Source organism: Pleurodeles waltl, chromosome 2_1, assembly GCF_031143425.1.
Source record: "Pleurodeles waltl isolate 20211129_DDA chromosome 2_1, aPleWal1.hap1.20221129, whole genome shotgun sequence".
NCBI classification, from domain to species: domain Eukaryota; kingdom Metazoa; phylum Chordata; class Amphibia; order Caudata; family Salamandridae; genus Pleurodeles; species Pleurodeles waltl.
Window position 1 is genome coordinate 310769435 of NC_090438.1, and position 72089 is coordinate 310841523.

Here is a 72089-nt window from a genome sequence, read left to right on the forward strand (position 1 = left end):
AGGTTGCAGACAGTCTGGTCAGGCAGGGGACCCTCGGTCAGGGTTTCCTCCCCGTCCTGCCAGCCTCACAGTCCTGCCCCCATGCCACTCGAGCGATTTGCCCAAAAACAAGAAAAGGAGCCTGCACCTTTTCTACTCGGCGGGGAAGTCCTCTCAGCATCCCTTCCCGATGTGGGAATCCACTCAGCAGCCGCCCACGTTCGAGCGGTGCGGCTGCTGGATCCTTGGGCCCCTTCGGCGGATGTTGACGGCGGGTCGTACCGAGAAACCCTACAGGGCCGCTATAGTTCCCGCCGGCCTCCTTGCTGGAAGCCGGCTTCCTCCTTCTTTGCGGCTCGGCCACAGTAGCCCCAGGCTCCGGGAATGGATGCCTGCTGGAGCCTCGGGGGCGCTCCTCGACGGGCTCTTGCACCCCGGGGGTACCAACCAATAGCACTGACTCCTGACCTCTTTCTTGTGCTTCCGGGGCACACAGCACAGCGCGCTTCTGACATGCTTCTTAAATACAAGTTGCTCGGGCCATGGCAGTGATTTTCCCTCGAGGAAACAAGGAAAGCACTTTCAAGGTGCTTTAGCAATTAAAAAAGAGGCACTCTCCAAGCGCTGGGGGATAAACTACAGCGCTCCCCAGGCGGTGCTGAAACCCAGCCTAAGTGCTCCTTTGCACTGGAAAACAAGTAGCTGTAGGGGGCAGCGGCCACATCACTCAGCCCCAGGAGCACAGGGCAGTAGGGCCCAAAAGCAGGCCAGCACAAGGGTTATGCAGTCAGTGGCAGTTCCTCCTAGTGACCCAGAAGGTCACAGGTCAGCACAGCAGCAGCAGCAGTCCAAGGCGGTTCCTGGTGAGTCCCTCCAGCAGCATTCTGTGTCCATATCTTTAAGATATTTCTTGTGCATTTTACATGGAGAAAATCCCCTGTACTTATACTCAGTTTTGCAAAGCAATTTCAAAGAGGGGGAGAAGAGGTTCCAACCAGTTACAACTGGTTCTGGGAGTGTTTCCTCTCTCCTCCAGCACAGGCTCCAGACATCAGTTGGGGTAACGAGTTGTGTGAGGCCAGGACACAGCCTTTACCAATGCAGGTATGTCCCGCCTCCCTTTCAGCCCAGAAAGATCATTTCATATGCAGATGCACCTCTGTGAGACCTCCACCCTCCCTGTGTACAGGCTGTCATGCTGCCCCAGACATGGATTGGAGTCAAGCTGCAAAACACCAGCGTCATAAGCACAGAGAAATGCTCACTTTCTGCAAGTGGCTTACACAAATAAGCAGCATTTCTCACTACCATTACAACCATACCAAACATGCCTACACTACCCCTCATAAATCAGACAATACCCCCTAGTCATAAGGCAGGGCATTTCCAATGTAATCCTATGAGCAAGACAGCCTTCACAGCAGTGAGAATCCAAATAAGCTACCACACAACCAGGCACATGTCCTGCCTTCTAAATACATAGCATCCTGCCCATAGGGCTAGCTAGGGGCTACCTTAGTGGTGACTTACATGCAGTAAAAGGGGAGTTCTGGGCCTGGCAAGTAAATGTAGATGCCAGGTCACTGTGGCAGAAAACTAAGCACGCAGACCCTGCACTAGCAGACCTGAGACAGGTTTGAAAGGCTGCTTCAGTGAGTGGTGCAAGCAGCGCTGCAGGTCCGCTAGTAGCATTTAATTTACATGCCCTGGGTATAGGGATAACACTGTACAAGGAACTTACAAGTAAATTAAATGTGCCAATTAGGTGTAAGCTAATAATACCAACTTTAGATGGGAGATCACCTGCACTTTAGCAGTGATCAGCAGTGATAAAGTGCTCAGAATCCTAGAGCCAACAGCAAGAGGTCCGAAAAAATAGGAGGAAGGAGGCAAAAAGCTTGGGGATGATCCTCCAAAAAGGGCCAGGTCCAACAATGAGTGAAAATTGAGAGCTATCCCATTGTGTTTAGTGCTGGCTGATGAATGATACATTAGGGGTAATACGTGTCACAGCCTGTGGTTCTCACTGCACATAATGTGAGTTTCTTGTAGGGCTATGACATTTAGGAGTTGGCCTGGGATATAGTTCCAACATTTGTGCTGCTTATCTGAGGAGTTAAGTCCCTTAACATTCCATAATAGGGTGTTTTGGACCATGGAGGATTGTGATTCGTGTGGTCGCAATAGGCCTTCCCCCATAATTGCCATAGCAGAGTCCGATCCATCCTATCCATCTCAAACAGCAAATCTCCGGTCCCTCAACCTCCCCACCGCCTACGTCCCTTTTAATAATTACATCCCCAGCCATGCAACAAGTTTAAAAACAGAAAGCCATTAAGATGTGGGAAACTAAACTCCCCATAACAGTTCTCCTACATGTCAAACTCAATAAGATTAGACGTCACAGACTCAAGTCTGCTACTGTACTATGCAGATTGTATTTAAGTAGCAGAATTGTTTGGCGACTAGCCATAGGTTAGTCTGGGCTGGACGCATTGTGCTATCAAAAGGTAGGTTAATTGAAAGTCAATTAATCTCTGGATCTCAGGTGTGTGAGTCATATTTGTGGTGTGCTGAAGCATTGCAGATTAATCACAAGGCAAGTTCAAATCTCATGTCAAGTTCAGAAATGTGTACCATATATTGTCCCATAAGTAGATTACAGGAGAGGAATGTTAGAGCCCAACCTAAATTTTACCATTTTACACATGGTTTCCCTCTTTCTTGCTCTTGTAATGGGCTCTTGGCAGACTTGTTTGCGGGTCCATCAGTGGTGTCTCCCCTCTGATCCTCTGGGCTTTGGGGAGCAGACAGCATCAGACCCAACAGGGACACAGCATCTTCCAGGGGTGTAAAAGGGTGTAGTTTGTTTTGAAAGTTAAAAGCAATGCCGAAAGGGTAGGTCCAGATATATCTAGCATGGTCTTGGCACAGGATATTAGTCACTGGTAAATTGCAGACATCTGGCCAGTGTGGCAGGGGCGATGTCTTGAGGGAGCAAGTTGCTCCCTGGAATGTGACAAAATCCTGTTTTCATGCTACTTCTAAGATCAGTTCTTTAGTCTTCAAGAAGTGTAGTTTAGCGAAGATCTCTCTGGGTCATTTCCCACTGCTTGCGGTTGGTGGGGCCTACCGTGTGCACCCTCTCCAGCCACACCTCTGCACTGTCCCAACCCAGAGGCTCTGAGAACATGCCTATGATGAAGGCATCCAGGTCAGGCCCCTCAATCTTTTCCTCCAGGCCTCGAATCGGTATGTTGTCACGGCTGGACCGGTTCTCCTAATCTTCGTACTTCAAAAGGGCCATTTACAGATCGGTTTAGAGCTGTTCCACGATGCATTCCATAGGATGGATTCTCTGTTCCAGACCTTGGTACTTAGTTTCAAGCTCAAGTATGTGCATTCCAGCGGAGGCAGCATGGTCTGTTTTTACCTCTTCCCTGAATTCCTTCTAAAAGTCTCAGAGGGAAGAGTTTAGATTCTCTTTAGTCAGGGCTATCTCTGATCCAGAACCAGAGTCGGTGCCAGGAGCCCTCAACTCCGCTGGGGTAAAATAGCTAGACACCCTGTTGGCTTGCATCTTCTTTGGCGGTATAAAGGCTGTTGAAGTGCAGTGTTCAAGTGGTCCAGGAGTGTTGCAGTCAAGAGAGCCACAGTAAGGTTTGAGCAGATAAGCCCTGGACAGCACTTTAGTCTGTGTTTTAAGTGGAGTGGGGATTGCAGCACTGATGTGTAGAGAGTGGGTACCTCATAGCAAGTCATGACAATACCTCTGGATCAGCTGTGCCTTCATCAGTCTCTGTCTTTCTGAAGTTCGGTGGTTCATGCCACTGTCACAGTTATTCCAGGGAGTCCCCCAGCCACCCAGGGCAAGTTGGAGACTTTTTGATTAGGTGCTTCTCATCTAGGATGGGTGTTCTGACGGGCTTTTTCCCCGGGGACATACATCGCCAAGGAGTGCATGCAGATCAGGGTTGGTCCCCAGGGTCGAAGCACACTATTGGGCAGGCAGGGTGGTCCCCCTCTTGGCAGTTATGCCCGTGGCCTTCAAACAAACCCCCAAGGTTGTGGGCAAATAGACACAGGGGCTTATGTCTGAGCCAGCCGGCATTACAGGGTTAGGTGAAAATCAATCGATCCATGCTGGGAGCCCTCAACCAGCTCTACTTCCTGCTGTGGTTTGCCAGTAGATACACTGCGGCCTCCCTCAGGGCTATCAGGCATAGTCAGTAAGTGCCGCTATTGCCAGCCCAATCATGTCTCAGGACCAGTGGCGGCCATGTTTCCCAAGCCACTGGGACTCACACAGGGAGAGACAGCTGTTTACTTTATTCTGTGAGCCTTACACAAGGCGCTGAGAGTGCTGAGAGTTTTGGCATATTATGTCTGCAACTAAGGATGCCAAATTCAGACGGATGGCACTGGATTCCTCATCTGCAGAGTACTCTGTGAAGACTTAGTGGATCACATCTACACGACCATGATGGTTGGCCATGCCCCCTGTGCCTTTAAAAAAAAACTTTACTAAACTGATTCTAACATACTTTTGCAAAAAATACCTAACAGCTTTTTTGATGTGTTTAAATTTTCACTAGGAATTCTATTTTTATTTTTCATGTTTTCAAACATGAAAGAGCTATGTACCAAAGATGTAAGTGATTTGTGGGAAAGGTAGTGTGTGTCCATGTATTATGAGAACAAAGTGCCCCCTGCCATACATGATACGAAATGTGCAAGTCACTTTAGCAGAAACTTCTAAAGGAACTCATCATTCAGCCTAGTTTCTCCGTATGGTCATGTAAATCCTGAATGACTTACAAAATCCTTATTATGTATGCAAGGGGTACTTTATCCCATATATAATGAGGTGGATGGGATATCTGTCATGTTTGTGACAGAGTAATTATCTGCCAAACTCTAACTCAGGCCCATAGTCAACATTCAATTTTCTCTATTTTCTCTGATATTGACATTATGGATGTTCTTTCACATGTGCTCTCATATCACTCAGAGGTTTGCTTTGGCAGCAGAAAAGCTCATCTAAGAAGCAGACTACTCAGATAAAAAGGAGCTTGGGTCAAGGAAAGTCTGAATCCCTCATGGGATTGTCTCTGCTAAGAGGACAACTAAGAAAGAAGCAGTAGGGCAGAAGAATTTAACTATTGAATATCCAAGACATAGGGGGACATATGGCCGCTCCGCGGTCGAAAGACCGCTGGGGCCATTCCGACCTTCCCGCTGGGCCGGCGGGCGCTAACCTTGTTAGCGCCCGCCGGCCCAGCGGGAAGGCGGCCTGCAACACTGAAGCCGGCTCTGAATGGAGCCGGCGGTGTTGCAGGTGTGCGACGGGTGCAGTTGCACCCGTCGCGCCTTTCACTGTCTGCTAGGCAGACAGTGAAAAGCATGCTAGGGCCCTGTTAGGGGGCCCCTGCACTGCCCATGCCATTGGCATGGGCAGTGCAGGGGCCCCCAGGGGCCCTAGGACACCCGTTCCCGCCATCCTGTTCCTGGCGGTGAAAACTGCCAGAAACAGGCTGGCGGGAAGGGGGTCGGAATCCCCATGGCGGCGCTGCTTGCAGTGCCGCCATGGAGGATTAGCCCAGCTGGGGGAAATCTGGCGGGAAACCGCCGGACCCGGTTTTCCGACCGCGGCTTTACCGCCGCGGTCGGAATGGGCTTTGAAGCACCGCCAGCCTGTTGGCGGTGCTTCAGTCATCCTCGACCGCCAGGGTCAGAATGACCCCCATAATATTTCATTGTTCCCATTAGGAGGATTATGAGGCATGAGCCCAATACAAAACCAACAGCACCCAAGTTCTCCTTGCAACTAGAAGAAGCAAAGAGGAAGTGCATGACATTTGAATGTAGCTGGAGATTAGATTACATCAGTGGAAAAATGTAAGAATATAAATCAGGTCTCAGTGTTTTAAAAAACCCTAGCTCATTGAGGGTTGGCTAGTTTGAAAACAATATTTATGGCTTTGCCAACTCATCAAAGAAGTTATAGATGATAATGGATGCATTTCTGAAACCTAACATAATAACTCCACTGTTAAGGACACAGACAGCAAATCATGACCTACTTAATAATGATAGACCAGTATCACACTCTTGGTCCAAATTAAGATGCTAGAAACACTTGTGGTAAAATCAGGTTTTTGGCCCTTGTATAGCATGGAATTTTCCTTAGTAGTGGTGCCTAAGAAGAAAGGGTAGCATTCATTTTACTAGATCTATCTGCAGCTCTTGAAACCATCTTTCATGATTTCTTATTTGTAAAGCTTCATCAGATCACCATTATAAACAATGATTTGATGTGAATCACCTCTGCAATAGAAGACATCTGTGAAAATGTCATCCTACGCCTCAAAACTTAGGGCCATAGTTATCAAACTTTCATGTAGTGCAATACACAAAGACACCTTGCTGTGCTGCTTGAAAGAGGAAGGATAGGAATGCACCCTATCTGTCAAGATATGGCATATTCCTGTCCTCTGCCTGTGCTGATGCACAATTAGCAGCCTAGCGCTAATGCAGGTACCCTTGTGGCATGGTGCAAGAGTGCTTGCGTTTTAGACAGGATTGGTTTTGTGCAGGAAGGGACACCTTCTTGCACAAAATCAATCCTCAGGCGAACTGTTCTTTTTCAATTTGTGCTGCAGAATGCAGCACATGTAGAAAGAGGAAAAAACGAGGAGAAAGAAAGATATTTCACCTTGTTACACCACATCTGGGGAGACACGGCATTTTAACACATTCTCGGGTCTGTCACTAATGGTCAGTCCGGGAATGCACCAAAATCCATGGCTGGATGCGTGGGAACACCCATGTTGCACCCATGGAACTCCTCCTTAGGGCACAGTAAATCAAGCCAGTGATTTGGGCTGCATTGTGTTACTCCAGATTTATCAAGCCGTGCAGGGACATGAAAGGTGGCCTTGCGTGGCTTGATAAATTTAACTTAGGTTTTGAGTCACCCATGCACCCCCTTGTGTAGCACAAGGGTAATGCAAAACCATGAAAAATCTAGTCCTTAGTGTAGTTGAGCAGGAAGTCCTTCACGACTCTTCTCCTAATTATACTTTATTCAGCATCTACATGGAGCCCTTGGCAGATCTGATAAAAGCATTTGGTCAATTCTGCAAGGCACATGCAAATGACACACAGCTGATCAACAGTCTTGAAAACTCAGCAGATGGAATAAAATGTAATTTTTCAAAATACATGTGAATGAAACAGAGGTTCTCATCTCCAACAACCAGCAAGCTATATGGCTAATCACTGGTGGCCTTTAAAACTGGGTCGAGCATAACACCCATAGGGAATCTTGGTAGAAATTAAAAATAAAGTACAAAGAAGTCAGCCAGCCACACATTCTAAGATCAAAGCGAACCCCATTTGTAGGAAGTTGGCTCTGTATATACTATCTCAAAGTGAGAGATAGTGTGCACAGAGTCCAAGGATTCCCCTTAGAGGTTGATAGTGGCAAAATTAGATAATACTAATGCTCTATTTTGTGGTAGTGTGGTCGAGCAGTGGGCTTACCAGAGGGTAGTGTTAAGTATTTGTTGTACCCACACAGGCAATAAAGGAGAACACACACTCAAAGACTTAACTCCAGGCCCATAGGTTTTTATATGGAAAAACATTCTTTTCTTAATTTATTTAAAACCACAAGATTCAGAATTCAAGTAAATACATGCATTGTAAGGTACTTGGCATAAATAAATATGGAACTTTAAATTAAAACAGTAATGTACACAGTTTTGGCAAAAATGGCAATTATCCTTTTTAAAAGTGGACAATGCAAAAATCAACAGTTCCTGGGGGATGTAAGTACAAATTAATTTAGCAGGTAAGTAAAGCACTTACAAGTTCAGTCTCGGGGGCATAGGCAGCCCACTGTTGAGGGTTCAAGTCAACCCCAAACACCCAGCACCAGCAACAAGGGCCGGTCAGGTGCAGAGGTCAAAGTAGGGCCCAAATAACAAAGGTGCCAATGAAGACCTGGGGTGGTCCGGTTCCAGGCTGCTAGCAGGTAAGTACCTGCCTCCTCAGGGAGCAGACCAGGGGTTTTTTGTAGAGCACTGGGGGAGGGTCACAAACAGGCACACAAAACACACCCTCAGCAGCCGGGTGCAGTGTGCAAAGTAGGTGTCGGGTTTTAGATAGAAATCAATGCAGAGACCCGGGGGTCACTCTGCCAATGCAAGCATGACACAGAGGGGCTTCTCGGGCCAGCCACTGACTGGGCAATGATGAGTGCCACCTGCTGGTCACTCCTGCACTGGTACTTGGTTTTTCTCGGGCATGGGGGCTGTGGGTGCAGTGCTTCTTCCAGGCGTCAGGTTCTTTATTACCAGCAGTCACAGTGAGCCTTTGTATTCTCTCTGCACGCATCGATGTTGGGGTACAGGGAGGTCGTCTCAGGGTGTCCACATTGTTGGAGCCGCCTGGGGGTACTCTCTTTAGTGTTGGTTCTTCTGGGCACGAGCCGGGGGCGTCAGGTGCAGAGTGTTGGGGACTCACGCTTCCGGAGTGAGGCTCGAGTCCCCTTCAAGTTGGTTCCTTCTTGGTTGTTTGGACAGAGCCGCTGTCCTCTGGAGTTTCTTGGTCCTTTGAGTTGCAGGGCAGTCCTCTGAGTTGGCAGAGGTCACTAGTCACCCTGGATGCGTCACAGTTGCAGGTTCTTTGAGTCTGGAAACAGGCCGTTAGGGCTGAGGCCAAGTCAGTTATTGATTCAGTCATCTCTGAAGGGCTTTCAGGTCAGCAGTCTTTCTTCTTGTTTCAGGTCATCAGGAATCTGTTTTCCTGGGTTCAGGGTCGCCCCTAAATACTCAATTTAGGGGTTTGTTCAGGGCTGGAGGGCAGTGGCCAATGGCTACTGTCCCTGATGGTGGCTACACCCTCCTTGTGCCTCCTCCCTGCGGGGAGGAGGACACATCCCTAATCCTATTGGGGAAAATCCTCCAAAGCAAGATGGAGGATTTTCTGAGGCAGGGGTTACCTCAGCTCAGGACACCGTAGGGGCTGTCCTGGCTGGAGGGTGAATCATCCTTGTTTTTCTCATTATCTCCTCCGGACTTGCCGCCAAAAGTGAGGGCTGTGTCCAGGGGGCAGGCATCTCCACTAGCTGGAGTGCCCTGGGGTGCTGTAACACCAGGCTTGAGCCTTTGAGTCTGACCGCCAGGTATTACAGTTACTGCATGGGGAGGTGTGAAGCATCTACACCAAGTACAGGCTTTGTTCCTGGACATTGAGTGCACAAAGGCACTTACTGCATGTGGCCTGAAACCTGTGTGGATGTGGCAGGCTAGCAGAAACTGGTCAGCCTAGCACTATTAGTTGGTCTCATATACAGGGGGCATCTCTAAGATGCCCTCTGTGTACATTTCTAAATATTTCCCACACTGGCATCAGTGTGAATTTATTGTGCTGAGAAGTTTGATACCAAACTTCCCAGTATTCAGTGTAGCCATTATGGAACTGTTGAGTTTGTATTTGACAAACTCCCAGACCATATATTCTTTATGGCTACTGTTAGAAATGGGGTCTTTGGTTGACAGTCAGGTTACCCCCTGTTCAAGCAAGGACCCTCACTCTAGTCAGGGTAAAAGAGAATCACCCTCAGCCAACCCCTGCTTACCCCCTTGGTAGCTTGGCAGAGCAGTAGGCTTAACTCCAGAGTGCTAGGTGTAAAGTATTTGTACCAACACACACAGTAACTCAATAAAAACCCTACAAAATGACACAACACCAGTTTAGAAAAATAAGAAATATTTATCTAAACAAAACAAGACCAAAACGACAAAAATCCAACATACACAAGTCAAGTTATGAATTTTTAAAGATTAAACTCAAAAATAGCACTTAGAAACAAAAATGCTTCGATGAGGTGTTAACACGGCGTCGTGACGGAGTCATTCCCAACAAGCCGACAGCAGTGGCGCCGGACACGGAGTCGCGTAGACCCCCAAGTACAGTACCTTTGGTGAAGAGGGAAAACAAGCCGATGCGCGAAGTCGGGGATCGCGGCGTCTGTGCGAAACGTTGAATCCGTGCAATTCGAGCGGCGGCGGCTACGACATGGTGCGGCGACTTCCACGGAGTCGCAGACTTCAGCGGGGCTGCTGCAGCGTCATGCCTGCGAAGAGCGTCGCGTTCCAGCGAAGGTCACGGCGTCGGGTGCAGGCGGCGTCACCGGATTCAGCAGCGCCGTCGGTCCGAAGTCGATTTCCTAGGATTCCACCAGCTTTCCTTTCAAGGGCCCAAAGACTGGATAGGGCACCACTTGTCAGAGCAGGAGTCTCTCCAGAGACTCCAGGTGCTGGCAGAGAGAAGTCTTTGCTGTCCCTGAGACTTCAAACAACAGGAGGCAAGCTCTAATCCAAGCCCTTGGAGATTTCTTCTCAAGATGGAAGGCACACAAAGTCCAGTCTTTGCCCTCTTACTCTGGCAGAACCATCACTGCAGGAAAGCTCCACAAAACACAGTCACAGGCAGGGCAGCACTTCTTCCTCAGCTATTCAGCTCTTCTCAAGGCAGAGGTTCCTCTTGGTTCTAAAGTGTTTCTAAAGTCTGTGGTTTTGGGTGCCCTTCTTATACCCAATTTCTCCTTTGAAGTAGGCCTACTTGTGAAATCCTGCCTTGCCCAGGCCAGGCCCCAGACACTCACCAGGGGGTTGGAGACTGCATTGTGTGAGGGCAGGCACAGCCCTTTCAGGTGTGAATGACCACCCCTCTCCTCCCTCCTAGCACAGATGGCTCATCAGGATGTGCAGGCTACACCTCAGCTCCCTTTGTGTCACTGTCTAGTGTAAGGTGCAACCAGCCCAACTGTCAAACTGACCCAGCCAGGGAATCCACAAACAGGTAGAGTCACAGAAATGGTATAAGCAAGAAAATGCTCTCTTTCTAAAAGTGGCATTTTCAAACACACAATCTCAAAATCAACTTTACTAAAATATGTATTTTTAAATTGTGAGCTCAGAGACCCCAAACTCCACATGTCCATCCGCTCCCAAAGGGAATCTACACTTTAATCAGATTTAAAGGTAGCCCACATGTTAACCTATGAGAGGGACAGGCCTTGCAACAGTGAAAAATGAATTTAGCAATATTTCACTGTCAGGACATATAAAACACATTACTATGGGGGTCATTCTGACTCCTGCCGGCCGCGGTAACCGCAGGGCCGGCGGGAGCCGCCAGAATACCGCTGCGCGGTCAGAAGACCGCCGCGGTTATTCTGGGTTTCCCGCTGGGCTGGCGGGCGACCGCCAGAAGGCCACCCGCCAGCCCAGCGGGAAACACCCTTCCATGAGGATGCCGGCTCCGAATGGAGCCGGCGGAGTGGAAGGGGTGCGACGGGTGCAGTTGCACCCATCGCGATTTTCAGTGTCTGCATGGCAGACACTGAAAATCTTTGTGGGGTCCTGTTAGGGGGCCCCTGCAGTGCCCATGCCATTGGCATGGGCACTGCAGGGGCCGCACGACACCCCATACCGCCATCCTGTTCCTGGCGGCCGAAACCGCCAGGAACAGGATGGCGGTATGGGGGTCGGAATCCCCATGGCGGCGCAGCAAGCTGCGCTGCCATGGAGGATTCCCCAGGGCAGCGGAAAACCGGCGGTACACCGCCGGTTTTCCGTTTCTGACCGCGTCTGTACCGCCGCAGTCAGAATGCCCATGGGAGCACCGCCAGCCTGTTGGCGGTGCTCCCGCGGTCCCCACCCCTGGCGGTCTCGGACCGCCAGGGTTGGAATGACCGCCTATATGTCCTACCTTAACCATAAACTGCACCCTGCCCTTGGGGCTACCTAGGGCCTACCTTAGGGGTGTTTGACATGTAAGAAAAGGGAAGGTTTAGGCCTGGCAAGTGGGTACACTTGCCAAGTCGAATTTACAGATAAAACTGCACACACAGACACTGCAGTGGCAGGTCTGAGGCATGATTACAGAGCTACTTATGTGGGTGGCACAACCAGTGCTGCAGGCCCACTAGTAGCATTTGATTTACAGGCCCTGGGCACCTTTAGTGCACTGTACTAGGGACTTACTAATAAATCAAATATGCCAATCATGGATAAACCAAACACATACACATTTTGTAAAGGAGTACTTGCACTTTAGCACTGGTTAGCAGCAGTAAAGTGCCCAGAGTAACAAAAACAGTAAAATCAGAGTCCAGCACACATCAACAACCTGGGAAACAGAGGCAAAAAGTTAAGGGAGACCACGCCAAGGATGAAAAGTCTAACACGTGTCCCCCCAGCTGAAAGTGGGGAGCAACTACCCAACCTCATGGGAGTTCTCATCACTAAGGCGGAAGAACCTGGACAGACCATCAGCATTGGCGTGCTCTGTACCAGGACGGTGTTCCACCGTAAAGTCCATCCCCTGTAGGGAAATGGACCACCTCAACAGTTTTGGATTCTCACCCCTCATCTGCATTAACCATCTGAGGGGCCTGTGGTCGGTCTGAACTCGGAAGTGAGTCCCAAACAAGTAGGGTCTTAGCTTCTTCAGTGCCCAGACCACAGCAAACGCTTCAAGTTCTACGGCACTCCACCTCCGTTCCCTGGGTAGTAACCTCCTGCTAATGAAGGCTATGGGTTGATCTAGGCCCTCTTCATTAAGCTGTGAGAGTACCGCTCCAATACCATTCTCTGAGGCGTCTGTTTGCACAACAAGCTCCTTGGAGTAGTCAGGTGCCTTCAGCACAGGTGCTGTGCACATGGCAGCCTTCAGGGCATCAAAAGCGTTCTGGCAAGCCTCTGTCCAGATCACTTTCTTGGGTTGCTTCTTAGAAGTCAACTCAGTTAAGGGGGTAACAATGGCACCATATCCCTTAACAAACCTCCTGTAATATCCTGTGAGACCTAAAAAGTCTCTCACTTCAGTCTGGGTCTTGGGAGGCTCCCAAGCCACAATCGTGTCAATCTTAGGCTGTAGGGGTGCCACCTGGCCACTCCCCACCTGGTGTCCGAAGTACACCACAGAACCCTGCCCTATTTGGCACTTGCTCACCTTAATAGTGAGGCCTGCCTTCTGCAGGGCCTCTAACACTCTCCAGAGGTGTTGCAGGTGTTCCTCCCATGTGGAACTAAACACAGCAATGTCATCCAGGTAGGCGGCACTGAACTCATCCAGTCCTGCCAACACCTGGTTGACCAACCTCTGAAAGGTGGCAGGGGCATTCTTCATCCCAAATGGCATCACTTTAAATTGAAAGTGTCCATCTGGTGTAGAGAATGCTGACCTCTCCTTGACCCCCTCAGTTAAGGCAATCTGCCAGTACCCAGATGTTAAATCAAACGTACTGAGGTACTTGGCAGCTCCCAACCAGTCAATGAGCTCATCAGCTTGGGAGATGGGGTGTGCGTCAGTCTTGCTGACCGCATTGAGTCCCCGCTAGTCCACACAGGACCTGAGTTCTGGGGTGGCACCAGGTGCAGCAGCCTTTGGGACCAATACCACTGGGCTGGCCCAAGGACTGCTGGAGTGCTCAATAACCCCTAGGGTAAGCATTTTGGATACCTCATCCTTAATGCATGCCCTGACCCTGTCAGTCACCCTGTAAACCTTCTGTTTAATAGGTGTACTGTCCCCAGTGTCCACATCATGTGTGCACAAGTGTGTGACTCCTGGGATCAGGGAAAACAGTGAGGAAAACTGTCCCAACACATGGCGACAGTCACCTTGCTGCTCCTCAGTCAGGGAGGGGGAGAGGATCACTCCCTCCACTGACCCATCTTTTTCTCCTGTAGACAGGAGGTCAGGAAGAGGCTCACTCTCCTCCTCTACCCCATCATCTGCCTGCAAAGAGCATGGATAGTTCAGTCCGCTCAAAGTGAGGTTTGAGGCGGTTGACATGCAGGACCCTTGAAGGGTTCCTTGGAGACCGCAAGTCCACCAGGTAGGTGACTTCACTCTTGCGCTCCACCACCTCAAATAACCCAGTCCACTTATCCTGGAGCACCCTAGGCTCCACTGGTGCCATCACCCACACTTTTTGACCAGGTTGAAACTCGACCAGAGTGGCATTCTGGTCATACCACCGTTTCATATCCTCCTGGCTTGCTTCCAGGTTCTCCTGAGCGAGACTCCTGAAGCGGGCAGTCTGGTTTCTCAAAGCCAGCATGTAACTGAATACATCCTGGGGGGGTTTACTAGGAGCTTTCTCCAAAGCTTCCTTAACCTGACTCAAGGGTCCCCTCACAGGGTGGCCATAAATCAGCTCAAAGGGACTAAACCCAAGTCCCTTTTGAGGCACCTCCCTGTAGGCGAACAGAAGGCATGGCAAGAGGGCGTCCCACTTCTGCCTCAAGGGCTCTGACAGGCCCATGATCATGCCTTTTAAGGTGTGGTTGAATCTCTCAACCAGACCATTACTTTGGGGGTGGTAAGGGGTGGTGAACTTGTAGGTTACCCCACACTCCTTCCACAGAGACTTCATATACGTGGATATAAAGTTGGTACCCCTATCAGATACCACTTCCTTGGGGAACCCCATGCGGGTAAAAACCCCCATTAATGCACGACCCACCATAGGGGAAGTGATTGATCTCAAAGGAATGGCTTCTGGGTACCGGGTGGCGTGGTCCACCAAGACCAGGATAAACATGGCTGTCTTGGGATCCAGAGGCCCCACAATGTCAATGCCTACCCTCTCAAAGGGAGTACGGACAACAGGCAAAGGTTGGAGGGGAGCTTTACATTTCCTCCCACTCTTGCCTGACAAGTCTGACAAGACCTGCAATGTGCATCTGAGTGCCTGCGCATTGGAGCCAGTAAAAGTGGGTGACAAGCCTCTCAAAGGTCTTGTCCTGCCCCAAATGTCCAGCTAAAGGCACATCATGAGCCAACCCCAGTAGGAAGGCCCTGAAGCACTGGGGTACCACCAGCACACGGGCTGACCCAGGCTCAGGACCCTTAGGCTCGCTTTACAGGAGGTCATCCTCCCAATAAATCAGGTGTGATCCTGGCTCCTTGCCAGCCGCCTGGTCTGCCGCCTGCTGCCGCAAACCCTCTAAAGTAGGGCATGACTTCTGTGCTGCACAGAATGCTTCCCTGGTGGGCCCCCCTTCCTGCTGCCACTGCGACAGCTCAGGGACCTCACCCATTTCAGCCACCTGTTCCCCTGGAGGCTCCGGGGCGTAACCCTCAGGCTCCGCCTCCTCCCGGACCGTGGGAACTTCTGGGGCTGGTTTCCCGCAACCCCTGCCCTTCCTCTTCTCGGCGGTCCCCTGGGCCACTGTTTCAGGATCCAGGGGCTCTGGATTACCCTGACGGGCTGCCATTGACCGGTGGATACGCATACCCACCCAGTCAGACCCAACATCTCCAAGTGAGACCTGTGTTCCACCTCCTTCCAAGGGGAATCCTCCAGGTCATTGCCTGGCAAACAATCAACAGGCATGGTTGGACTCACAGCTACCTTCAAGGAACCTGAGACCCCCCTCCCATTCAAAGGGAACCTGCACCACTCTGCACAGGCGCTCTGAGTTGTCCACTGCAACTACTTGGTGAAGTACCCAGGGATCAATCTGCTGTTCGGACACCAGCTGACTCCTCACTGTAGTCACACTGGCTCCTGTGTCTCTCAGAGCCTCCACCCTCTGTCCATTAATGGTCACCCACTGCTTGTACTTCTTAGTGTTTTCAGGCATGAGGAATCTCTGGACCATCTCACTGGCCCATAATGAGACAAGGGTCATCTTAGCTGGTTCCCACCCACCTGAAACCAACTGCTCCCCAAGCGCTACACTGGCCAAACCCTGGGACGGTGCACCAGTGGGTGCCGGTGTACTTTTAGGGCATTTGGGGGTCCCCCCTCAAATGACCCACCTGGTCACATGCATAACACTTACGTAGGGGACCACCTGCCACTGGCTTCCCTTTGGAGAACCATGGCTTCTTTTCACTGGGGGGTTGGGAATCCTTACCCTGGGAATCAGTTTGGGGCCCTTTAGAGAACTCCCCCTGTTTGCCCTTACCCCCCCTTTCTTCTGAGAGGGACCCTGCCCACCCTTGGTGTGGTCTCCCCCATACCTCTTTTGGACCCTGGTGCTCTCCCAGCGGTCCGCTTCCTGCGCAAGCTTCCTGGGGTCAGTCAGCTTGCTGTCAATCAGGTGCTGGCGCAGCTCTGGAAAACATAAACTGTACAAGTGCTCCAAAGCAATCAGATTGTAAAGCCCCTCATACGTAGTTACCTTACTGCCCTTCACCCAACCATCCAGTGACCTGCAATAAGAATCAACACACTCCAACCATGTTTGGGATTCCTTCTTCTTGTAGGACCTAAACTTATCCTCGTACTGCTCAGGGGTAAGACCATACCTTGTAAGCAAGGCATCCTTCATTTTAGAGTAGGTGAGATTCTGAACATCTCCTAAGGCTGTCAGTGTAGTGTATCCCTCCCCTCTGCCTCAAAGTGCTTCCACAGAGCCGCCCCCCAATGAGCTTCGGGACCAGATTCATGTGGAGAGCAGACTCATACCCCTTGAACCACAAGTATATGTCATTCTCCCCCTTGTAATCTTTCACAAGGTCTTTAGGAATGTGCACCCTCCTCTCAGGCTGCACTGTAGGGTTGCTGCCACCATCTCTACTGGACTGGCTTCTATGATCCATCTCTTTCAAGCTAAGCTCATGGGCCATTGCTAACTTCCTCTCCTCAAGGGCTAGCCTCCTCTGCTCCAACTGGTACTCCCTTTCTGCCTGTCTGTCCTGTAACTCCGCAGGTGTCAGACCCTTGGATGAGACACTGCTACCTGCCCTGGAGACCTTCTCCCTGGACATAACAGGCCCCCCCACAATACCATTGTGTACTGAACACTCTTCCTCATCCTCCTCATCTCCCTCATCCTCTGTGTGCCCTTCAGTGCTCTTGGCTGTCACCCAGGCCCTGAGCGCCTTCTGCAGCTCCTCCTTCCTGGATGAGCTCTTAATGGGACAGTCAAAACCTTTACAGAACTGCTTCAACTGAGCTTTGGTATAACTCTCCAATTTCTCAAGGTCAAAATCAGCTCCATCTGATGCATCTCCAGCATTGGACATGATGAAGATTAAAAAACAAGTGCAAAGTTCCAAAGGCAGAAAAACAAGTTCCCAAATGAAGTTCCAAAGAAAGTCAATCAAGGAATCAGTGAAAAAAAATGGAAGTAGAACAAAAACAGTCCCAAAGAGAAAAAATCAAAAGATCACCAAACAAGTAGTATGTGGTCACGTAGTGGTCTGAACTCAAACAGTAGGGTACACTTAATCACTGTATGTCAAGTACAAATACAAGTCCAAATCCAACCGCTGATCACCAATGTAAGAAATGGGGTCTTTGGTTGACAGTCAGGTTACCCCCTGTTCAAACAAGGACCCTCACTCTAGTCAGGGTAAAAGAGAATCACCCTCAGCCAACCCCTGCTTACCCCCTTGGTAGCTTGGCAGAGCAGTAGGCTTAACTCCAGAGTGCTAGGTGTAAAGTATTTGTACCAACACACACAGTAACTCAATGAAAACACTATAAATAGACACAACACCAGTTTAGAAAAATAAGAAATATTTATCTAAACAAAACAAGACCAAAACGACAAAAATCCAACATACACAAGTCAAGTTATAAATTTTTGAAAGATTAAACTCAAAAATAGCGCTTAGAAACAAAAATGCTTCGATGAGGTGTTAACACGGCGTTATGACGGAGTCGTTCCCAACAAGCCGACACCAGAGGCACCGGACACGGAGTCGCGTAGACCCCCAAGTACAGTACCTTTGGTGAAGAGGGAAAACAAGCCGATGCGCGAAGTCGGGGATCGCGGCGTCTGTGCGAAACGTTGAATCCGTGCACTTCGAGCGGCGTCGGTCATGACGTGGTGCGGCGACTTCCACGGAGTCGCGGACTTCAGCGGGGCTGCCGCGGCGTCGGGCCTGCGAAGAAGGTCGCGTTCCAGCAAAGGTCACGCCGTCGGGTGCAGATGGCGTCACTGGATTCAGCAGCGGCGTCTGTCCGAAGTCGTCCGAAGTCAATTTCCTTGGATTTCCACCAGCTTTCCTTTCAAGGGCCCAAGGACTGGATAGGGCACCACTTGTCAGAGCAGGAGTCTCTCCAGAGACTCCAGGTGCTGGCAGAGGAGAGGTGCTGTCCCTGAGACTTCAAACAACAGGAGGCAAGCTCTAAATCAAGCCCTTGGAGATTTCTTCACAAGATGGAAGGCACACAAAGTCCAGTCTTTGCCCTCTTACTCTGGCAGAAGCAGCACTGTAGGAAAGCTCCACAAAGCACAGTCACAGGCAGGGCAGCACTTCTTCCTCAGCTATTCAGCTCTTCTCCAGACAGAGGTTCCTCTTGGTTCCAGAAGTGTTTCTAAAGTCTGTGGTTTTGGGTGCCCTTCTTATACCCAATTTCTCCTTTGAAGTAGGCCTACTTCAAAGTAAAGTCTCTTTGGAATGTGAAATCCTGCCTTGCCCAGGCCAGGCCCCAGACACTCACCAGGGGGTTGGAGACTGCATTGTGTGAGGGCAGGCACAGCCCTTTCAGGTGTGAATGACCACTCATCCCCTCCCTCCTAGCACAGATGGCTCATCAGGATATGCAGGCTACACCCTAGCTCCGTTTGTGTCACTGTCTAGTGTGAGGTGCGACCAGTCCAACTGTCAAACTGACCCAGACATGGAATCTACAAACAGGCAGAGTCACAGAAATGGTATAAGCAAGAAAATGCTCACTTTCTAAAAGTGGCATTTTCAAACACACAATCTCAAAATCAACTTTACTCAAAGATGTATTTTTAAATTGTGAGCTCAGAGACCCCAAACTCCACATGTCCATCCGCTCCCAAAGGGAATCTACACTAGAATCAGATTTAAAGGTAGCCCCCATGTTAACCTATGAGAGGGACAGGCCTTGCAACAGTGAAAAACGAATTTAGCAATATTTCACTGTCAGGACATATAAAACACATTACTATATGTCCTACCTTAACCATACACTGCACCCTGCCCTTGGGGCTACCTGGGGCCTACCTTAGGGGTGTCTTACATGTAAGGAAAGGGAAGGTTTAGGCCTGGCAAGTGGGTACACTTGCCAAGTCGAATTTACAGATAAAACTGCACACACAGACACTGCAGTGGCAGGTCTGAGGCATGATTACAGAGCTACTTATGTGGGTGGCACAACCAGTGCTGCAGGCCCACTAGTAGCATTTGATTTACAGGCCCTGGGCACCTTTAGTGCACTGTACTAGGGACTTACTAATAAATCAAATATGCCAATCATGGATAAACCAAACACATACACATTTTGTAAAGGAGTACTTGCACTTTAGCACTGGTTAGCAGCAGTAAAGTGCCCAAAGTAACAAAAACAGTAAAATCAGAGTCCAGCACACATCAACAACCTGGGGAACAGAGGCAAAAAGTTAAGGGAGACCACGCCAAGAATGAAAAGTCTAACAGCTACCTTGCACTTACAATGTCTAAGAATTGGCTTAGACACTGTAGGGGCATAGTGCTCATGCAGCTATGCCCTCACCTGTGGTATAGTCCACCCTGCCTTAGGGCTGTAAGGCCTGCTAGAAGGGTGACTTACCTATGCCGCCACAGGCAGTGGGTTGTGGTCATGGCACCCTGAGGGGAGTGCCATATCGACTTAGTCTTTTTCTCCCCACCAGCACACACAAGCTGTGAGGCAGAGTGCATGTGCTGAGTGAGGGGTCCCCAGGGTGGCATAATAGATGCTGCAGCCCTTAGAGAACTTCCCTGGCCACAGTTTCTCCGTATGGTCATGTAAATCCTGAATGACTTACAAAATCCTTATTATGTATGCAAGGGGTACTTTATCCCATATATAATGAGGTGGATGGGATATCTGTCATGTTTGTGACAGAGTAATTATCTGCCAAACTCTAACTCAGGCCCATAGTCAACATTCAATTTTCTCTATTTTCTCTGATATTGTTATTATGGATGTTCTTTCACATGTGCTCTCATATCACTCAGAGGTTTGCTTTGGCAGCAGAAAAGCTCATCTAAGAAGCAGACTACTCAGATAAAAAAGAGCTTGGGTCAAGGAAAGTCTGAATCCCTCATGGGATTGTCTCTGCTAAGGGGACAGCTAAGATAGAAGCAGTAGGGCAGAAGACTTTAACTATTGAATATCCAAGACATAGGGGGCCATATGGCCGCTCCGCGGTCGAAAGACCGCTGGGGCCATTCCGACCTTCCCGCTGGGCGCTAACATTGTTAGCGCCCGCCGGCCCAGCGGGAAGGCGGCCTGCAACACTGAAGCCGGCTCCGAATGGAGCCGGCGGTGTTGCAGGTGTGCGACGGGTGCAGTTGCACCCGTCGCGCCTTTCACTATCTGCTAGGCAGACAGTGAAAAGCATGCTAGGGCCCTGTTAGGGGGCCCCTGCACTGCCCATGCCATTGGCATGGGCAGTGCAGGGGCCCCCAGGGGCCCTAGGACACCCGTTCCCGCCATCCTGTTCCTGGCGGTGAAAACCGCCAGAAACAGTCTGGCGGGAAGGGGGTCCGCCATGGAGGATTAGCCCAGCCGGGGGAAATCTGGCGGGAAACCGCCGGACCCGGTTTTCCGACCGCGGCTTTACCGCCGCGGTCGGAATGGGCTTTGAAGCACCGCCAGCCTGTTGGCGGTGCTTCAGTCATCCGCGACCGCCAGGGTCAGAATGACCCCCATAATATTTAATTGTTCCCATTAGGAGGATTATGAGGCATGAGCCCAATACAAAACCAACAGCACCCAAGTTCTCCTTGCAACTAGAAGAAGCAAAGAGGAAGTGCATGACATTTGAATGTAGCTGGAGATTAGATTACATCAGTGGAAAAATGTAAGAATATAAATCAGTTCTCAGTGTTTTAAAAAACCCTAGCTCATTGAGGGTTGGCTAGTTTGAAAACAATATTTATGGCTTTGCCAACTCATCAAAGAAGTTATAGATGATAATGGATGCATTTCTGAAACCTAACATAATAACTCCACTGTTAAGGATACAGACAGCAAATCATGACCTACTTAATAATGATAGACCAGTATCACACTCTTGGTCCAAATTAAGATGCTAGAAACACTTGTGGTAAAATCAGGTTTTTGGCCCTTGTATAGCATGGAATTTTCCTTAGTAGTGGTGCCTAAGAAGAAAGGGTAGCATTCATTTTACTAGATCTATCTGTAGCTCTTGAAACCATCTTTCATGATTTCTTATTTGTAAAGCTTCATCAGATCACCATTATAAACAATGATTTGATGTGAATCACCTCTGCAATAGAAGACATCTGTGAAAATGTCATCCTACGCCTCAAAACTTAGGGCCATAGTTATCAAACTTTCATGCAGTGCAATACACAAAGACACCTTGCTGTGCTGCTTGAAAGAGGAAGGATAGGAATGCACCCTATCTGTCAAGATATGGCATATTCCTGTCCTCTGCCTGTGCTGATGCACAATTAGCAGCCTAGCGCTAATGCAGGTACCCTTGTGGCATGGTGCAAGAGTGCTTGCGTTTTAGACAGGATTGGTTTTGTGCAGGAAGGGACACCTTCTTGCACAAAATCAATCCTCAGGCGAACTGTTCTTTTTCAATTTGTGCTGCAGAATGCAGCACATGTAGAAAGAGGAAAAAACGAGGAGAAAGAAAGATATTTCACCTTGTTACACCACATCTGGGGAGACACGGCATTTTAACACATTCTCGGGTCTGTCACTAATGGTCAGTCCGGGAATGCACCAAAATCCATGGCTGGATGCGTGGGAACACCCATGTTGCACCCATGGAACTCCTCCTTAGGGCACAGTAAATCAAGCCAGTGATTTGGGCTGCATTGTGTTACTCCAGATTTATCAAGCCGTGCAGGGACATGAAAGGTGGCCTTGCGTGGCTTGATAAATTTAACTTAGGTTTTGAGTCGCCCATGCACCCCCTTGTGTAGCACAAGGGTGATGCAAAACCATGAAAAATCTAGTCCTTAGTGTAGTTGAGCAGGAAGTCCTTCACGACTCTTCTCCTAATTATACTTTATTCAGCATCTACATGGAGCCCTTGGCAGATCTGATAAAAGCATTTGGTCAATTCTGCAAGGCACATGCAAATGACACACAGCTGATCAACAGTCTTGAAAACTCAGCAGATGGAATAAAATGTAATTTTTCAAAATACATGTGAATGAAACAGAGGTTCTCATCTCCAACAACCAGCAAGCTATATGGCTAATCACTGGTGGCCTTTAAAACTGGGTCGAGCATAACACCCATAGGGAATCTTGGTAGAAATTAAAAATAAAGTACAAAGAAGTCAGCCAGCCACACATTCTAAGATCAAAGCGAACCCCATTTGTAGGAAGTTGGCTCTGTATATACTATCTCAAAGTGAGAGATAGTGTGCACAGAGTCCAAGGATTCCCCTTAGAGGTTGATAGTGGCAAAATTAGATAATACTAATGCTCTATTTTGTGGTAGTGTGGTCGAGCAGTAGGCTTACCAGAGGGTAGTGTTAAGTATTTGTTGTACCCACACAGGCAATAAAGGAGAACACACACTCAAAGACTTAACTTCAGGCCCATAGGTTTTTATATTGAAAAACATTCTTTTCTTAATTTATTTAAAACCACAAGATTCAGAATTCAAGTAAATACATAAATTGTAAGGTACTTGGCATAAATAAATATGGAACTTTAAATTAAAACAGTAATGTACACAGTTTTGGCAAAAATGGCAATTATCCTTTTTAAAAGTGGACAATGCAAAAATCAACAGTTCCTGGGGGATGTAAGTACAAATTAATTTAGCAGGTAAGTAAAGCACTTACAAGTTCAGTCTCGGGGGCATAGGCAGCCCACCGTTGAGGGTTCAAGTCAACCCCAAACACCCAGCACCAGCAACAAGGGCCGGTCAGGTGCAGAGGTCAAAGTAGGGCCCAAATAACAAAGGTGCCAATGAAGACCTGGGGTGGTCCGGTTCCAGGCTGCTAGCAGGTAAGTACCTGCCTCCTCAGGGAGCAGACCAGGGGTTTTTTGTAGAGCACTGGGGGAGGGTCACAAACAGGCACACAAAACACACCCTCAGCAGCCGGGTGCAGTGTGCAAAGTAGGTGTCGGGTTTTAGATAGAAATCAATGCAGAGACCCGGGGGTCACTCTGCCAATGCAAGCATGACACAGAGGGGCTTCTCGGGCCAGCCACTGACTGGGCAATGATGAGTGCCACCTGCTGGTCACTCCTGCACTGGTACTTGGTTTTTCTCGGGCATGGGGGCTGCGGGTGCAGTGCTTCTTCCAGGCGTCGGGTTCTTTATTACCAGGCAGTCACAGTGAGCCTTTGTATTCTCTCTGCACGCATCGCTGTTGGGGTACAGGGAGGTCGTCTCAGGGTGTCCACATTGTTGGAGCCACCTGGGGGTACTCTCTTTAGTGTTGGTTCTTCTGGGCACGAGCCGGGGGCGTCAGGTGCAGAGTGTTGGGGACTCACGCTTCCGGAGTGAGGCTCGAGTCCCCTTTAAGTTGGTTCCTTCTTGGTTGTTTTGACAGAGCCGCTGTCCTCTGGAGTTTCTTGGTCCTTTGAGTTGCAGGGCAGTCCTCTGAGTTGGCAGAGGTCACTAGTCACCCTGGATGAGTCACAGTTGCAGGTTCTTTGAGTCTGGAAACAGGCCGTTAGGGCTGAGGCCAAGTCAGTTATTGATTCAGTCATCTCTGAAGGGCTTTCAGGTCAGCAGTCTTTCTTCTTGTTTCAGGTCATCAGGAATCTGTTTTCCTGGGTTCAGGGTCGCCCCTAAATACTCAATATAGGGGTTTGTTCAGGGCTGGAGGGCAGTGGCCAATGGCTACTGTCCCTGAGGGTGGCTACACCCTCCTTGTGCCTCCTCCCTGCGGGAGGAGGACACATCCCTAATCCTATTGGGGAAAATCCTCCAAAGCAAGATGGAGGATTTTCTGAGGCAGGGGTTACCTCAGCTCAGGACACCGTAGGGGCTGTCCTGGCTGGAGGGTGAATCATCCTTGTTTTTCTCATTATCTCCTCCGGACTTGCCGCCAAAAGTGAGGGCTGTGTCCAGGGGGCAGGCATCTCCACTAGCTGGAGTGCCCTGGGGTGCTGTAACACCAGGCTTGAGCCTTTGAGTCTGACCGCCAGGTATTACAGTTACTGCATGGGGAGGTGTGAAGCATCTACACCAAGTACAGGCTTTGTTCCTGGACATTGAGTGCACAAAGGCACTTACTGCATGTGGCCTGAAACCTGTGTGGATGTGGCAGGCTAGCAGAAACTGGTCAGCCTAGCACTATTAGTTGGTCTCATATAAAGGGGGCATCTCTAAGATGCCCTCTGTGTACATTTCTCAATATTTCCCACACTGGCATCAGTGTGAATTTATTGTGCTGAGAAGTTTGATACCAAACTTCCCAGTATTCAGTGTAGCCATTATGGAACTGTTGAGTTTGTATTTGACAAACTCCCAGACCATATATTCTTTATGGCTACTGTTAGAAATGGGGTCTTTGGTTGACAGTCAGGTTACCCCCTGTTCAAGCAAGGACCCTCACTCTAGTCAGCGTAAAAGAGAATCACCCTCAGCCAACCCCTGCTTACCCCCTTGGTAGCTTGGCAGAGCAGTAGGCTTAACTCCAGAGTGCTAGGTGTAAAGTATTTGTACCAACACACACAGTAACTCAATAAAAACCCTACAAAATGACACAACACCAGTTTAGAAAAATAAGAAATATTTATCTAAACAAAACAAGACCAAAACGACAAAAATCCAACATACACAAGTCAAGTTATGAATTTTTAAAGATTAAACTCAAAAATAGCACTTAGAAACAAAAATGCTTCGATGAGGTGTTAACACGGCGTCGTGACGGAGTCATTCCCAACAAGCCGACAGCAGTGGCGCCGGACCCGGAGTCGCGTAGACCCCCAAGTACAGTACCTTTGGTGAAGAGGGAAAACAAGCCGATGCGCGAAGTCGGGGATCGCGGCGTCTGTGCGAAACGTTGAATCCGTGCACTTCGAGCGGCGGCGGCCACGACATGGTGCGGCGACTTCCACGGAGTCGCAGACTTCAGCGGGGCTGCTGCAGCATCATGCCTGCGAAGAGCGTCGCGTTCCAGCGAAGGTCACGGCGTCGGGTGCAGGCGGCGTCACCGGATTCAGCAGCGCCGTCGGTCCGAAGTCGTCCGAAGTCGATTTCCTAGGATTCCACCAGCTTTCCTTTCAAGGGCCCAAAGACTGGATAGGGCACCACTTGTCAGAGCAGGAGTCTCTCCAGAGACTCCAGGTGCTGGCAGAGAGAAGTCTTTGCTGTCCCTGAGACTTCAAACAACAATTTCTCCTTTGAAGTAGGCCTACTTGTGAAATCCTGCCTTGCCCAGGCCAGGCCCCAGACACTCACCAGGGGGTTGGAGACTGCATTGTGTGAGGGCAGGCACAGCCTTTTCAGGTGTGAATGACCACCCCTCTCCTCCCTCCTAGCACAGATGGCTCATCAGGATGTGCAGGCTACACCTCAGCTCCCTTTGTGTCACTGTCTAGTGTAAGGTGCAACCAGCCCAACTGTCAAACTGACCCAGCCAGGGAATCCACAAACAGGTAGAGTCACAGAAATGGTATAAGCAAGAAAATGCTCTCTTTCTAAAAGTGGCATTTTCAAACACACAATCTCAAAATCAACTTTACTAAAAGATGTATTTTTAAATTGTGAGCTCAGAGACCCCAAACTCCACATGTCCATCCGCTCCCAAAGGGAATCTACACTTTAATCAGATTTAAAGGTAGCCCACATGTTAACCTATGAGAGGGACAGGCCTTGCAACAGTGAAAAATGAATTTAGCAATATTTCACTGTCAGGACATATAAAACACATTACTATGGGGGTCATTCTGACTCCCGCCGGCCGCGGTAACCGCAGGGCCGGAGGGAGCCGCCAGAATACTGCTGCGCGGTCAGAAGACCGCCGCGGTTATTCTGGGTTTCCCGCTGGGCTGGCGGGCGACCGCCAGAAGGCCGCCCGCCAGCCCAGCGGGAAACACCCTTCCATGAGGATGCCGGCTCCGAATGGAGCCGGCGGAGTGGAAGGGGTGCGACGGGTGCAGTTGCACCCGTCGCGATTTTCAGTGTCTGCATGGCAGACACTGAAAATCTTTGTGGGGCCCTGTTAGGGGGCCCCTGCAGTGCCCATGCCACTGGCATGGGCACTGCAGGGGCCCCACGACACCCCATACCGCCATCCTGTTCCTGGCGGCCGAAACCGCCAGGAACAGGATGGCAGTATGGGGGTCGGAATCCCCATGGCGGCGCAGCAAGCTGCGCTGCCATGGAGGATTCCCCAGGGCAGCGGAAAACCGGCGGTACACCGCCGGTTTTCCGTTTCTGACCGCGTCTGTACCGCCGCAGTCAGAATGCCCATGGGAGCACCGCCAGCCTGTTGGCGGTGCTCCCGCGGTCCCCAACCCTGTCGGTCTCGGACCGCCAGGGTTGGAATGACCGCCTATATGTCCTACCTTAACCATACACTACACCCTGCCCTTGGGGCTACCTAGGGCCTACCTTAGGGGTGTCTGACATGTAAGAAAAGGGAATGTTTAGGCCTGGCAAGTGGGTACACTTGCCAAGTCGAATTTACAGATAAAACTGCAAACACAGACACTGCAGTGGCAGGTCTGAGGCATGATTACAGAGCTACTTATGTGCGTGGCACAACCAGTGCTGCAGGCCCACTAGTAGCATTTGATTTACAGGCCCTGGGCACCTTTAGTGCACTGTACTAGGGACTTACTAATAAATCAAATATGCCAATCATGGATAAACCAAACACATACACATTTTGTAAAGGAGTACTTGCACTTTAGCACTGGTTAGCAGCAGTAAAGTGCCCAGAGTAACAAAAACAGTAAAATCAGAGTCCAGCACACATCAACAACCTGGGAAACAGAGGCAAAAAGTTAAGGGAGACCACGCCAAGGATGAAAAGTCTAACACGTGTCCCCCCAGCTGAAAGTGGGGAGCAACTACCCAACCTCATGGGAGTTCTCATCACTAAGGCGGAAGAACCTGGACAGACCATCAGCATTGGCGTGCTCTGTACCAGGACGGTGTTCCACCGTAAAGTCCATCCCCTGTAGGGAAATGGACCACCTCAACAGTTTTGGATTCTCACCCCTCATCTGCATTAACCATCTGAGGGGCCTGTGGTCGGTCTGAACTCGGAAGTGAGTCCCAAACAAGTAGGGTCTTAGCTTCTTCAGTGCCCAGACCACAGCAAACACTTCACGTTCTATGGCACTCCACCTCCGTTCCCTGGGTAGTAACCTCCTGCTAATGAAGGCTATGGGTTGATCTAGGCCCTCTTCATTAAGCTGTGAGAGTACCGCTCCAATACCATTCTCTGAGGCGTCTGTTTGCACAACAAGCTCCTTGGAGTAGTCAGGTGCCTTCAGCACAGGTGCTGTGCACATGGCAGCCTTCAGGGCATCAAAAGCGTTCTGGCAAGCCTCTGTCCAGATCACTTTCTTGGGTTGCTTCTTAGAAGTCAACTCAGTTAAGGGGGTAACAATGGTACCATATCCCTTAACAAACCTCCTGTAATATCCTGTGAGACCTAAAAAGTCTCTCACTTCAGTCTGGGTCTTGGGAGGCTCCCAAGCCACAATCGTGTCAATCTTAGGCTGTAGGGGTGCCACCTGGCCACTCCCCACCTGGTGTCCGAAGTACACCACAGAACCCTGCCCTATTTGGCACTTGCTCACCTTAATAGTGAGGCCTGCCTTCTGCAGGGCCTCTAACACTCTCCAGAGGTGTTGCAGGTGTTTCTCCCATGTGGAACTAAACACAGCAATGTCATCCAGGTAGGCGGCACTGAACTCATCCAGTCCTGCCAACACCTGGTTGACCAACCTCTGAAAGGTGGCAGGGGCATTCTTCATCCCAAATGGCATCACTTTAAATTGAAAGTGTCCATCTGGTGTAGAGAATGCTGACCTCTCCTTGACCCCCTCAGTTAAGGCAATCTGCCAGTACCCAGATGTTAAATCAAACGTACTGAGGTACTTGGCAGCTCCCAACCAGTCAATGAGCTCATCAGCTTGGGAGATGGGGTGTGCGTCAGTCTTGCTGACCGCATTGAGTCCCCGCTAGTCCACACAGAACCTGAGTTCTGGGGTGGCACCAGGTGCAGCAGCCTTTGGGACCAATACCACTGGGCTGGCCCAAGGACTGCTGGAGTGCTCAATAACCCCTAGGGTAAGCATTTTGGATACCTCATCCTTAATGCATGCCCTGACCCTGTCAGTCACCCTGTAAACCTTCTGTTTAATAGGTGTACTGTCCCCAGTGTCCACATCATGTGTGCACAAGTGTGTGACTCCTGGGATCAGGGAAAACAGTGAGGAAAACTGTCCCAACACATGGCTACAGTCACCTTGCTGCTCCTCAGTCAGGGAGGGGGAGAGGATCACTCCCTCCACTGACCCATCTTTTTCTCCTGTAGACAGGAGGTCAGGAAGAGGCTCACTCTCCTCCTCTACCCCATCATCTGCCTGCAAAGAGCATGGACAGTTCAGTCCGCTCAAAGTGAGGTTTGAGGCGGTTGACATGCAGGACCCTTGAAGGGTTCCTTGGAGACCGCAAGTCCACCAGGTAGGTGACTTCACTCTTGCGCTCCACCACCTCAAATAACCCAGTCCACTTATCCTGGAGCACCCTAGGCTCCACTGGTGCCATCACCCACACTTTTTGACCAGGTTGAAACTCGACCAGAGTGGCATTCTGGTCATACCACCGTTTCATATCCTCCTGGCTTGCTTCCAGGTTCTCCTGAGCGAGACTCCTGAAGCGGGCAGTCTGGTTTCTCAAAGCCAGCATGTAACTGAATACATCCTGGGGGGGTTTACTAGGAGCTTTCTCCAAAGCTTCCTTAACCTGACTCAAGGGTCCCCTCACAGGGTGGCCATAAATCAGCTCAAAGGGACTAAACCCAAGTCCCTTTTGAGGCACCTCCCTGTAGGCGAACAGAAGGCATGGCAAGAGGGCGTCCCACTTCTGCCTCAAGGGCTCTGACAGGCCCATGATCATGCCTTTTAAGGTGTGGTTGAATCTCTCAACCAGACCATTACTTTGGGGGTGGTAAGGGGTGGTGAACTTGTAGGTTACCCCACACTCCTTCCACAGAGACTTCATATACGTGGATATAAAGTTGGTACCCCTATCAGATACCACTTCCTTGGGGAACCCCATGCGGGTAAAAAACCCCATTAATGCACGACCCACCATAGGGGAAGTGATTGATCTCAAAGGAATGGCTTCTGGGTACCGGGTGGCGTGGTCCACCAAGACCAGGATAAACATGGCTGTCTTGGGATCCAGAGGCCCCACAATGTCAATGCCTACCCTCTCAAAGGGAGTACGGACAACAGGCAAAGGTTGGAGGGGAGCTTTACATTTCCTCCCACTCTTGCCTGACAAGTCTGACAAGACCTGCAATGTGCATCTGAGTGCCTGCGCATTGGGGCCAGTAAAAGTGGGTGACAAGCCTCTCAAAGGTCTTGTCCTGCCCCAAATGTCCAGCTAAAGGCACATCATGAGCCAACCCCAGTAGGAAGGCCCTGAAGCACTGGGGTACCACCAGCACACGGGCTGACCCAGGCTCAGGACCCTTAGGCTCGCTTTACAGGAGGTCATCCTCCCAATAAATAAGGTGTGATCCTGGCTCCTTGCCAGCCGCCTGGTCTGCCGCCTGCTGCCGCAAACCCTCTAAAGTAGGGCATGACTTCTGTGCTGCACAGAATGCTTCCCTGGTGGGCCCCCCTTCCTGCTGCCACTGCGACAGCTCAGGGACCTCACCCATTTCAGCCACCTGTTCCCCTGGAGGCTCCGGGGCGTAACCCTCAGGCTCCGCCTCCTCCCGGACCGTGGGAACTTCTGGGGCCGGTTTCCCGCAACCCCTTCCCTTCCTCTTCTCGGCGGTCCCCTGGGCCACTGTTTCAGGATCCAGGGGCTCTGGATTACCCTGACGGGCTGCCATTGACCGGTGGATACGCATACCCACCCAGTCAGACCCAACATCTCCAAGTGAGACCTGTGTTCCACCTCCTTCCAAGGGGAATCCTCCAGGTCATTGCCTAGCAAACAATCAACAGGCATGGTTGGACTCACAGCTACCTTCAAGGAACCTGAGACCCCCCTCCCATTCAAAGGGAACCTGCACCACTCTGCACAGGTGCTCTGAGTTGTCCACTGCAACTGCTTGGTGAAGTACCCGGGGATCAATCTGCTGTTCGGACACCAGCTGACTCCTCACTGTAGTCACACTGGCTCCTGTGTCTCTCAGAGCCTCCACCCTCTGTCCATTAATGGTCACCCACTGCTTGTACTTCTTAGTGTTTTCAGGCACGAGGATTCTCTGGACCATCTCACTGGCCCATAATGAGACAAGGGTCATCTCAGCTGGTTCCCACCCACCTGAAACCAACTGCTCCCCAAGCGCTACACTGGCCAAACCCTGGGACGGTGCACCAGTGGGTGCTGGTGTACTTTTGGGGCATTTGGGGTCCCCCCTCAAATGACCCACCTGGTCACATGCATAACACTTACGTGGGGGACCACCTGCCACTGGCTTCCCTTTGGAGAACCATGGCTTCTTTTCACTGGGGGGTTGGGAATCCTTACCCTGGGAATCAGTTTGGGGCCCTTTAGAGAACTCCCCCTGTTTGCCCTTACCCCCCCTTTCTTCTGAGAGGGACCCTGCCCACCCTTGGTGTGGTCTCCCCCATACCTCTTTTGGACCCTGGTGCTCTCCCAGCGGTCCGCTTCCTGCGCAAGCTTCCTGGGGTCAGTCAGCTTGCTGTCAATCAGGTGCTGGCGCAGCTCTGGAAAACATAAACTGTACAAGTGCTCCAAAGCAATCAGATTGTAAAGCCCCTCATACATAGTTACCTTACTGCCCTTCACCCAACCATCCAGTGACCTGCAATAAGAATCAACACACTCCAACCATGTTTGGGATTCCTTCTTCTTGTAGGACCTAAACTTATCCTTGTACTGCTCAGGGGTAAGACCATACCTTGTAAGCAAGGCATCCTTCATTTTAGAGTAGGTGAGATTCTGAACATCTCCTAAGGCTGTCAGTGTAGTGTATCCCTCCCCTCTGCCTCAAAGTGCTTCCACAGAGCCGCCCCCCAATGAGCTTCGGGACCAGATTCATGTGGAGAGCAGACTCATACCCCTTGAACCACAAGTATATGTCATCCTCCCCCTTGTAATCTTTCACAAGGTCTTTAGGAATGTGCACCCTCCTCTCAGGCTGCACTGTAGGGTTGCTGCCACCATCTCTACTGGACTGGCTTCTATGATCCATCTCTTTCAAGCTAAGCTCATGGGCCATTGCTAACTTCCTCTCCTCAAGGGCTAGCCTCCTCTGCTCCAACTGGTACTCCCTTTCTGCCTGTCTGTCCTGTAACTCCGCAGGTGTCAGACCCTTGGATGAGACACTGATACCTGCCCTGGAGACCTTCTCCCTGGACATAACAGGCCCCCCCACAATACCATTGTGTACTGAACACTCTTCCTCATCCTCCTCATCTCCCTCATCCTCTGTGTGCCCTTCAGTGCTCTTGGCTGTCACCCAGGCCCTGAGCGCCTTCTGCAGCTCCTCCTTCCTGGATGAGCTCTTAATGGGACAGTCAAAACCTTTACAGAACTGCTTCAACTGAGCTTTGGTATAACTCTCCAATTTCTCAAGGTCAAAATCAGCTCCATCTGATGCATCTCCAGCATTGGACATGATGAAGATTAAAAAACAAGTGCAAAGTTCCAAAGGCAGAAAAACAAGTTCCCAAATGAAGTTCCAAAGAAAGTCAATCAAGGAATCAGTGAAAAAAAATGGAAGTAGAACAAAAACAGTCCCAAAGAGAAAAAATCAAAAGATCACCAAACAAGTAGTATGTGGTCACGTAGTGGTCTGAACTCAAACAGTAGGGTACACTTAATCACTGTATGTCAAGTACAAATACAAGTCCAAATCCAACCGCTGATCACCAATGTAAGAAATGGGGTCTTTGGTTGACAGTCAGGTTACCCCCTGTTCAAACAAGGACCCTCACTCTAGTCAGGGTAAAAGAGAATCACCCTCAGCCAACCCCTGCTTACCCCCTTGGTAGCTTGGCAGAGCAGTAGGCTTAACTCCAGAGTGCTAGGTGTAAAGTATTTGTACCAACGCACACAGTAACTCAATGAAAACACTATAAATAGACACAACACCAGTTTAGAAAAATAAGAAATATTTATCTAAACAAAACAAGACCAAAACGACAAAAATCCAACATACACAAGTCAAGTTATAAATTTTTGAAAGATTAAACTCAAAAATAGCGCTTAGAAACAAAAATGCTTCGATGAGGTGTTAACACGGCGTCGTGACGGAGTCGTTCCCAACAAGCCGACACCAGAGGCGCCGGACACGGAGTCGCGTAGACCCCCAAGTACAGTACCTTTGGTGAAGAGGGAAAACAAGCCGATGCGCGAAGTCGGGGATCGCGGCATCTGTGCGAAATGTTGAATCCGTGCACTTCGAGCGGCGTCGGTCATGACGTGGTGCGGCGACTTCCACGGAGTCGCGGACTTCAGCGGGGCTGCCGCGGCGTCGGGCCTGCGAAGAAGGTCGCGTTCCAGCAAAGGTCACGCCGTCGGGTGCAGGTGGCGTCACTGGATTCAGCAGCGGCGTCTGTCCGAAGTCGTCCGAAGTCAATTTCCTTGGATTTCCACCAGCTTTCCTTTCAAGGGCCCAAGGACTGGATAGGGCACCACTTGTCAGAGCAGGAGTCTCTCCAGAGACTCCAGGTGCTGGCAGAGGAGAGGTGCTGTCCCTGAGACTTCAAACAACAGGAGGTAAGCTCTAAATCAAGCCCTTGGAGATTTCTTCACAAGATGGAAGGCACACAAAGTCCAGTCTTTGCCCTCTTACTCTGGCAGAAGCAGCACTGTAGGAAAGCTCCACAAAGCACAGTCACAGGCAGGGCAGCACTTCTTCCTCAGCTATTCAGCTCTTCTCCAGGCAGAGGTTCCTCTTGGTTCCAGAAGTGTTTCTAAAGTCTGTGGTTTTGGGTGCCCTTCTTATACCCAATTTCTCCTTTGAAGTAGGCCTACTTCAAAGTAAAGTCTCTTTGGAATGTGAAATCCTGCCTTGCCCAGGCCAGGCCCCAGACACTCACCAGGGGGTTGGAGACTGCATTGTGTGAGGGCAGGCACAGCCCTTTCAGGTGTGAATGACCACTCATCCCCTCCCTCCTAGCACAGATGGCTCATCAGGATATGCAGGCTACACCCTAGCTCCGTTTGTGTCACTGTCTAGTGTGAGGTGCAACCAGTCCAACTGTCAAACTGACCCAGACATGGAATCTACAAACAGGCAGAGTCACAGAAGTGGTATAAGCAAGAAAATGCTCACTTTCTAAAAGTGGCATTTTCAAACACACAATCTCAAAATCAACTTTACTCAAAGATGTATTTTTAAATTGTGAGCTCAGAGAGCCCAAACTCCACATGTCCATCCGCTCCCAAAGGGAATCTACACTAGAATCAGATTTAAAGGTAGCCCCCATGTTAACCTATGAGAGGGACAGGCCTTGCAACAGTGAAAAACGAATTTAGCAATATTTCACTGTCAGGACATATAAAACACATTACTATATGTCCTACCTTAACCATACACTGCACCCTGCCCTTGGGGCTACCTGGGGTCTACCTTAGGGGTGTCTTACATGTAAGGAAAGGGAAGGTTTAGGCCTGGTAAGTGGGTACACTTGCCAAGTCGAATTTACAGATAAAACTGCATACACAGACACTGCAGTGGCAGGTCTGAGGCATGATTACAGAGCTACTTATGTGGGTGGCACAACCAGTGCTGCAGGCCCACTAGTAGCATTTGATTTACAGGCCCGGGGCACCTTTAGTGCACTGTACTAGGGACTTACTAATAAATCAAATATGCCAATCATGGATAAACCAAACACATACACATTTTGTAAAGGAGTACTTGCACTTTAGCACTGGTTAGCAGCAGTAAAGTGCCCAAAGTAACAAAAACAGTAAAATCAGAGTCCAGCACACATCAACAACCTGGGGAACAGAGGCAAAAAGTTAAGGGAGACCACGCCAAGAATGAAAAGTCTAACAGCTACCTTGCACTTACAATGTCTAAGAATTGGCTTAGACACTGTAGGGGCATAGTGCTCATGCAGCTATGCCCTCACCTGTGGTATAGTCCACCCTGCCTTAGGGCCGTAAGGCCTGCTAGAAGGGTGACTTACCTATGCCGCCACAGGCAGTGGGTTGTGGTCATGGCACCCTGAGGGGAGTGCCATGTCGACTTAGTCTTTTTCTCCCCACCAGCACACACAAGCTGTGAGGCAGAGTGCATGTGCTGAGTGAGGGGTCCCCAGGGTGGCATAATAGATGCTGCAGCCCTTAGAGAACTTCCCTGGCCACAGGGCCCTTGGTACCAGGGGTACCATTTACAAGGGACTTATCTGTGTGCCAGGGCTGTGCCAATTGTGGAGACAAAGGTACAGTTTAGGGAAAGAACACTGGTGCTGGGGCTTGGTTAGCAGGGTCCAAGCACACTTTGAATCATAACTAGCACCAGCTAAAGGCAAAACATTAGGGGGTAACCATGCCAACAGTGGCATTTTCCTACACTCTTGAAATATAGATGAGTGAGTGATGTACAAACATCAAAACCTCTTGACATGAGGACGAGTGTTATTGCTTTAATTGGATTTAAAATCAATTTTCTGCTGGCCATCCAAATAAACTTACCTTTTTTTACTTCTTTGTACGCGTTTACACGGCCAGTTTCAGAACACCACCTATTCCACCAAATCACACGTTTGTAATGGGATTTTCAATGTTCTTGAGCCTACTGCAGTATGAAGAAATTGCATGGCAATATCTTGCACAAGTTACCTGTGCATGTAATGAAGTAAATGTAATTTAAAGATATTTCTTCAGGCTTAGCTACATGAAAGCAGTTCATATATTCTGGGGACAAAAATTGAAGGAGCCAATTTCGAGCACCAATTATCTTCCTGACTTTGCTAGAGGGTATTCCTTTGCTAAAGTTGTGAAGTGCCGCCCTCTATCCCCATTTCTCAGATATGCTATAATTCTTGATGAAGCGTTACTATACGTCCTATTCTCACATTCTAAAATCTGTGTAACAGATATTTTATAGACAACTCCTGAAGCGGTAACATGTTCCATTGGGAGAATGAAATAAAACAGTTAACTCGTGCAGACGCTGTATTCTCTCTGATTTACACACGTAAATTTTTTTCACGAAAAATAAAATCTGCTTGAGCATATATTGACCGGTAGGACTATTCCTGACAATCCATAACTGCTGTTGATTCCCGTAAGCACTCCTGGAATACTGAGTAGAACCACAAACAGTCAGAAATCTACTCTAGATATTGAGGGAAAAGCACATAGGGGCTTTGTGAACTGGGACCTTATTTATTTCAGCCGCATGATATGTGATTATTGTTGAATACCAATGAGTTATATGGAAATGCTAAGGTTAATGTATTGTTAGGACATAGACATGTCAATGTCCATGTCCTGTTTGAATATAATATTGAGCCGTTATGTTTTTAACCAAACAAATGTGATTACAAAAAACATATTGCTTAGGTCTAGATGAGTGTGGATGGAAATTCCAAACTCTGATGTAGGGGATGCTTGCATATTGTTTGTAATTCCAAGGTTTGCAGTGCACCACTGCAATTTCCTTCTGACAGATTTTAGCTGGTCAAACCTGCAGAGATTCATCAGGGGGAAATATATGAGAAAGATACGATAGATGGTCAGTTAAGCGAAATAAATACCAATTGCTCTGGTAATTCTCTATTTATCAAAGACAAAACTCATAACAGACATCTTACACCACTCAAACTAAAAATCTCACCCAGAGTGATGGTATTAACTGGGTGTGGTAAAAAATTAACGTGTTAATACGGCACTCCGAATCGACGACTTAGGCCCTGATTCTCAAAGGTAAACTTACACCTAATATTTTTTTAATTCTCACACTGTGAGTTAATAAGATAGACGTATCCTACATTTATATGTGAGGAGTTATCTGCCTGACTGCGGTGTCTCCGCAGACGTAAACTTACTATCAACTCACAGTCTGTGAACTGCAAACATGCACAAAAGTGCAAATTTGTGAATGAGGCCCTAAGCCTTTGTATTAACAGTAATGAGATATTACCGGATAATGGGGACCATCATACATATTCCCCCTGCTAATTCCTTGTTTTTGCTGGGAGTTTCCCCTGGGCATTTCAGCTGCTTTCAGCAGTCGAAGCCTTGAAGCAAAGTACAACAATCCAAGAAGTTACTGCAGATCCCTTAACCCTGAAGAGGCTAGAAACTGCTGTTACTTTTTGTCTTAATCTTTGTGTGGGTGCGGGAATTAAATATAAACACAAATATGTCAGAAATTGAAGATGAAGAATTACAATTACTATAATATAATCTTCTCTACACCTTATCCCCGTATTCAACTGGATATACTCCAAATATTGTTCAAATCAAATGTTTTGCAGCCAAGGCACATCCCAAAATTCAATTAAAAAAGGAGAAGAGATAAGCAAGTGCAGGAAGTCCCAGACAAAAAAAAAAAAAAAAACCAATAAGAAAAGAATAATAGGAGCACCATTTAAGTGGGTGAAGAAATACAAAATGTAATTTCCATTAATTGTTGAATTTTCGATCAACGGAACGATTTATAAAAAAAAAAAACCTGCATATACAGATTGCAAATACCCGAGGGAAATACCTACACTTCCAATAACCTGACAAAAATACAAAATATAGAATGAAGTAAAAGACAGACTCTCTCTTTGGGGTTTTACAAAGGGCCATACTGAATAACCTAACTACACATGAATTAATAAGTGAAATCGTAATGATCCAGCCAGTCACCCCGTTACCACCATGTGGTTTGTCCATCATTAAAGGTTGCTTTCGTCAGGAGATTAGGATAAAAGAAAAAAAGTTGCAAAACATGTACGTAACCAAACATAAATATACAAAATATTTACAATGTCAAAACATCTAATTGATATTTAGTATTTTTATTTGACACAAAATGTACAAAAGTCCCAACAAGATTTATTAAGAAAACGTATGAATTATGGAACGATGACTAACTAGCAAAAATAAAAAATAGTGAAAACATCAAAAAAGGAAACGAGTAAAAAAAAGTTGAGATATGACGTAGCATTCAGCCTATATTCCAAGAAAAAACATCAGCATGAGAACCCCATGATGTTTCATGTCTCAACATCATGCCACCTAATTGCGAAGTGAGGCGAGACAATCACTACATGCCACTTCGAGACAAAGTTCACACATGGCACAGAGCTAAAGGGATGGGTATCATTCAACGAGTGTGTTAGAAATGGGGTTTTTGGTTGGCAGTTAGGTTGCCCTCTGTCCAAGCAAGAACCCTCACTCTAGTCAGGGTAAGTCACACACAATCCAAAATCAGCCTGTGCTCACCCTCCGGTAGCTTGGCACGAGCAGTCAGGCTTAACTTAGAAGGCAATGTGTAAAGCATTTGTGCAATAAATCATACAACACCATAGCATAACACCACAAAAATACACCACACAGTATTTAGAAAAATATATAATATTTATCTGGGTATCTTCAGGTCAAAACGATCAAAGTTGCAATATGAATTTGTCAAGATATCGCTGAAAAGTGATATAAAGTGTCTTAAGTCTTTAAAAAGCAATAAAGGTGGTCATTCTGACCCTGGCGGTCTTTGACCGCCAGGGCGGAGGACCGCGGGAGCACCGCCGACAGGCCGGTGGTGCTCCAATGGGGATTCCGACCGCGGCGGTAAAGCCGCGGTCGGACCGGCACCACTGGCGGGGTCCCGCCAGTGTACCGCCGCCCCATTGAATCCTCCGCGGCGGCGCAGCTTGCTGCACCGCCGCGGGGATTCCGACCCCCCCTACCGCCATCCAGATCCCGGCGGTCGGACCGCCGGGATCCGGATGGCGGTAGGGGGGGGTCGCGGGGCCCCTGGGGGAACCTGCAGTGCCCATGCCACTGGCATGGGCATTGCAGGGGCCCCCGTAAGAGGGCCCCTACATGTATTTCACTGTCTGCTGCGCAGACAGTGAAATACGCGACGGGTGCAACTGCACCCGTCGCACAGCTTCCACTCCGCCAGCTCGATTCCGAGCCGGCTTCATCGTGGAAGCCTCTTTCCCGCTGGGCTGGCGGGCGGTCTGAAGGCGACCGCCCGCCAGCCCAGCGGGAAAGTCAGAATTACCGCCGCGGTCTTTCGACCGCAGAACGGTAATCTGACGGCGGGACTTTGGCGGGCGGCCTCCGCCGCCCGCCAAGGTCAGAATGAGGGCCAAAGTGTCTTTCAAGCACAGAGTACCTGGTTTCTGGTGGGAAATCTCCTCAGAGGGCCACAGGAGAAGAGATGCGTGGAAAAAGGGGTGTGTGCGTCGATTTCTCCTCAGCACACACAGACTTGCGTCGTTCTTTTCCACGCGGGGAAGTCGGGCGTTGTTTTCCGGCGCGCAGACAGTCTCTTTTTGTGGATCGCGGGGATTACCAGATGTCCCGGGTCTGTGCGTGGATTCTCCTGCTTATTTTCCGGCTGCGCGTCGTTCTGCGGGGCTGCGTGTCGAAGTTTCGATCTCACGGTAGGCGTCGCGTCGATTTCTCCTTGGAAGTCGGGCGGCGTTGTCCTTGCGAGGCCGTGCGTCGAAATTTTGGTCTCACGGCAGGCGTCGCGTTGATTTCTCCTTGGAAGTCGGGCGGCGTTGTCCTTGCGAGGCCGTGCGTCAAAGTTTCGCGCTCACGGTAGGCGTCGCGTCGATTTCTCCTGGGAAGTCGGGCGGCTTTGTCCTTGCGAGGTTGTGCGTCGAAGTCTCGATCGTCCCGAGGGCGTCGCGTCGATCAGCGTCGGTGTGCGGCGTTTTTCTCGCCGCGAAACAAGCTGTGCGTCGAAATTTTCGGCGCACGGAGCGTCCAAGTGAAAGGAAGAAGTCTTTTTGGTCCTGAGACTTCAAGGAACAGGAGGCAAGCTCTATCCAAGCCCTTGGAGAGCACTTTCACAGCCAGACAAGAGTTCAGCAAGGCAGCAGGGCAACAGCAAGACAGCAGTCCTTTGTAGAAAGCAGACAGGTGAGTCCTTTGAGCAGCCAGGCAGTTCTTCTTGGCAGGATGTAGTTTCTGGTTCAGGTTTCTTCTCCAGCAAGTGTCTGATGAGGTAGGGCAGAGGCCCTGTTTTATACTAAGTTGTGCCTTTGAAGTGGGGGTGACTTCAAAGAGTGTCTAAGAAATGCACCAAGCCCCCTTTCAGTTCAATCCTGTCTGCCAGAGTCCCAGTAGGGGGTGTGGCAGTCCTTTGTGTGAGGGCAGGCCCTCCACCCTCCCAGCCCAGGAAGACCCATTCAAAATGCAGATGTATGCAAGTGAGGCTGAGTACCCTGTGTTTGGGGTGTGTCTGAGTGAATGCACAAGGAGCTGTCAACTAAACCTAGCCAGACGTGGATTGAAGGGCACAACAAGTTTTTAGTGCAAAGAAATGCTCACTTTCTAAAAGTGGCATTTCTAGAATAGTAATATTAAATCCGACTTCACCAGTCAGCAGGATTTTATATTACCATTCTGGCCATACTAAATATGACCTTCCTGCTCCTTTCAGATCAGCAGCGGCCACTTCAACAGTGTATGAGGGCAGCCCCAATGTTAGCCTATGAAGGGAGCAGGCCTCACAGTAGTGTAAAAACGAATTTAGGAGTTTTACACTACCAGGACATATAACTACACAGGTACATGTCCTGCCTTTTACCTACCCAGCACCCCGCTCTAGGGGTTACCTAGGGCACACATTAGGGATGACTTATATGTAGAAAAAGGGGAGTTCTAGGCTTGGCAAGTACTTTTAAATGCCAAGTCGAAGTGGCAGTGAAACTGCACACACAGGCCTTGCAATGGCAGGCCTGAGACAAGGTTAAGGGGCTACTGAGGTGGGTGGCACAACCAGTGCTGCAGGCCCACTAGTAGCATTTAATCTACATGCCCTAGGCACATGTAGTGCACTCTACTAGGGACTTACAGGTAAATTAAATAGTCAATCATGGATAAACCAATCAATAGTACAATTTACACAGAGAGCATATGCACTTTAGCACTGGTTAGCAGTGGTAAAGTGCTCAGAGGTCAAAAGCCAACAACAACAGGTCAGAAAAAATAGGAGGAAGGAGGCAAAAAGTTTGGGGATGTCCCTGTCAAAAAGCCAGGTCCAACATGACCCCCTACCAGCCTAAAGCCAGGGGAGAACAATCACTATCCTGATGTACTTCCCTGTTTGAGGCGACAGAACAAGGACCCAGGCCCACAACAGCAGGGGCATGCTCCAGTTCTTCGCCTTCCTGACTCCAATTGGATCCCTCTGTCCATACTCTCAGGGCCCACTAAGCCCATCCATGGGGAACCTTTCTCCTTTCCTGCGGATCCCATCTGTGCAGCACCTAACCTTACTTTGCTCACAGATGTATCCCAGGAGCAGGATAGTACCACCAGGACCAACACAGTGGTGTTGCCCATTCTATCCCCGGGGTGTGACACTTGTCCCCTCCCCAGGGATAACTCTGTCCACCCGGACAGCAAGCCACAGTGGTTACTGACAGTTGTCAGGGATGAGAGCCAGGCCCCAGGCCTCTCAAAGCTCTCCCACCACTGTGGCTGTGGAGAGTGGGGGGCGGTAGCCCCAGGTGCTGGGCACCCTTTAACCACTCTCCCTTCCACCAGGTCAGGGATGACAGCCTGAACCTGGTCCTCCCCTCTGGGGCTCTGTACCCTCCCTCCTGGAGCGGTACCACCAGAGTCCACCATGGTCAGGGTGCTTATAGAAGTCGCCCTGTACCATTCCTCCACCAGTGCAGGGCTGTTAACCTGCAACTGGCCCTCCAACCTGGGGTCTGTACCTTCAGGTTGGACTAGGGCCCGGGGTGAGGCTTCCCTCCCCCTGCCCTCCCTTCTGGGGTCCAGCACCCTCCCACTAGGAGTGGCCTCCTCAGAAGACAATAGGGTAGGGGCACTGTTATCAGTAGCCCCTCTCTCCAGGTCCGGGGGGACACCCTGAACCTGATCTTCCAGCCCAGGGTCTGTACCCTCAGACTGGATCACTGCCTGGCAAACCAGGACTTTCTGGGAGGCACACCTACCCCCCACCAGGTCAGAGTTTAACCTCTGCACCTGACCATTCAACTCAGAGTCGCCACCCTGAAGTTGAACAATTGCCTGGCACGCCAGGACTTCCTGGAGGGCACACTGACCCTCCACCAGGTCAGAGTTTAACCTCTGAACTGGGCCATTCAACTCAGAGTCACCACCCTGAAGTTGAACAATCGCCTGGCACGCCAGGACTTCCTGGAGGGCACACTGACCCTCCACCAGGTCAGAGTTTAACCTCTGAACCTGGTTCTCCAACCTAGGGTCACCATCCTGAGGTTGGACAACTGCCTGGTACACCAGGGCTTTCAGGGGGGGCACACCTACCCCCCACCAGGTCAGAGGTTAACCTCTGAACCTGGATATCCAACCCAGAGTCACCACCCTGAGGTTGAACCATTGCCTGGCAGGCCAGGACTTTCAGGGAGGCACACCTACCTCCCACCAGGTCAGAGTTTAACCTCTGAACCTGGATATCCAACCCAGAGTCACCACCCTGAGGTTGAACCATTGCCTGGTATACCAGGACTTTCTGGGGGGCATACCTACCCCCCACCAGGTCAGAGTTTGACCTCTGAACCTGGTTAGCCAACCCAGAGTCACCACCCTGAGGTTGGGCAATTGCCTGGCACCCCAGGACTTTCTGGGAGGCACACCTACCTCCCACCAGGTCAGAGTTTAACCTCTGAACCTGGCCATCCAACCCAGAGTCGACACCCTGAGGTTGAACAACTGCCTGGCACGCCAGGACTTTCTGGGGGGCACACCTACCCCCCACCAGGTCAGAGTTTAACCTCTGAACCTGATCATCCAACCCAGAGTCAACACCCTGAGGTTGGACAATTGCCTGGCACAGCAGGACTTCTTGGGAGGCACACCTACCTCCCACCCGGTCAGAGTTTAACCTCTGAACCTGGGTATCCAACCCAGAGTCACCACCCTGAGGTTGAACAATTGCCTGGCACGCCAGGGCTTTCTGGGGGGCACACCTACCCCCCACCAGGTCAGAGTTTAACCTCTGAACCCGGTTATCCAACCCAGAGTCAGCACTCTGAGGTTGAACAATTGCCTGGCACGCCAGGACTTTCTGGGGGGCACACCTACCCCCCACCATGTCAGAGTTTAACCTCTGAACCCGGTTATCCAACCCAGAGTCAGCACTCTGAGGTTGGACCACTGCCTGGTACACCAGGACTTTCTGGGGGGCACGCCTACCCCCCAACAGGTCAGAGCTTATCCCCTGAACCTCGTCATCCAATCCAGAGTCAACACCCTGAGGTTGGACAATTGCCTGGCACAGCAGGACTTCCTGGGAGGCACATCTACCTCCCACCAGGTCAGAGTTTAACCTCTGAACCTGGGTATCCAACCCAGAGTCACCACCCTGAGGTTGAATCTTTGCCTGGCATGCCAGGACTTCCTGGGGGGCACTCTTACCCCCCACAAGGGACACACCGTCCCCAAGGGCCACACAAGAGTCTGGTTGGCGCAGGTCTCCCGACCTCTGCCCATCCGGCAGAGTCTGGGTTTCCCCCAAACCAGAAACGGTTTCACCTGGGTCATTCCCGGGGGGCTCTGCTCTCAGAGCTGTCCCCTGACTCTCAAGGTCCTCCACTGGGGTCTGCAACCCCCTCTCAACCCTATGTCTGGACTTCTGCACCCCCTCACTAGGAGGGGTACTGCCAGACACCAGAACTGTTGGGATGCTGGCTACAGTCACCCCCCCAAGTTCTTCTGACACTGCGGGGCTTCCCTCAAAAGGTGGCCCTACGGTACAGGCTAGGCTTCCCTCCTGGTGTTCCCTCATGGAACCCTCTAGGACCTGGGACCTACCTGGGACACTACAATCCTCTCCCACCACACTCGGTTGGAACCACCTAGACCACTCCCTTCAGGAGCACCCCCAAATGCCTCTTCAGACTCTCTGGTACTCACCCAGAAGTCTGCCTCCATTGTAAGTTCCCTGGGGTCAGAGAACTCACACTCCACCTGGTGTTGGCGTAGCTCTGGAAAATAAGGACCAGACATATGCTCTCCAGCAATTACATCACTCTGCCCTTCACATGTATTAACCACAGTACCCTTCACCCAACCACCCAGTAACTCAACCTTGGAAAAGCACTCTACTTCACCCTCCTGAGACTGGTGAGACAGTATCTGTCTGTCCCTGACACTCAACCCAAACTCTTCTGGGATGTCTCTACACTCTATATCCAGGACGTCCACCAGGGGGGAACCCTTTTCTCTGTCACTCTTTGCTAGAGTCAGTAAAGTGTCCCTCCCCCCAGTAGGAATATGACTCCCTGTGCCAGTTCCCCAATCCTTCTCAGGGACCCTGTGCATAACGGGAACTACCTCATACCCTTGAACTGCCTGGGGTGTGTCAACTCCCTTCTTCAAGTTGGGCACCACATCTCTGGGCTTGTGCCCTTCTTCAGCAGTACTAGATGCAAGATTTTTGCTGCCACCATCTGAACTGGACTCAGCCCTTCCGGCCTCCAGTTTCAGCTCTTTACAGCTCAGCTCTTGAGCTGCAATCTTTTCTTCTTCCAGGGCTAAGAGTCTTTTTGCCTCAACCTCTGCAAGATACTCCTCTAATTGTTGCTCCTGTCGCCTTTGACTTCGGAGCCATTCATCTATTTCTGGGTCACTGTCCAACTCTGAGTAGTCTTCCTCCTCATCTGAGTAGTCTTCCTCCTCATGTGCGTAGTCCTCCTCCTCATCTGAGGGGTACTTAGTCATTTGGTTTCTTGCTGCCTCTCTCTCTGCCCATCTTTCCTCCCCCCAGACTATGTAGTGATGGAGCATCTCCGCTTTAGTAGATCTCCTTGCTACAGGAAGGCCCCATTGTCTGCAAAGCTTCCTTAGGTCAGCCTTAGTGAGGTGGTCAGTACGAACAAAGAATGAGTAGGTACACAATCCCATTTTGATAAGATCTTATCAGCAAAAACCAAAATCCAAAGTCCAAAATATCAATAGTATATCCAGGAGGACATCAGAGAACCAAGAGCCAAAAAAAAATGAAAAATCAAGTTGACCTTCAACTGTGGGTAGGTAGTGAAATACTTAGCTACTGTATGTCACTGCACAAACACAAGTCCTATCCTCACCGCTGATCACCAATGTTAGAAATGGGGTTTTTGGTTGGCAGTTAGGTTGCCCTCTGTCCAAGCAAGAACCCTCACTCTAGTCAGGGTAAGTCACACACAATCCAAAATCAGCCTGTGCTCACCCTCCGGTAGCTTGGCACGAGCAGTCAGGCTTAACTTAGAAGGCAATGTGTAAAGCATTTGTGCAATAAATCATACAACACCATAGCATAACACCACAAAAATACACCACACAGTATTTAGAAAAATATATAATATTTATCTGGGTATCTTCAGGTCAAAACGATCAAAGTTGCAATATGAATTTGTCAAGATATCACTGAAAAGTGATATAAAGTGTCTTAAGTCTTTAAAAAGCAATAAAGTGTCTTTCAAGCACAGAGTACCTGGTTTCTGGTGGGAAATCTCCTCAGAGGGCCACAGGAGAAGAGATGCGTGGAAAAAGGGGTGTGTGCGTCGATTTCTCCTCAGCACACACAGACTTGCGTTGTTCTTTTCCACGCGAGGAAGTCGGGCGTCGTTTTCCGGCGCGCAGACAGTCTCTTTTTGTGGATCGCGGGGATTACCAGATGTCCCGGGTCTGTGCGTGGATTCTCCTGCTTATTTTCCGGCTGCGCGTCGTTCTGCGGGGCTGCGCGTCGAAGTTTCGATCTCACGGTAGGCGTCGCGTCGATTTCTCCTTGGAAGTCGGCGGCGTTGTCCTTGCGAGGCCGTGCGTCGAAATTTTGGTCTCACGGCAGGCGTCGCGTCGATTTCTCCTTGGAAGTCGTGCGGCGTTGTCCTTGCGAGGCCGTGCGTCAAAGTTTCGCGCTCACGGTAGGTGTCGCGTCGATTTCTCCTGGGAAGTCGGGCGGCTTTGTCCTTGCGAGGTTGTGCGTCGAAGTCTCGATCGTCCCGAGGGCGTCGCGTCGATCAGCGTCGGTGTGCGGCGTTTTTCTCGCCGCGAAACAAGCTGTGCGTCGAAATTTTCGGCGCACGGAGCGTCCAAGTGAAAGGAAGAAGTCTTTTTGGTCCTGAGACTTCAAGGAACAGGAGGCAAGCTCTATCCAAGCCCTTGGAGAGCACTTTCACAGCCAGACAAGAGTTCAGCAAGGCAGCAGGGCAACAGCAAGACAGCAGTCCTTTGTAGAAAGCAGACAGGTGAGTCCTTTGAGCAGCCAGGCAGTTCTTCTTGGCAGGATGTAGTTTCTGGTTCAGGTTTCTTCTCCAGCAAGTGTCTGATGAGGTAGGGCAGAGGCCCTGTTTTATACTAAGTTGTGCCTTTGAAGTGGGGGTGACTTCAAAGAGTGTCTAAGAAATGCACCAAGCCCCCTTTCAGTTCAATCCTGTCTGCCAGAGTCCCAGTAGGGGGTGTGGCAGTCCTTTGTGTGAGGGCAGGCCCTCCACCCTCCCAGCCCAGGAAGACCCATTCAAAATGCAGATGTATGCAAGTGAGGCTGAGTACCCTGTGTTTGGGGTGTGTCTGAGTGAATGCACAAGGAGCTGTCAACTAAACCTAGCCAGACGTGGATTGAAGGGCACAACAAGTTTTTAGTGCAAAGAAATGCTCACTTTCTAAAAGTGGCATTTCTAGAATAGTAATATTAAATCCGACTTCACCAGTCAGCAGGATTTTATATTACCATTCTGGCCATACTAAATATGACCTTCCTGCTCCTTTCAGATCAGCAGCGGCCACTTCAACAGTGTATGAGGGCAGCCCCAATGTTAGCCTATGAAGGGAGCAGGCCTCACAGTAGTGTAAAAACGAATTTAGGAGTTTTACACTACCAGGACATATAACTACACAGGTACATGTCCTGCCTTTTACCTACCCAGCACCCCGCTCTAGGGGTTACCTAGGGCACACATTAGGGATGACTTATATGTAGAAAAAGGGGAGTTCTAGGCTTGGCAAGTACTTTTAAATGCCAAGTCGAAGTGGCAGTGAAACTGCACACACAGGCCTTGCAATGGCAGGCCTGAGACAAGGTTAAGGGGCTACTGAGGTGGGTGGCACAACCAGTGCTGCAGGCCCACTAGTAGCATTTAATCTACATGCCCTAGGCACATGTAGTGCACTCTACTAGGGACTTACAGGTAAATTAAATAGTCAATCATGGATAAACCAATCAATAGTACAATTTACACAGAGAGCATATGCACTTTAGCACTGGTTAGCAGTGGTAAAGTGCTCAGAGGTCAAAAGCCAACAACAACAGGTCAGAAAAAATAGGAGGAAGGAGGCAAAAAGTTTGGGGATGTCCCTGTCAAAAAGCCAGGTCCAACAGAGTGCAGCACAAAAGTAGAAAAGCGTGAATAAACTAGGGACACTTTCTGCCACTACACATCACAGCAAATTCTAAATGCCCACAACGTCAAAGGATGTGAGCAGGGCTTGAAACAGAAATATACAAGTATAGGTACTCACTATCAGGTAGTGCCCTTCCATTAAAAATATTGCACCCCTAGTGAGAGGTACTCTACCTTTCAGGTACTCTACTTTTCAAATGAAAGAAGTGCAGGTACTTGTCTATTCAAATTACTCGATGTGAGGTTACATGTTTTATAGAAAGTACATAGCATGTTTCTGAAGAGCCCCGTCTCGTGAATATCACCTTCAATCAGGCTTAGTTTTTTTCTCTAAAAAAACAACAACAAAAATGGGGATAATTTTAGGCTCTCACTATACCTTAAAAATGAATATAAAAACTATTGTGATTCAAAGATCAAAGTGCCGATACATCACTGGTACACTATAGCCAGACGCGTAAGAAAGGAAACGCAATATGTATTTCTATTACAAAGGAAGATGGGTTTGTAGAAAGAAAGACTGCTGGGATTGTACGACAAGGAAGAGAGACTGCAAGTTACAGGTGGTTTAGCAGAAGAGAGTGTCTGCCGTTTGTGGACAAGATTCTCATCTCACTGTCCTCTTGTCTCATGTTATTGACATCCTGAGACGTAGATTTGCAAGTCTCACCATAATTAGTGCTGATGGCTGATGAAAAGAGACTAGCTGGACGACATTCCCATGACACAGGGGTCGGTGGACAGCTGTGCAGAGACACAAAGGCTGCAGGGACTGCGCATGAAAATAGAGACTGCAGAGCAGCTTTTCTGGGGGCCGTGGGAGTGTTGGGAACGTACAATGAGAGGTTGTTAACGTGGCCTGTAGGTAGAGGAGGAGGACTACAAGGAGCCCATCCGGGACAGTCGATGTGAAGAGCATATTTAGGCAGGGACTGAAGTTTTGAATATGCAGATTGAGCATCTTCTATACAGACAGGGACCAGACCACATCACCCCCTCAAGACAGAGGGCGCAGGCCCCTAGCAACATAGGGTATTCCACCAACAGTTATCACGAGACAAAGCGGTAGCCCGCCCCTATCGATATAGGTATGTTACAGAGACCACTTAAGACAAAATATAAGCCTTGATAAAAGTAATTGTATAACAGCAGAAAGGGAGATACAACAATCATGCAAGTTTTGGATGGAAGTTGCTAATTAAAATTACGAAGGCCTATAAATAAATCCAAATATGCATACTATCAGCCTGTTGCTTAAGGAAGCCTTATAATTTAGCTATGGAATACCAACTCACTACTTTATAACCTGTTTTGAACACATGTTGCTACGAATAGCTAACAAGCCAATACCTGTACAATAAAATACATTGTTGTACTTACCTCATGATTTTGCCTAAAACACAGGACACTACAATCCCATACCAGTGAAGTGGAGTGGCAGCACGTACATGAGGAAAGACTGCATGCAGCAGAAAGACAGAGGCTAATGCATGGGGGAGACTACCAAAAAGGGAGAGGGGGCAGAGCGACACTTCAGAGGGTGTGTGCAGGAAGATTGAAGGGGGCATGCAGCTGACACAGAGAGAGGAGGGTTTGACAAGAGAATGCTCTGGGCGAGAGAGAGGAGACAGATATTGCAGGGAGTATGTGGAAAACTACTAGAAGTGTGTGCAGAATGAGGCTGTAAGTAGTACATAACGAGAGGGTGTGTGTGGAGCAAGTGAGTGCATGGCCTGTTTGAAGAGAGAGACTGCAGGAAGTGCTAAAACATGGAACACTCTTCCCACCCACCTGCGCCAGACCAAAGACCTCTTTTCCTTCAGGAAACATCTCAAGACCTGGCTGTTTGAGCAGTAGCAGCACCCCCCTCTTTCTCCCCCCTCCCCTCCTCAGCGCCTTGAGACCCTCACGGGTGAGTAGTGAGCTTTACAAATTCCTGATTGATTGATTGTCTTGGGGTGAGCTTAAGGGGATGCAGAAGATGCCAATGAGACCTGAGCAGCAGAAAATTCTAAACTGTCATGCCTTTCTTCAAACTTGGACATTGTCACAAGTGAGTTCACATTGCCATCCATTTCTTCTGGAAAGTGTTACAAGTGATCTGACATATTTCCAACTGTGGTGTCATCATAATTCTTTAACGCTGTCATGAGCTGATTCCAGAGTGGCGTTTGCCACTTCCACCATGGACGCAGGCCAGTAATTCATGGGAACCCCTGTGTATTGTGACTGAAGTGGTTCTTCGGTAATTGCTGACTTCAGGGTACTTTAACACCCTCAACCACAATTATGTTTTAGTCACAATATGAGATTCCTATGACTGTATATTTTTTTAAAACTTTTACTAAATAAACCATTGATAAAACAATGGTGATGATGAATGCATTTCAATATGGCCAAAGAGCTATGGTTGATCCATCCAATGCCCTAGATCGCCTCAGATGTTTTTGCTCCTTTTCGGTGCTGTCCACCGCTTGCATTAATACAGTTGTTGTTCCAAGAGAAAATAGGCTAAGTAGTGAGCTCGCCACTATCGAAAAGAAAGTGGTCAGCATCCAACCATACTGGAGCTACACTTTTAGAATAGCAACAAATACTGAATTGCAAGATGTAGTGAGCCCGTGGACATATCATCGGTTCACATCATAATGATTTCTCCAGATACTGTTGGTGTGAGAAATTGGGTTGTTGGTTGAGTGGAGTGGAAAACCTGTTCAAGCAACAGCCACAATCCTCCTCAGCATGAACCACTAATAACACTAAATTAAACTGTGCTTAGCCCTCAGGTAGCTTGGCAGAAAGCAGTCAGGCTTAAATTAGAGGCAATGTGAAAAGTATTTATGCAGCACACAAACACTGATAAAGTGAAAACACAACACAAGAAAAATTCCACACTAATTTAGAAAAATAGAATACAGTTTAATAAATTATTCTTACACCAAAATGACAAAAATCAAATCAGTCGAACTGGAGTTTTTAGAGTTTAAGATAAAAACTAGTACCCAGGAGACCAAAGTGCCACCTGCAGACATCTGGTAATGCGAGACCAGGTCAAAGTCAAAATGTATGGCTCACCACAATGGAGCGTGGGTCCAAAATAAGAAGTGGATTGGACTCAATCGGTGCCTAATTTCATGGAAAAATGTCTTAGATGGTAAAGTTCAGTGGGGCAAGGCTGCAGGCAGCATCCAAGGAGGTGGAGGTGTCATCGGGGAGGCACTGAATGAAGTGTTCCATATTCGGACTTAGGGCCTCATTATGAGTTTGGCGGGTCAACCGTCAGCCCGCCAGACCCATGGGGAGGAGACTGCCACAGAGCTGGAGGTCTTCCCTCCAATCCTATAACAAGGTTCCCACTGGGTTGACTGGCGGAAACCTCCATATTGTGAGCTGAGGCCAATGCCATCACACAGAGTGTTTCCCCTGCACTCTCAGAATACACATTGTCTGCCATAGCAGACAGTGCACATTCTGAGGGTGCTGGGCAGCAGGGAGCTTGCACTGCCGACAACATGGCCATAGGCAGTGCAGGGGCCCCCCTGTGGCTCCCAGGACTACCTTTCTGTCAGCCTTTTTATGGTGGAGACCCCACCATAAAAAGGCGGGTGGAAAGGGAAGTTGTGATCAGCACAGCTGACTAAGACTTCAACCACTGCCACCCAGTTGGGATCTGTGATCCCAGTGGTGGTGGTGGTCCTCTGACGGTCTGATCACCAGGGTTATATTCTGGTGGTCGGACTGCCAGAAGTGCATTTTTCTGACCTCCACTGCAAGTTTGGGGGTCATAAGACCACCAAACATGCAATATGGCCCTTAGTCTATTTGTTGGAAGCTGAAAATCTCCTGCGGTGGGAAGCTTCAAGTTGTAGCTTAAGAGGGCTCCAGGAGGCCGGATAACTCATCTGTGAAGAGTGACTGAACAGGCTTTGCTGCTGTGGAAAAGAAAAGCAAAGTCAGGCGGAGCAGCAATTCCTTTGGGTAGATCAACAAGCAGGTAGGTCCTGGTCGCCTCTCTGTCCTCAGAGAGCGTTTTAGGCACATTTTTTTAAGTCCCATGTTTTATGTTTTGGCTATCTGAGCCCCTTTAGAACAACTTCCAAGGTTCCAATATTATAGAGGCACCACTTAGAGGCTCAGGACTCACTCAGGCTTGGTCCAGATGCAGGTTAAAGATGGTTGGAGCCTTTTCTGCCCCTGAGGCTTTGATCAGTCAACCAACTAGCCCTTGGAGTCACTCTGGAGTCAAGCAGTGGAACAGAGCTCAAGCAGCAGGGCTGGCCTCTGAGGGTTCAAGGCAGGCTTCAGGAAACAGATCAGTCTTGTAAGTGTAGCTGTGCAGTCTTCTGAGGTACATAGCAGGCCACAGCAGAAGGCAGTCCTCTGGGAATCCATCTGCAGGCCCAGAAAGTGAACTGAAGAGTGGGTCGGAGGATCCCCTTTTAATATCAAGTGCCATCTTTGAAGTAAGAGATATTCCTAGAGATTCCCTTTGAAATGCTTGGAATGTCCTGTCTCCCGCCTCATTCCAGCCTAGCTGCAGACACAATGGACTAGTGTTAAGTTTTGTTTTTATGTGAAGGCAGGGCACAGCCTATTGATTTGCAAGTGAGGTTGTGCCATCTCCACCCCCTCATCCTGCCAGTGAAGGCCCATCCAGGCACACCTAATCCCTCTATTTTGAGGCTGTCTGGGAGGAATGTACAAATACCAACTGCTGACTACACCCAGTAATGTGACCCAGGAACAAGCTGGTGGCAGGAAGATCTAAACTTTCCAAAAGTGGCATTTTCACAATTTTAATTTAAAAACCGACTTTACCATTAAAGAGGATTTTAAATTACAATTTCTCAAACACCAAACATGAATTTCCTACCTGTACTCAATCCTAAATCAAAGCTTAGCACATATTAAATGTAAAATGGTAACCCAATATTAACCTATGGGAAAGGTAGGTCTCACAGTAGTGAAAAATGAATTTGTGAGTTTTTGCTACCAGGACATGTAAAACTTAAAAGTACGTGTCCAGCCAGGACACAAGTCGGGGTGCATGCAGGTACATGGCGTCCACTCACTATTTTCACAAGGTGTATGTTATCCACCCTGCCTAGTGGTTGTGCCGCAATGTAATATGCTGAACTTGTTCTGTTTATATGTGTAACCACCACGACGCATTCAACAGCACCTGCACATTGTGTGCTTTCCTTCTCAACAGCAATGTGCAGGCGGCATTAGGCAATAGTTAAGTGGCTACCAGGCCTCCTTTTCATCTCACTGTAGCTATCTGGAGCCTCACACCTACCGGAAACAAAGACACAGTTGGTTGTCACTTCACAGGTACTTTAGAGAGACAGGATTTTGACTTTGGGCAGTCCCTGGATATACGAGATATGCATGCACATTAAGAATGTCAGATTTGCTGGTCTGGTTCTGTATTTCCACAAAAAGCAATGTAAATATCTCTTCTTTGTTTTATTTATTTTACAGCACTACTTATCCCAATGCAGGGTGTCAGAGAGCTTTACATCACATCTACACATTATACATTGACACTAAATCATATAAGTGTACATCTATGTACATGATGTGTTACACAGGATAGTGAGTGTTACAAGGTGTAAGAGTCACATGTCCTTCATAGTTCACTGTGCTATATTAGAAGTATTACAATTTATGAACTGCAAGTAGCAATAGGATCTCCGTGTTGAAAGCATGAACCTACTTACCTATATACATAAAATACAAATCTGTCATGATGTGCTTTGCAGGAGACATGTTAACCCTCTTGCTATCTTGATTGAAAACTGGAACTAGACACTAGACACACCTCTCCACCAAAGATGTTAACCACCAGAGTTATTTTACCATTATTAATATTTCCTGAGATTTCAAGGCACAGAAAGAGCTCTACAGCAGGTGCCTTAACCCCATAAGATTTTTTTTAAATGCAGTCTTTGCAAACAATTAAGCAGAACACATTTATTACCAAGTTTCTCTTTGTGTCAATTTCTTTGTGACAGAGATTTTAATTTTTTTTAAAAGAATGTTGAAACTGAGGCTTTGGCCTAATGCAACATTTTATTTTATTTATTTTATCTGGCAATTCACTCAAATATACTCCTGATATACCTGCTAAACATATGTGTGAGGTCTTAAGATCAGATGTCACGTCTTGTGATGTCACTTCCTGTGAGGTTATGGGTTGTTACGTCACTTTCTGTGATACCTCCTGCAATGTCATGCGCCATGATATTACATGCTGTGATATCACAAGCCATGATGTCACTTGTATACTGTATAACTTGGTTAGTCCACCCACTTCTTTTGTTAGGACTTGTGCCCTGTGTTTAACCTTTTATTAACAATTCACCCTGCCCTGTGGACCGCTAGGGCCTACCTAGGGAGTGACATATATGATAAGAGAGGAGCTTAAGGCTTGGCAAGGTGGTTATTTTGCCAAGTTAAATTGGCAGTTTAAAACTGTATACAGACTACAATGGCAGACTTGGGACATGCTTTAAAGGGCTACTTAAGTGGGTGGCACAATGTGTGCTGCAGGCCCACTAGTAGCATTTAATTTATAGGCCCTGGATATATGTTATAAAAGTCTATTAGGTATTTATATTTAAATTAAATATGGCAATCAGGTGAAAGCCAATGTTACCATGTTTAAAGGGGAGAATTGCACAGAGTCCTAAGGCCAACAAAAATAAATTCAGCAAAAATTAAGAGGGTGAAGGCAAAATGTTTGGGAGTGGCCCTGCAGAGAGGGCTTATGTCTGCTTCTAACAGTCTGCTTATGTCATACTTTTTCCATAAAACAAATATTTAATACTGATTGTTTTGTAATATTTCCAAACTCAGTACCTGGCTGATGACAGCAGACACAGCAATTACCATCCTGCCGCCCCAGCTAATAATTTAGCAAGAGTGTAATAAAATGTGCATAATTTTTTATAGTGCTGCATTTTTAGGTTGCCAGAGATCAAAAGAGAGTTTCTAGTTGTCTGGATTTTCAAAATTTTACCATATGAATATTTATATTTAGTTTTTTACTCCAACTCTGCACCTGGGACTCTGTATTGTCCATAACTATTTTAGAAAACTTTATAATAAACCCCAATTTTGTGATCTCCCATTGATCGTATTGTACAATAACTTACATTGTCACATATTAAAATGGGTTTTATCACTTTCATGTGTGAAATCTCTAACTTGTGAACACAGAGAAAACATCTCTTTTCTAGGACTTGTTGATAATAAACATCGCAGCTAATTCTTTAGAATTAAAATTTCAAATATCGGTTTTATCAGCCACATTCTGGTTTCTTAATTGTATAGCTCAAAGTTGTACCTCGAGCAGCAACCTTAAATGTATCCCACACTATATGAAGTTTAGCAGGGACAACATTAATTACCCAAAAATCAAGCATCCACTGTTCCATACCTATTTAATTTGTTCTGGGTCTAATAATAGGGCTTCTGAGCACTGATATATCCATCTTCTCAAAATGAAGTTCTACAACTAAGGGATTATGTACTGAAAGAATCGTAGGGTATTTACACAAGTTTGCTTTAGCTAACAAACGTACAGGTGGTTAAAAACGTCTATTTGGGATTATTAGGATATGAATAAAATGTATATACTGTATCCACACTGATCTCATGTAGTCCAGGAATCTATTAAACCATGAGCATGCAAACGTTTTTTTGAGAATATCTAACCTTTGTATTTTAACCTTGTAATTCTGTGGGAGCTTTATATTATCAATAGTAAAATTAAACTCCCAACAGTTCTAGGTATAAGCCATAGTGCTAGTTCTAGAGGTAAATACTCATATATCTCTGCATCATCAGTGTCTGGACCATACATTGTGCATAGGAAAAAAAAAGTTGATGCAGAAGTAATTTCTGCTTTTGCCCATCATTCCATGGGAGTGGCAACTTTTTCCCACATTTCAATTATAGTGATTTCATTTAATTAAAATTCACCCCCACCCACCAGTTTAGACTTCTTGGGCTGTTCAAACTTCCAACTGTTACTCCAAATTGCAAAGCCAATTGATATTAAATATGAAATATGGGTTTCTTGTACACAAATAAAACCAGGATTAAAGTTTGGTTAGTTAACTCTTCTGTAAGCATTTTCTTGTTTCTTTCTTGTTGAACCCACCAAAATGTAGTTGCAAAGTTCGGAGGTTATCTATAGTCATTACTTGATTCTCTAGTCCAATCTTAATGCTCCAATTACAATCTCTCAGCTTCCACTTTTAATTGTGTGCACATTCCTATTTTTTTCTGCACACCATATGGTGCATTTCCCAATCCCTTCCCAAAGCATGCTCCACATCCACCTTCCTCAAAGAGAGCCCCCTTCCTGAATCCTAGACCCTATGATGTTCCATATAAGTTGTCAATCCTCTGGGGATAAAGAAATATAGAGATTATAGGACTGGCATGTGCATGCTCTGTGCATTCTGCCCAACTTCTCTCTCAGGTAGCTAATCTTATTTGTGTGTTTAGTTTAGCCCAAGGTGTCTAAGGAAGTGCTTGCTTTTATTTCACAGGTAAACATGTATGCTTTGGAGTCATTCAGAACTTGAGGAGATGCTGTTGCAAAAAGCAAACTTGACAGTTTTTATCTAGAAAGGCAATAATAATCTGTTGAAGTCTAGGTCTCCTTTTAACAATGGAGCGGTAGAAGTGAGGATTAGCTATCAGCATTACCTTTTGTCTCTATATGGGCGTTTTCAAACACTTTCTACTTAATAAAAAAATTCCAATTAAAAAAAGAAAGAAAATTGCTTTGGGTCTTTGTGTTGTTTCCATAGTGGATTGCCTTGCCTTGAATGAAAGTGATATCCTGAATTTGATGATCCAAAACCCAGTCATCATGCCTGGAAATGCTGATATAAAAAGCTGTATAATAAAAGCTCTGGTATCACTGCTTCCACTCTAAATATACTGAAGATTCTAAGGTTGTCACCCATTGCCTGTTTTCAAAATCAAGTTTGCATTGCATATCTGTGAAATGTTTTTCTTGCCCTGTCATCTTCTCATCGGTTTGTGCAATGCCTGTCTCTAGCTCCAAGATACACTCTTCAAGCTCTTTTATGCCTTCTCCAGTATTTATACAGGTTTTTGCCTCCTTGCATACATCAACTTGAAGTTTGCTAGAAGCAGTTCAAGTGCTTTGGCTGTCCTGACGTGTCTCTTCTCTATGTGCCACAATCACTTGATACGTTGTTTCCAATGTTGGTGTCCACAGTCCCTCATTATTGTTCACCAATAGTTGGCAATAAATCATGTGTAGAGGTCAGATAGGTAGCTGTGTAATCCCTTTTCATTGCTGCTGCTTTTTAAATATCATTTTTTTTCTCCCTTACCTTTCTTCCGGTTAGTTTACTTGGTATTACCAAGGCTCTTAGAGGAGACGGGTCACTATAAGTGTTGGAGAGGACTATATTTTGTGCGGTATTCCCTCACATTTTTGCCTTCCTATACTTAACCATTTTGTGCTGGCCCTGGGACTCTATGCAATTCACTACTGCCAACCAGAGGTGAAATACTTGTATTCTACCTTCTAAACATAGGTACATTAGCATACACCTAATTGGTATTTAATTTACTTATACAGCCCTAGTATGTGGTCGTACCTATGCCTAGGGACTGGAAATTAAATGCCTCAAGTGTCCTGAAGCACTCATTGTGCCACCCACTACAGTAGACTATAAAATAAGCCTCCAGGCCAGCCACTGCAGCTGTGTGTGCAGTTTTAAAGTACAATTTTGATTAGGCAAAAGGAAGCTTTTCCCAGGCCTAAACCTTTCTTTTGCATATTTGTAAGTCATCCCTCAGGTAGGGCAAGGTGCATGGTATTTTAAAAGTAGGACATGTATATTTGATGTTTTACAGGTGAAAAACACACAGTCCGTTTTCACTGTGGCAAGACTAGCCCTCCTAGGGGATTCACTAGGTTACATTATAACAATTTATAAAACTTATCTTCAGTTTGGAAGCAGCTAGAACCAATATTAAAAGGCTCATTTGAATAGTAATTTGAATTACAATATAATGAAAAAGTCAGGTTTAATATTACTATATTAAAAATGACACTTTTAGAAAGTTGTCATATTTCTGCCTAAGCCACACGTGTCTTTCTGTCAGTGTCCAATGTCAACTGACTGTTAATGGCTCTCTTATGGTGTTAAATGTATTGCTCCCAGACAGACAAACAAAAGGCTTGGATGCGCAGAGTTTTTTTTTCCTTGGGCTGGAAGGCCTGTGGAGTTGTACCAGCCCCTTCCTGAGCTTCAAAGAGTGCCTACCATGTCAGAAGTAGCTCACACCTATGTTCTGCCCCCTTTGTCTTTCTAGTCAGCTTGGCTTCAAGCCCAGTGGGTGGAAGGCTGCCACAGAACTTGTGTAGCGTGACCACAAGGTAGGTTTGCTCATTATCTTAGCCACACCTCTGAGTAATCACAGGAACTCAGAGCAGGGGAATAATGTTTCTGTCATGTTTCCTTGAAATAGGGAGGATCAGTGACCAGCCATTACCACAGCTGACCATGGTGGAGCTATGAGACATGATATGTTCATGCCACTCCATGACTAAATCCTCAGAATGCAACACAGCAGGCTTATTGAGGGGTCTTTCACATTTCTACAAGCATTTTGCTGTTACTTTAACATCAAAGCCCATCATGAATTGAGCACAGTGCAATGAAAGCAGTTTAAAGTCCATTAACTACTGAAGTCTGAACAGATACTACTGATGCAACTGCAGAATTAAAAATTCCCTGAGAGAAATCAAGTATTGTGTATATAAAGAGAGGGGAACATATGAACTATGACATAGGTGGTGGTGGTGGATCTCTCAAGTCGCCAAGCAGGGCCAAGTATGCTGTTGCAGAAACATGGGGTGATTGGGACGAAAATAAACTGGCAATGTGAGCTACCAGATTGACAGGAGGTGACAGAGAAAAGGACAAAACAGGAGTGGTGCCTCATTACAGACATTGACTGCACATGCGTGAACCATAGGCAAAAAGACTTAAGTATGCCAATTAAAATGATTGTTTGAGGAATGCACAGTGACTTGTCAGTTCTGAATTTTGTTTCTGGACAGTTGAGGAAGTATGGACTATGAGACATCAGCATTACCTCTATGTCCCTTGTCCTTGTTACATTAATTACTAATGAGGTGATTTCACCTCTATGAGACTGTGGCAGCCGTGGAGTATCTGCTGCCTGGGAGTCCAAGAAATGTGGTATCTTGCATGGTCATTTAGTTCCTGGGGTGCAGAAAAAGTTGAAAAAAGCCCGCAGTTGAGAGCTGTGAGATTCACTCACCTGGAGCTGCCTACGCTCAAGCACCTAGATTCCTTTCTGCTACTCCTCCAATTCCAAAATGGCAATCACTACGTGAGGGTTTACAGATGCCTTTTAAAGCTCCTTCACAGGTAGTCCAGTTAGTTTTTGTTCTCTTTTCCTTTTCCATCATGATTGTTTCTCCCTTGCTTCCAATCTGATTTTCCCCATCCATTATGTTTCCTGTCATCTGGAGTTTGATGTCATTTCCTTTTCCTTTTCTGTTACTATATAAGGGCTTCAGTCTGGGTGGAGTGTGCTTAGAAACAAAGCTGTTTTCCTTCTCTTCTTCTCTTGCTCTCTTGCTCCCTCCACTTCCTCACCCTGACTCTTTGCTCCAATAGAATTCTACTGTTCGATTCCTGATTTCGGGCTTCTACAATCCTTTGAAGTCTTTATCCAGCAAGAGAGTTTTTTCCATATTGAGATGGTGGCAGCTTCTTCAGAGCCCTTGCCTACACCATATATTGCAGTGTGTGGTGATATTGTGCATTCTGGAAACAGTCTTTCTTAATTTCGTAGAGTAGAAGGCCTGGATCCGGATTATTGGTAAGCGTCCAGCCCTGCATAGGTTGCAATGTCAAACGTTTCTGACCGTTTCCAGAATGGAGGTTGATCGGGGGGATATTCTTTAAAAAAAAAAAAAAAACTCCAGTCTAGTTCATGTGACCTTTATGCCATCGGTACTTTACTGTATAAGGGTGCTGGAGTTCTCACAAAGCTAAAGGAGTTTTTAGATGGCTTAGCGGTATATTTTGTGTTTTGACTTGGTCAATGTTAGACTTTTCATCCTTGGCGTGGTCTCCCTTAACTTTGTGCCTCTGTTTCCCAGGTTGTTGATGTGTGCTGGACTCTGATTTTGCTGTTTTTGTTACTCTTGGCACCTTACCACTGCTAACCAGTGCTAAAGGTCAAGTGCTCCTTCACAAATTGTGCATGTAATTGGCTTATCCATGATTGGCATATTTGATTTATTAGTAAGTTCCTAGTACAGTACACTAGAGGTACCCAGGGCCTGTAAATCAAATGCTACTAGTGGGCCTGCAGCACTGGCTGTGCCATCCACATAAGTAGCTCTGTAATCATGTCTCAGACCTGCCATTGCAGTGTCTGTGTGTGAAGTTTTAACTGTACATTCCACTTGGCAAGTGTACACACTTGCCAGGCCTAAACCTTCCCTTTTCTTACATGTCAGACACCCCTAAGGTAGGCCCTCAGTAGCCCCAAGGGCAGGGTGCAGTGTATGGTTAAGGTAGGACATGTAGTAATTGGTTTTATCTGTCCTGGCAGTGAAATATTGCTAAATTTGTTTTTTACCTTTGCAAGGCCTTTCCCTCTCATAGGTTAACATGGGGGCTACCTTTAAATCTGATTAAAGTGTAGATTCCTTTTGGGAGTGGATGGACATGTGGAGTTTGGGGTCTCTGAGCTCACAATTTAAAAATACATCTTTTAGTGAAGTTGATTTTAAGATTGTGTGTTTACAAATTCTACTTTTAGAAAGTGAGCATTTTCTTGCTTATACCATTTCTGTGACTCTGCCTGTTTGTAGATTCCCTGTCTGGGTCAGTTTGACAGTTGGGCTGGTTGCACCTCACAATAGACAGTGACAGAAAGGGAGCTTGAGTGTAGCCTGTATATCCTGATGAGCCATCTGTGCTAGGAGGGAGGGGAAGAGTGGTCACTCACATCTGAAAGGGCTGTGCCTGCCCTCACACAATGCAGTCTCCAGCACCCTGGTGAGTGTCTGGGGCTTGGCCTGGGCAAGGCAGGATTTCACATTCAAGAGAGACTTTGCTTTGAAGTAGGCCTACTTCAAAGGAGAAGTTGGGTATAAGAAGGGCACCCAAATCCAAAGACTTTAGAACACTTCTGGAAACCAAGAGGAACCTCTGCCTGGAGAAGAGCTGAAGAGCTGAGGAAGAAGAGCTGCCCTGCCTGTGCTTTGTGGAGCTATCCTGCAGTTGCTGCTTCTGCCGAGTAAAAGGGCAAAGACTGGACTGTGTGTGCCTTCCATCTTGTGAAGATCTCCAAGGGCTTGATTTAGAGCTTGCCTCCTGTTGTTTGAAGTCTCGGGGACAGCAAAGACTTCTCTCTGCCAGCATCTGGAGTCTCTGGAGAGACTCCTACTCTGCCCTGTGGTGCCTATCCAGTTCCTGGGACCCTGAAAGGAGAAACTGGCAGCCAAAGAGGGAGAAATCCACTTACAGAACGCCATGGGGGGAAAAGATCGACACAACTCCGATCTGCAGCTGGGAAATCATTGCGCCGCCGGCTTCACGGTTGAAAATCGTCGCTCGCCTGTAACACGAGCGAAGAATCGACACACGGAGCTAGATAAATGACACACAGCATCGCTAACAGAGGCTGGTGAGATCGCAACCTGCGCTGCATGGTTTTCGGATCATCGTGCAGCTGGATTTCCGATGCAAGCACCGCTGGGCGTGTAAAAACAATGCAATGCTTGTCCGGACCCGAGAGTGCTGACCGGATTGACACATCGCTCTCCTGCAGAGAGAAGAAACGACACGCCCGACCTGACGAAAGGAGGAACAATGCAAGGTCTCGCTTGTGAGTAAAATCGTAGCATCGCAAGCCCTTTTTGATGCACACTCGCCCATGCAGGGTTATTTTTGACGCACCCAAGGTACATTTTCATGCTTACAGTGTTAATGTGTGTCTAAAACTACATGAAGACTCTTGTTGCTTTTTAACCTCTTTGGTGCAGGCGTCGGCCACTGGCCGACGCCCACACACCCTCCCTGGTGCGGGTCACGACCAGTGGCCGACACCAGGAAGGGCATTAATAAATCCTCGGGTGCGTCGCACCCGAGGATTTATTTATTTTAAAAAAACTTCCCCCGGGAGACTCGGAAGCTTCCATGTCTCCCCCCGCCCCCCACCCGCCCCTTCGCGGCGCGCTGACATTTCAAAGGTGTTTTCCCCATCAAAGCAGGAAGCAGCCTTGCGGCCGCTTCCTGCTTTAATGGGGAAAACGGCCTTTCCCACGTTCGGGAAGGCCTCGTGAGAAAGGGGAGAGTCTCCCCTTTCTTACGAGGCCTTCCTGAAAGTGTTTCCTGGCCCCCGGTCACAGCTGTGCTGCGATCGGGAGCCAGGAAACACTTTCAGGTTTCCTGGCCCCCCCGATCGCAGCTGTGCTGCGATCGGGGGGGCCAGGAAACACTTTGAAAAGGCCTCGTAAGAAAGGGGAGACTCTCCCCTTTCTTACGAGGCCTTCTGAAACTGTTTCTGGCCCCCGATCGCAGCACAGCTGCGATCGGGGGCCAGAAACAGTTTCAGAAGGCCTCGTAAGAAAGGGGAGAGTCTCCCCTTTCTTACGAGGCCTTCTGAAACTGTTTCCTGGCCCCCGATCGCAGCACAGCTGCGATCGGGGGCCAGGAAACACCACTAGACACCAGGGATTTCACTTTGGGGGGGCGGCCCCCCCGGAAAACGCCCCCCCCCCCCCCCCCCGGCATATTTTTTTTTTTTTTTAAAGGTAGGTGCCCCCTGGGGGGGGGGGGGGGGGTGCCATTTTGGCCCCCAAGGAAACCATACAACAACTAAAAAAATATATATGTATATATAGATCTAAATATATCTATGTAGATAGATATATCTAGGTACATGGATATATCTATAGATATATCTATGTAGATAGATATATATATATATATATATATATATATATAGAGGTAGATCTATATCAAAGAGATTTATAAAGCACGCTACTCACCTGTGAGGGTCTCAAGGCGCTGGGGGGGGGGGAGGGAAAGGGGCTGGGAGGTTCACTGTTCGAAAAGCCAGGTTTTGAGGCCCTTCCTGAAAAGAAGTAGGTTTTGGGTCTTGCGAAGGTGGGTTGTGAGGGCGTTCCAGGTTTTGGGTGCAAGGTAGGAGAAGGATCTGCCCCCGGTGGTGGTGTGTTTGATGCGGGGGACAGAGGCGAGAGAGAGGTCAGCTGAGCGGACATTTCGTGTGGGGGTGTGGAAGGTGACTCTCGTTGAGGTAGGCAGGGCCTGTGTTGTGGAGTGATTTGTGTGCGAGGATGAGGATCTTGAAGGTGATCCTTTTGTCAATGGGGAGCCAGTGGAGGGATTTGAGGTGTGGAGAGATGTGTTTGTGTCGGCGGAGGTCGAGGATGAGTCGTGCTGCTGAGTTCTGGATGCGTGTAGTTTGCGCTTGAGTTTTAGAGTGGTGCCGGCGTAGAGGGCGTTTCCGTAATCAAGCCTGCTGCTGATGAGTGCGTGAGTGACAGTTTTTCTGGTCTCTGTGGGGATCCATTTGAATGTTTTTCAGTATACGGAGTTTGTTGAAGCATGAGGAGGTAAGAGCGTTGATTTGTTGGTTCATCGAGAGGGAGGAGTCTAGGATGATGCTGAGGTTGCATGCGTGGTTGGCGGGGGTGGGTGCAGGGCCTAGCGTGGTGGGCCACCATGGGGGGTCCCAGGTGTTTTTGTGTGGGCCAAAGAGGATTATTTTGGTTTTGCTTGAGTTGAGTTTCAGGTGGTTGGCTGTCATATATATATCACTTTTGTCAATATGTGTGTGGTTTCCCTGGGGGGAAAAGGGTCCGACTTGTCTAGTGGCAGTTTTAGTGCCATAAAGAAGCGCAGAAGGTTTATATGCCTACTGCAAAGAGCACATCTGTATTTTATGTAAATAGCTGAGTACATTAGTAAAGTCTATGGAGAGATGAAGGGCACTTTTGCTGGGTGGTAATGAGGGAATCCGAGGAGGAGGGAGTGGGAGCACCAATAATGATTGTTGGACTGGGCGCAGGAGGTGCTAAAGACTGTGACGAATGGTATGTGACAAGGTGTTTTTTGAGTGTCTTGAAAGTACGTCCTGATTGAGGGAAGAAGCGCAGGTAAGGTGGCCTCTACTGTTGCACGTATCTCACACACACCATCGATTTTGTGACTGTCTACGTATGCTAGTGTTTTAGACCTACAGTTTAGCCAATAGCGGAGATGGCATCTTAATGGACGACTGCTGCCTGCACTCGGGTTATAGAGGACCGCTCTGACATAGGATCAGAGACTGAGACATCAGATACTGAGACAGCATCTGAGGGATAGGACAATGGCGCAGACTCTGGGAGTGATTTTTCAGTCAGAGGAGTCCCATTCGAAAACTCCTCTTCCAGTACATTATGAGGGAGGTGATGAGGACAGTCCTGCTGTCCCTTCGCAAGCTGTTCGTGCAACTGGGTAATAGTGGGTTAGGCCAACCCAGAGAGCAGGTGAATGCGGCGGCAAGCAGAGAGAGAGTGCTCTCTTGGGAGCTCCCCAATTTAGTTCAGCCCCAAATTCCACCACCCAAATCATATTGTGGAGACATCAAAATTGTCTATGGCAAAACAAACTGGTTTTGTAAGGCAGGCACCTGTGTTTTTGGTCCTGGATTCGGCGGCCATATAGAGAAACACACTAAACCCAAACATTTCTGGAAACTAGACGTTCGGGGGAGTCCACAGAGGTGTGACTTGTGTGAATTCCCCAAAGTTTTCTTACCCAGAATACCCTGCAAAGCTGAAATGTTGAAAAAAAACTCAATTTTTCTCGCATTTCTGTCACACAAACTACAGGAATATGCTGGGATCCACAACATTCCTACCACCCAGTGACTCCTCACCTGTCCTGATAAAAACACTACCCCACTTGAGTGCCTACACCTAGTGCCTGTGTCAGGAATGGATCACCCCAGGGTCAACAGCTGCCTCACGTAAGGACCAACATTGACCGTTGTGTGATCTATTCCTGTCGCAGGCACCAGGCCTAACCACACAAGTGAGGTATCATATTTATCGGGAGACTTGGGGGAACGCTGGGTGGAAGGAAATTTGTGGCTCCTCTCAGATTCCAGAACTTTCTGTCACCGAAATGTGAGGAAAACGTGTTATTTTAGCCACATTTTGAGGTTTGCAAAGGATTCTGGGTAACAGAACCTGGTCTGAGCACCACAAGTCACCTCATATTTGATTCCCCTGGGTTTCTAGTTTTCAAAAATGTGCTGGTTTGCTAGGTTTCCCCAGGTGCCGGCTGAGCTAGGGGCCAAAATCCACAGGTAGGCACTGTTTTCTATGAAAAAATGTGATGTGTCCACGTTGTGTTTTGGGGCATTTCCTGTCGCGGGCGCTAGGCCTACCCACACAAGTGAGGTATCATTTTTATCGGGAGACTTGGGGGAACGCTGGGTGGAAGGAAATTTGTGGCTCCTCTCAGATTCCAGAACTTTCTGTCACAGAAATGTGAGGAACATGTGTTTTTTTTTTTGCCAAATTTTGAGGTTTGCAAAGGATTCTGGGTAACAGAACCTGGTCCGAGCCCCGCAAGTCACCCCTCCTTGGATTCCCCTAGGCCTCTAGTTTTCAGAAATGCACAGGTTTGGTAGGTTTCCCTAGGTGCCGGCTGAGCTAGAGGCCAAAATCTACAGGTAGACACTTCGCAAAAAACACCTCTGTTTTCTTCCAAAAATTTGGATGTGTCCACGTTGCGCTTTGGGGCGTTTCCTGTCGTAGGCGCTAGGCCTACCCACACAAGTGAGGTATAATTTTTATCGGGAGACTTGGGGGAACGCCGGGTGAAAGGAAATTTGTGGCTCCTCTCAGATGCCAGAACTTTCTGTCACCGAAATGTGAGGAAAACTTGTTTTTTTAGCCACTTTTTGAGGTTTGCAAAGGATTCTGGGTAACAGAACCTGGTTCGAGCCCCGCAAGTCACCCCTCCTTGGATTCCCCTAGGCCTCTAGTTTTCAGAAATGCACAGGTTTGGTAGGTTTCCCTAGGTGCCGACTGAGCTAGAGGCCAAAATCTACAGGTAGGCACTTCTCAAAAAACACCTCTGTTTTCTTCCAAAAATTTGGATGTGTCCACGTTGCGCTTTGAGGCGTTTCCTGTCGCAGGCGCTAGGCCTACCCACACAAGTGAGGTATCATTTTTATCGGGAGACTTGGGGGAACGCTGGGTGGAAGGAAATTTGTGGCTCCTCTCAGATTCCAGAACTTTCTGTCACCGAAATGTGAGGAAAACTTGTTTTTTTAGCCACTTTTTGAGGTTTGCAAAGGATTCTGGGTAACAGAACCTGGTCCGAGCCCCGAAAGTCACCCCAACTTGGATTCCCCTAGGTCTCTAGTTTTCAGAAATGCACAGGTTTGGTAGGTTTCCCTAGGTGCCGGCTGAGCTAGAGGCCAAAATCTACAGGTAGGCACTTCGCAAAAAACACCTCTGTTTTCTTCCAAAAATTTGGATGTGTCCACGTTGCGCTTTGGGGCGTTACCTGTCGCGGGCGCTAGGCCTACCCACACAAGTGAGCTATCATTTTTATCGGGAGACTTGGGGGAACGCTGGGTGGAAGGAAATTTGAGGCTCCTCTCAGATTCCAGAACTTTCTGTCACCGAAATGTTAGGAAAACTTGTTTTTTAGCCACTTTTTGAGGTTTGCAAAGGATTCTGGGTAACAGAACCTGGTCCGAGCCCCGAAAGTCACCCCTCCTTGGATTCCCCTAGGTCTCTAGTTTTCAGAAATGCACAGGTTTGGTAGGTTTCCCTAGGTGCCGGCTGAGCTAGAGGCCAAAATCTACAGGTAGGCACTTCTCAAAAAATACCTCTGTTTTCTTCCAAAAATTTGGATGTGTCCACGTTGCGCTTTGGGGCGTTTCCTGTCGCAGGCGCTAGGCCTACCCACACAAGTGAGGTATCATTTTTATCGGGAGACTTGGGGGAACGCAGGGTGGAAGGAAATTTGAGGCTCCTCTCAGATTCCAGAACTTTCTGTCACCGAAATGTTAGGAAAACTTGTTTTTTAGCCACTTTTTGAGGTTTGCAAAGGATTCTGGGTAACAGAACCTGGTCCGAGCCCCACAAGTCACCCCTCCTTGGATTCCCCTAGGTCTCTAGTTTTCAGAAATGCACAGGTTTGGTAGGTTTCCCTATGTGCCGGCTGAGCTAGAGGCCAAAATCTACAGGTAGGCACTTTGGAAAAAACAGCTGTGTTTTCTATTTAAAAAAATAGGATGAGTCCATGTTGTGTTTTGGGGCATTTCCTGTCGCGGGCACTACGCCTACCCACACAAGTGAGGTATCATTTTTATCGGGAGACTTGGGGGAACATAGAATAGCAAAACAAGTGTTATAGCCCCTTATCTTTCTCTACATTTTTTCCTTCCAAATATAAGAGAGTGTGCAAAAAAGACGTCTATTTGAGAAATGCCCTGCAATTCACATGCTAGTATGGGCACCTCGGAATTCAGCGATGTGCAAATAACCACTGCTCCTCAAAACCTTATCTTGATCCCATTTTGGAAATTCAAAGGTTTTCTTGATACCTCTTTTTCACTCTTCATATTTCAGCAAATGAATTGCTGTATACCCAGTATAGAATGAAAACCAACTGCAGGGTGCAGCTCATTTATTGTCTCTGGGTACCTAGGGTTCTTGATGAACCTACAAGCCCTTTATATCCCCGCAACCAGAAGAGTCCAGCAGACAAAACTGTATATTGCTTTCAGAAATCTGACATCGCAGGAAAAAGTTACAGAGTAAAACATAAAGAAAAATGGCTGTTGTTTTCAGCTCAATTTCAATATTTTTTTATTTCATCTGTTATTTTCTGTAGGAAAACCTTGTAGGATCTACACAAATGACCCCTTGCTGAATTCAGAATTTTGTCTAGTTTTCAGAAATGTTTAGCATTCCGGGATCCAGCATTGGTTTCACACCCATTCCTGTCACTAACTGGAAGGAGGCTGAAAGCACCAAATATAGTAGAAATGGGGTATGTCCCAGTAAAATGCCAAATTTGTGTTGAAAAATTTGGTTTTCTGATTCAAGTCTGCCCGTTCCTGAAAGGTGGGAAGATAGTGATTTCAGCACCAGAAACCCGTTGTTGAGGGCATTTTCAGGAAAAAAACCACAAGCCTTCTTCGGCAGCCCTTTTTTCCCATTTTTTGGGAAAAAACAACATTTTCACTGTATTTTGGCTATTTTCTTGGTCTCCTCCAGGGGAAACCACCAACTCTGGGTACCATTAGAATCCCTAGGATGTTGGGAAAAAAAGGACGCAAATTTGGCGTGGTTAGCTTATATGGACAAAAAGTTATGAAGCCCTAAGCGCGAACTACCCCAAATAGCCAAAAAAGGGCTCTGCACTGGGGGGAAAAGGCCCAGCAGCTAAGGGGTTAATTGATAACTGGACTTGTTTATTGTGTATTTTTGTCATTTTGGTCTTGTTTTATTTAGATAAATACTTCCTATTTTTCTAAACCTGTTTTGTGTCATTTTGTAGTGTTTTCATTAAGTTACTGTGTGTGTTGGTACAAATACTTTACACCTAGCTCTCTGAAGTTAAGCCTACCGCTCGTGCCAAGCTACCAAGGGGGTAAACAGGGGTTAGCTGAGGGTGATTCTCTTTTACCCTGACTAGAGTAAGGGTCCTTGCTTGGACAGGGGGTAACCTGACTGCCAACCAAAGACCACATTTCTAGCAGTCAATTTTCCTCTGACTGATATAGTAATTATGAAGGGTTCAGTTTGGCTGTAGGGTGCATTGCTCAAAGCTGTGTGTCTTCACTTATTTAATTGCTCCCCGACTTGCTGATACTGACTCTTTGGTAAAATAGAATCGCACTGTTGGATTCCTGATTCCTCAATTCTTCAACCCTCTGAAGACTTCATTCAGCAAGGAGGCCTTTTAAGACTTTGGCCTTTTCCTCCTGATAGGGTGAAATCTTCTTGGGGCACTTGCCTACCATGTCTTCCAGTGTGTGGTGACCTTGTGGCTTCCGGAAACAATGGCCCTTACCTCGGAGTGCAGAAGACCCAATTTCTGATTACAGGTAAGTTTTCAGCCCTGAACAGTGACAGGAAATTCATAGGAACAGCTGCAAGAAAAAGCCTTCTCACCCAGAATGAGTGACCATGCCACCATCCTCCTGTTTTTGCTGTCTCTTTCTGAGATGATGAAAGATAGCTGGGTCTTCTTTTAAACCATAATGTTATGAGTATAGTTCTCTGTGAGTGGAAGGACCTAGATATCATTCCAAAGTTCATGCAGAACCTCTAACCACTAAATGAAGTGAACCCTAAGCTTTGTGATTCATTGCCTGTTGACTCTATGGTAGATAGAGGGAAAGCTAATGTGAACTCTTTGGGCTTCTATCTCTCTTGTTCATTTTTATATAAGATACATTAACATATTTGTGTTACCTGCAGGGCTTGGAAGGATGATAGGTTCTAATCTTTGATTCCACAGTCCTTGTTCAGGAAGAGATGGACTGTTCCTGGATCTTCATGGCCAGAGCAATATCCTAGCAGGGCTTGCCTTATTCTTTATAAGTTTATCACTGTTTGAAATTGGTGTAGTGTTTCGGTGTTTTCCCCATGTCTTTCAGCAACTGGAGGAAGAGACATTGAGAGAGCTACAACTTGTACCTCAACCACAAAGAGAATTTGGAGGTGCATGCATCTGCATTCATTTCAGCGTGCAGGAGTTGCAGAAATTGATGCCCTCCCATTAAAAATACTTCAGGAAGAAAATGTAAGTGTTTTTCTCTAAAAACATATCAAACTCCTTTTCTTTCTCCTTCAGCAAACTCCTCTTCATCCAGACCCTTTTCTCCTCCTGCAAAGAAGAGCAAAGCAGCCCATACGAAGACAAATCAAGCCATAACTAAGCACCTCATTGTGAAGACTGTGGCTGAAATGAGGAAAAAGATAGACTCTGTGGATCAGATATATATTTATGTGGGGAAAGATTTGTTACCCACTATTGAGTCCCACAAAAAAGTTACTATATATCAGCTCCTGAGAAACATTGTTCATCAACAGGCACTCTGCCTTGAGAGTTTTTCATACCCCACTCAGCTGGATCTTCTTATAAACCATCATGTAATCAGTATAGTTCTTTGTGAGTGGAAGGAACCAGACATCCTTCCAAAGTCCATGCAGAACCTCTAACCACTAAATGAAGTGGACTTTAAACTATGGGACTCATTACCCCTTGGGTCTATGGTAGATAGTCTGTAGAAAGTGACCTCTATAATTGAGGAATTAATATTGAGAGATGCAAAAGAGAAAATATTGCCTCTTTAATTATAAATGTCTGTTTAGGTTCTCATTTGGCTCCGATGACGGCAGTGTATGGAGCCTATGCCTCCCAGTCTCTAATTGTAGACTTCAAGAAGCTGTTTAAAACAGTGAAAGAGAGAGTTGAAATGGCCTTCTCTCTGAAAGGTGTGGAGAGACAAACCAAGCCCTGCGTATTTCATTTGTGGGTACTCGTTTCTTTGGTCAAGAACTTGAGGATTAAATGAGGAAATTATAGAAGCACTCTACCTCTATTAGTTTTGGCTGAAAAATGACTCTTCCGTTCTCTCAGAAACTAAATTTTTTGGTAGCCTAAAGATGGCAGCAAAAATCCTCCTTCAAGAGTAAGATGGGTTTCCAGGGGAAGTACCCAAAAATAAAGGAGCAAGTGGTTTATAAAAGTCAGAGATACTGACTATATCGGAGGTGGTTGTTTTTTTGACCAGTGGGAGGAAGGATCCACTTCTCCATGAAGGTCTGGGGGAAATCTAGATCATACTCTTGCAGATAATCAGTAACAGTTACCAGATAGAGTTTGAGACCCTTCGTCCAAATTCAACAGCCAAGGAGGCTCAATAGCTGAAAGGTCCCAAATGTCCAGGCAATTCAGGACTTCCAGGAGAAGAGGACAATAATTCCTGTGCCCCTTCAGGAAACAGGGATGCAGGCATATTCAATAAGTTTCCTACTGTCCACAGTGCTGGGAAATTCAGAGTGGTGATCATTCTCAGAAAGTGAATTAATAGGTGGGTTTATTCACTTCAATGTGGGGACTTTGGAAACAGTGATGTTTTACATTCCAGTTCAGCATTTTATGATCAATTGAACTTAAGGGATGTATACTTTAATTGACCAATTCTAAAGTAGTGGAAGAATTGCCTGAGATTTGAAGCACAGGGATGCCAAATTGGATTCCAAATGCTTCCCTTCAGTCTGATATAAGCCTCAGGTCTTTACAAAGGTAGTAGTTCCTATGCTGGGTGTAGCTGCATCTACATCACTGGCCCTGTTTCCTTATCTGGATGACTGTCTTCTTCATGTTCCAAGAATATCAAAGCCAGAAGCAGGTCTAAGAGCTGTGTGCAGCTGTCCCAAGGATCATGGATTTCTGCCAGATGATCCCATCTAAGGGCAGAGTGTTAAAAAAGGAAGGTTCTGAACAGATCTCAATCTTGTTCTTCTACCAGAAGTGAGAGCAGTCAGAATCTCAGATCTTTTAGAATGGTTGGCTGGAGATTCAGGGGCACATGGCTTCCTGTATCTTCATTGTCCCATGGGTTCTGTTTCATCTCCAACTCCGTATGACATTCTTCAGGATGTTTTCAAACCCCAGCTCCAGAATCTATTAGACTCTGCTCCAGTTTCCCAGGGGAAGAATCACTTAGGTGGTCCAGTGGAATATCAGCAGGGGATTTCTGTTGTGCCCAGATCATTCAAAAATAGTAACTAAGGCTGGCACTCTAACAGGCTGTGGTGCAACATTAGGAGACAATATGATTGATTGGCCAATGGATAACCCCACAGATGTGTCACCTCTCCAGTAAGAGGGAGTTGCTGGCAGTATTCAGAACACTCAGATATTTCAATAAGTTTGTAAAAGGGCAGAATGTGTTAACAAAAGTGGATAGCACGGTCATAGTCTTGCATATAAATCAATAAATCAGCAAGTACAAGTGTCCTTGGCAGAAACTCCTTGCTATCTGTAAAGGCAATTCATTTCAAGAATGTGGACAGTATGCTAAGTGATTCCTTGAATAGGAAGTTCCCTTCTTCAAAGGAGGTGGTTCTAAACTACCAGATTTCTCAGAGGTTTAAGGCTCCAGAAATAGACTTTGTCGCTGCTAGGAATAATCCTCAAATTTCAAAACTTTGCTCCAGATTTCAGATGGACAGTGGAATTATAGAATATGCTCTAAAATAGTTTGGCCACCAACCCTTCTATATGCCTTCTGATTCTCACTGTTCAAGCAGCAGCATTTGGGAGTAACTATGTCCTAATTCAAACATTTGATTTGAGTATAATTTGGAAGTGAGAGAACTACATCATTTGTAATGTATTACTTCAAATTTAATATCACTCTGTTGTCCCTCTGAGAATTGTTTGTACATATCTGATTTAGGTGAAACTGAAGAATTCCAGGCTCTAAAGTCAAAAACACACCACAGTCAAAATCCAGCTATAATTAATAAAACTAGAAAAAATGTAATAACCAAAATTACCCTAAAACAACGACAATTCAATAAGAAGACTGATTTTTCTTTTTTAATTTAAGTGAAAATAGTGCCAAAAAAACTAAGCTTTAATAATAATCAATGGACTGGGACCTATGCACAAGTAAAAAGCGATGGAGTGCAGGTGGAATAAAGAAAGAAAATTGGTCCCACTAGAAATGTTTATAAGCCCCAATCTGAAAAAGGACTTTGTCTTTTTTTCTGAGGAGAAACTGTTCTCCAAGCAGTACAAGCATGAACTTTGATACAATAGAACTGCTGATCAAATATTGTTCTCAATAGGTCCCTTGTCTCCTTGAAGGAGCAAAACGTTCATAAAAGCTCCTAAACTTCATCTGATGCCCAAACAACCACATGAGTACTCTTACAAGGCTACACGGACTTCAAGTCAAACACTTAGGAACTCTCAGGGTGTCAGTTAGAGGGCAACAGCAAAGTCAAGACCACGTCCAGTTGCCACAGGTCAGCTGGAATTCTTCACAGGAATCAATGTTCCTGGTTTCACCCAGAGGATGGTCCATGGAGATATGTCAACTCTTGGATTTCAAGTGGAAGGGGTCCAACCTCCTCAGGTCCTTCTCACTTTTAACAAATGCCAAGCACAGTAGGTTCAGTCCACCTTTTATCCTAATGAAAGTGCCTTGGGGTGCCACATTTATGCTAGACACCAGCTAGTGAGGGTGACTCCCGAGTACACTTCTTCATTGTTGGGGTAAAAGTTTCAAGAGCAACCCTGCCCACTTTTTCAAAAAGATCCTAT